This window comes from Podarcis melisellensis, assembly GCF_964234715.1.
Source record: "Podarcis melisellensis genome assembly, chromosome: 9".
Taxonomy (NCBI): Eukaryota; Metazoa; Chordata; class Lepidosauria; order Squamata; family Lacertidae; genus Podarcis; species Podarcis melisellensis.
The window spans coordinates 73380245-73433151 of record NC_138541.1 but is presented as its reverse complement, the minus strand read 5'-3'; the positions used below and the strand labels follow the sequence as shown (position 1 = coordinate 73433151).

Below are 52907 nucleotides of genomic sequence, written 5' to 3'. Positions count from 1 at the left end.
TGTGGGGGGAAGGTGCCCAGAAACCCCTGGTTGTTCTAGGGCTGTGGGGCAGTCAATTAGGGCTGGCCCCACTAATACACAAGGAAGCAGCCAATCCCCCTTTGATAGGCTGGGATCACAGAGGATTCTCGGCAAGTGTTAAGTGAGTGGACACAGGCAGCAGCAATGCAAGAACAGCTTTGTTCTTTCAGCATCAAGGTGCCCAATCCCAGTTACATTTGGGGGCGGGAGGACAGGGAAGCAAGGGTGGGTGGAGCATAAAATGTGCCTGACCTAGATGAGCCCCTAACCACTTTCACCTTTAGCTTTCTGACTGGTAAGAGTTTTTAAAATAAAATTTAAAAATTCCATGCATCCCCACCCGCTCCTGGGGCAGAAAGAATGGAGAAACAGAATTGCACAACTTGACCTCATGGGGAGACTGGATAGGAGTGAGGCTGTGGAAGAACCTGCCAGTGCTGGCGCCTGAGCCCCAGTTCTGCAGGGAAGGCTGGGCAAAGCTGCGAAGGGCAGCTGGTGCAGATTCCGCCAGAGGCCTGTCCAGCCTCCCAGGGGCCTTGCTCAATGCTGCAGAAGCAGCACGAAAGGGAACCTCCATGCTGTCAAGACTCCTCCAGAGAAAGCTAGCAGAAGGACAGAGGGAGGCAGGAGATGCACTGGCCCTTTGAGTCAAGGCTGGCTAACTGGGAAGAGGAAAGAGACCCAGTCAGACCTGCACATTAACACACAGAGGGATCCAATGTGGGTTTGCGTGTCTCTGTGTGTAAAAGCAAGCTGGAGAGAGGAATTAAAGGATGTGGGGGTGGTATATGAGAGAAGAGAGCTATGTTCCCCCCCTGCCTCTGGGGGGTAGGATTGTCAATACACTGCAGTCACGTTAGGGGGGGAAAGTTGTGTGAAGCATGGAAAAATGGGTTTCTTGCCTTCGCCTTTTGCTACAGTGGCGATGCTCAGTCATCTACAAAAACTCACACAGCCAGTCCAGAGAATCCCTGATTGAAACACGCCCTGTGTCCCCTCCCGCCCCCCCACCCCCGCCCCCTTGCCCTCCTTTTCCCACCGAGGACACAGCAAGACCTGAAGAAAGGTGAGATGGGCAGCAAGAGACCACCTCGGCAGGATCCTTGCCAGCACAGGATCTTTGCTTCTCTGCCACTGGCTGGTCTTCTAAGCGGGCTCCTCGAGGCGAGGTCACCGGCAGGACCGCTTGGGGCCAGGGAGAGAGAAAGCACCTCCTCCCTGCTTCCCCCTCAGAGAGACCAGCTGGTTGAGGGCTCAACACCAGGTGTGCCCCTGGAGGAGGTCGGGCTGGGAGAACAGTGGGAGGAACTGCTGCTGCCGCCGCCGGTGCTCTGCGTGCTGGATCCGGCAATGAGGTGGACGACAGGTTTCTGGGCAAACAAGACCCCTGCGGGGCAGAGAGAAGGGAGGAAGATTAGCAGGCCAAGGATAACATAAGAATGCAAAAAGAGCTCTGCTGGATCAGGCCAAAGGGGACCCATCTAGTCCAGCTTCCTGTTCTCACTGTGGCCTTCCTGATGCCTGTGAGAAACGAGCAATCAGTATCCAAGCACAAGAGCCCTCTACCCTCCTGTGGTTCCCAAGAACTGGTATTCAGAAGCTTTGCTGCATCCATCTGTGGAGACAGAAGCATAGCCATCCTGGCTAGGAGCCATCGATAGCCCTCTCCTCTTTTAAAGCCACCCAAATTCATGCAGCTCCCTGCTCTGGCTTCCTCAGAGCGGCAATGGCATATCAATAGCCGTGTGTGTGTGTGTGTGTGTGTGTGTGATCAGAGGATTGTTCTGAATTGTTCTCCAGAGACCAGCCATTCCGCAGCTTGGCAGAATGCTCAGTCTGAAGCTGGATTATTCCAAATAAAGGGATCCACCTGCTTCAATCCCTTGCCCCATTTCAGAAGTGGACTCTTTCTCTCTCACCAGCATAGATTGTGCCATTGATTTCCACAGACATATTAATGCTTCCAAAGGCAGAGGGGGTCCAGTTCAGTGCTGCTGATGTCGCTGCTGAATCTGATTTATCCTCTGGTGGGGGAGGACAAAAGAATAGTGTGAGTTGTGTTATGCTCATCCCACTACAGACCCGGGCATATCTCTCTCTCTCTCTCTCTCTCTCTCTCTCTCTCTCTCTCTCTCTCTCTCTCTCTCTCACACACACACACACACACACACACCTCCCCAGACCTGATAGTTGTAACATAGTTGGTCAACTGGTAGAGATTTCACCTTGCTCTGCACTACGCCTTGATCCACCATTAAAATAAGTGGAAGGGAACAACGGGCCCTGAATGGCTCAAAGTACCAGCTGGAGAAACACTGGACACGGGAAGTCATGCACAAGGGGTTTAAACCAGGGATGGCAATTTTTCTCGCTTGGACTGAGGGCCACATCTGGCGTGGAAACTGTTCAGCATGCAGGCCTGATCCCTGCATCTGGAAAACACCACATCCCAGCTGGCGCTGGGCTTTGAGGCTGGGCAATGGCCCCCAGACCCTCCTCCTCCAACATGCAGCTGACTGTGATAGACCCTGTAGACCTGCCGTTCTCGCCACCCCTTTGGGTCCCTTCCAACTACCATTCTGCACTCATGCCTCTGTGGCTGAGGTGAGGAAGACGCATCAGTGGCAAAGCAAGTCCAGTACATCTCATGAGACTTCTGGCAGGCACCTCATCAGTGCTATTTTTCTAGAAAAAGAGGTGCCGGAATGCATCAACACCACCTCCCTCGTTCTCTTAGAATGGCAATGGCGCCCACCTGAGAGGTGCCAGAACTGAGTTCCGGCTGAAAACGCCCCCCTGCTTGCATAGTTTGCCAAGCCAGCTTTATTGGGAAGAGACAGATCAGCTCTCTGCTCCACTCCAAGTGGGTCAGGAGTGAGAAGGAGAAGTCCCTCCCCTCCAAAAAGTATTATTCAAAATAGCAGTCTGCACAGCCCACTAAGGAAGATAATAACACAATAAGATTCAAAAAAGTAGCAATTAATTGCACTTTTATTCAACATCCAATTAAAGCTAGTTCCATTAATTCAGCTTAACTGATGAACTTGATATGAGATAAGCCTGTCAGTCACTGAACAAGTCTTAGATACCATATTTAGTCATGGCTTCACTGTTCAGCAAACTCTTAATGCGATGGGTTGGCTTGATGGTGACACCTGTTTCCCAATGTCTGGTTTAAGGTCACTTAGCAGGAGATTTAAATCACCACCTCCAGTGCCCCCCCTGCTGTCTCCTTGCCTCTTAGAGCCCCCTAGGGAACCCCCCCCCCCCAGGGGATGCTACCACCCACTTTGGTGGCCACTTTTAGACTACGACTCCCATCAGCCTTTGCCAACCTGACGCTCTCCAGATGCTTTGAACTATGTGCCCTCGCTGGGGCCGATGGGAGTTAAAGTCCAAAGACTGTAGCAGAGCCAGGGTGGCCTCACCTCGGCCGTTGATCTTGATCTTCATGGGCAGCTGCCGGGCCATGCTGAAGAGGTTCCGCTGAAAGGCCTGCTGGATGAAGCGCTGCTCCTCCTCCGTCATCCGCGCCACCTTCTCCGCAGGCTCCCCAGACTCCAGCCTCTCCCTCAGCTGCTCCAGGGTAGCGGTTCGTGCCGCTGCCGTCACAGCCGCCTGCTGATTCGCCAAGGCCACAGGCATGGCAATGCGGTTTGGCGTGGACACGGTCAAGGGGACACCGTCACCTAGGAAAGCAAATGGGCCACTCAGGGACCTCGAGGCAAGCTGAGGCAGGAGCCATGGCTCAACCGGCAACTTGCCCAAGGCTGGAAGCACCATCCTGACAATGCTATTAGTAGCACTGCCCTTCCGTTTCCCCTCTAAGGCAGCAACTGCTTCATCCCTGGCACTGACATCAAAAATTATGTGATCTTTGGGTGCAGGGCAGTATATATGTTAAATACACAATAGGCCAATGAGGAAAGAGAACATAGGGGTTATGGGGACAAGGAAGAGCTGGGTCCAGGTGGTCTGAAAGAAATCAGTAGGGTCCTGCTCCCTGTCTTTCTCCTTGCACAGGTCATCATCCATAGTGGCGATTAAAGTGGTTTTGGAAATAGGTCCAGAAATTCAGTTTCATCTGACACAGCACAGTGTTGCCCAGCCACCACTTACTAAGTACACTGCCCCAGAGGAGGATGCTTGAGACTGGCTGAGAGCAGTTATAAATCTCTGCCCCAGAGGATAGGACTCAAATCAATGGATTCAAATGACAAGAAAGGAGATCCTGGCTATATGTTAAGAAGAACGTTCTGAAGGAAAGAGCTGTTTGACAGCAAAACAGTTGTGCAAGGTAAGGATTCGAGTGAAACCGACCACCTGTCTCCTTGATCCTTGCCCACCCTAGCTAATAAAAGCGAACCGGGAAGGGCTGGGTGATGGCCTCTGCGGGGTGGTGAATGCTTCCCTCTACAAGGGAGCCTTCCCAGACCCAATGAAAGAGGTTATTAAACCCCTTCTTAAAAAAAAATATCTTTAGACCCAGCCAATATGGCCAACTATTGCCCAGTCTTAAATCTTCTATTCTTGGGCAAGGTCATTGAGCGGGTAGTTGCTGAACAACTCCAAGCATGCCTGGAGGATGCGGACCATTTGGATCCCTTCCAGTCAGGATTCAGGCCTCACCATGGGACTGAAACTGCCTGGTCGATGATCACCGATGGGCTAGGGACAAAGGTGAAAGCTGTTTCCTAGTTCTGCTGGATCTCTCAGCGGCCTTTGACACCATCGACCATGACATCCTTCTAGACCGCCTTGAGGAGCTGGGGGCAATGTTATACAGTGGTTCCGCTCCTTCCTCCTGGGCCGTGTCCAGAAAGTGGTGTTGGGGGATGAGTGTTCAGACCCCATGGCTCTCACTTGTGGGATACCTCAGGGTTCCGTCCTCTCCCCCATGCTTTTTAACATCTATATGAAGCCACTGGGAGAGATCATCAGGGGTGTTCATCAGTATGCAGATGATACCCAGCTCTACCTCTTTCAAATCGGAACTAGTGAAGGCAGTGAAGGTCCTGTGTGAGTGACTGGAGGCAGTTGGAGGATGGATGGAGGCTAACAGATTGACGTTGAATCCTGACAAGACAGAAGTACTGTTTTGGGGGGACAGGAGGTGAGTGGGTGGGGAGGATTCCCAGGTCCTGAATGGGGTAACTGTGCCCCTGAAGGACCAGGTGCGCAGCTTGGGAGTCATTTTGGACTCACAGCTGCCCATGGAGGCACAGGTCAATTCTGTGTCCAGGGCAGCTGCCTACCAGCTCCATCTGGTACGCAAGCTGAGACCCTACCTGCCCGCATACTGTCTCGCAAGAGTGGTGCATGCTCTGGTTATCTTCCGCATGAACTACTGCAACGCGCTCTACGTGGGGCTACCTTTGAAGGTGACCCGGAAACTACAACAAATTCAGAATGCGGCAGCTAGACTGGTGACAGGGAGCTGTTGCCGAAACCACATAACTCCAGTCTTGAAAGACCTACATTGGCTCCCAGTCCGTTTCCGAGCACAAAGTGTTGGTGCTGACATTTAAAGCCCTAAATGGCCTCAGCCCAGTATACCTGAAGGAGCATCTCCACCCCATCGTTCAGCCCAGACACTGCGGTCCAACTCCAAGGGCTTTCTGGCGGTTCCCTCCCTGCGAGAAGCGGTTACAGGGAACCAGGCAGAGGCCTTCTCGATAGTGGTGCCCGCCCTGTGGAATGCCCTCCCCTCAGATGTCAAGGAAATAAACAACTATCTGACTTTTAGAAGACATCTGAAGGCAGCCCTGTTTAGGGAAGTTTTTAGTGTCTGGTGTTTTATTGTATTTTTAATATTTTGTTGGAAGCCGCCCATAGTGGCTGGGGATACCCAGCCAGATGGGAGGGGTATAAATAATAATAATAATAATATATTATTATTATTATTATTATTATTATTATTATTATTATTATTATTATTATTATTATTATTATGCTCCCCCCCATGGTACTTGGCAGGGAAGGGATGACAGTTGTTCCCCCTCCTTGCACTAACAGGAATGTAAATGCTTCAGGGAGATCACAAGCAGGCAGCTGACAACTTGCTAAAACTAGGACAAAAGAAGAGGGGGCAGAAGTAAAGAAGTTTAGTGTAAATGAATTCAGGGAAGGACTGCACGGTTATGATGAAAACGGCTAAAAAGCAAAGGAGTCAAAAGGATGAAGAATGGTGAAGAGAGAGAATAAGGCAGAGAGTAGGAAGAACACATTTAGGGGTGAAAAAAGAAGTTTATTCTGGATGCATGAGGGAAGGGGAGCCAGTCAATGCAGCTGAGGAACAAATAGGAAGATGGTAGCCACCTTTCCCTTCCACACACCAGGTGACAAGCTTTGCTGCCTTCGCTCACATGGCTCTGACCCAAGAACACTAAAAATGGTGGATGTCAATGTAGCACACAACCAGCTGAAATGCTCACATCTGTTGGAGGAAGTGGCCACTTGTGAGCCACACCATGTGTGTGTGTGTGTGCAGGTATGTGTGTGCAAACACACCCTTCACCCACTGTATCCACCTGAGGACCTGGCCCTTCAGGCCACGCAAATGACGAACCAGATAAGTGGCTGACCTTTCCTGAGAGCGCCTGCTGAAGACAGGTGAGGGTTGCTGGTTCCGCCACCAGGGGCGAGGCTAACGATGGGGAAGCGGATCTTTGGAGGGCACAGGAGTGAAGGAGGCCCTGTGGCAGCAGGGGAGTAGCTGAACAAGGAGGAGCTGTAGCTGGGCCGCCGGCCTTCCCGCCTGTTGCCGTCAATGGCAGCCTGCAGCTCAGCGGGAGAACTTAAGGACTTCTTCTCACATTCATAGGCGTAGAGGTACTTCATATACCTAGAAAAACAAAACAAAGAACAGGGGATGCAGAACCAGACAGAATGCTGCATTTGGTACAGCAGAGATGGACTCTAGTCAACACTCAGCCCAGGCCCAGTCACAGGGCTCATTCAGACATCAAGCCAAACCATGGTTTGTGCTAACCATAGTTACAACAGACCCCACCATAATTTGAGCTGCTTGTCTGTTTAGTTCTCATCTGATCAGGACTCCGCTCCTGTAAGTTTGTGTTCATGTCTTTGTGCCCTGTCATTTGCCAATGATTCTGCAGATCCAAACATAACAACGAACCACAGTTAGCACAAACTGTGGTTTGACAGGCCAACTTGGAAGCTCTTTTTAAAGCATGGTTCATAAGCAGACAAAATGTCAGATATAATGCCAGGAAATTTCATTTGACTGCAGTTATACTACATAGGGGTTGCAGGGGAGGGTGAGAATAAATGAGATAAAAGTAAGTAAAAAAATGGCATTATGGAAATGCTATTAAAAAGGTGGAAGGAGAAGGAGAAGGAGATGGCAGGCTTCAATTTGGTGATAACTTGAGTAAATCAACAGTTCTATCAGTTGCTGGAAGAAGGCACAACCCAAAATACAGAAGAAGCTAAGCAAAATAGTATGTTTTTCTATAACTAATTACAGCAGGAATGTAGAGATTTCAGGGTTCTGAATCACAGTTGTGATGGGCCTCGGATTCAGGTGTTCCCCGTCTCCTTTCCTAGGGTAGTTGCAAGAAGACCGGAAGCTCCTTGCAACTACACCGTTTAGAATTCAGCCACAAACTCTTAATCTAGTTCTAGACTGAGATATCACACAGGCTTCTGGAAGGTCCAGGACTTACTGGGTGCGAAGTGTAAATGCAGCACTGGTGATGGAGGTGGGTAGGTTAAGGCCTTTGGTGATCTCCCTCCAGATCTTCTTGTTGATGATTTCCACCAGCCCTCCCTTGTCGGTCACCAGCTTGTAGAGCATGTAGAGGTCGAGGATCTGCTTTGCCATGATGGGGATGCGGTTGATTGGCGTCCCTGCAGCCAAAACGAAGGAAGCAGGAAAGAAAGAAAGAGAAATGGAAGAAGAGAATGAGGGCAAGGAAAAGCCACTTAAGACTCCAGCTGGACTACTTCTGTGATCCCACAGTTCCTGTAAAGCCTTTGCCCCAACCACTCAGTCCCATCCTAAATCTAAATCCAAGTATGTGTAAACCCTAGTGCATGTGTATTCTTCTCATCTCCCCCCCCCCCTCTCTCTCTCTCTGTTTTTCCTCCTTCTGTTGCCCTCCTGGAGCCGAAGTTAAGATTGTAAGTTGCTGTGAGCAGTGACTGAGAGGTGATAGGCTGGCCATCTTGAAATATCTGAACGGCAGGTGAGGGCATGGAAGATGGAGCAAGCTTGTTTTCTCCCACTCCAGAGAGGAGTACCCTAATCGACAAGAAACAAGATTCTGACTAAACACTAGGAAGAACTTTCTGGTGGTAAGAGCTGTTCTAGAGTAGAACACACTGACTTGGAAGAAGGTGGACTCTACTGCAACGGAGGTGTTTAGACAGAAGTTGGATGGCAATCTGTCAGGGATTCTTTAGCTGTGCTTCCTGCGTTGCAGTGGGTTGGACTAGATCACAGAATCATAGAACTGTAGACATGGAATGGACCACATGGGTCATCTAGCCCAACCCACTGTAATGAAGGAATCTTTTTGCCCAAAGGGGAGCTCAAACCAACAACCCTGGGACTGAGAGTCTCACACTCAACCAACTGAGCTATCCCTCAGATAATGACCCTTGGGTCCCTTTCACTTCTACAGTTCTATGATCCTATGAGTGACCTGTCCTTTGCCTGTTACTCAAAGTGCCATTCATACTGTTGGTGCTGTGTGCATTCTATAAAATATAAGAATATCCCCACCTACCCAGCAAGAAGAAAAGGCTCCCTATTTATGACAGAAGTGCAGTAACACCACTAAAGTTCTCCTCCTGGCACCCGCTTCCCCTTAGGGCAAGCAAAAACACCCGACCATACGGAAGAGCTCTGCACCTAGGCAACGGACAGAGAAGAGGCCCGGCTCAGGGGAAGAGGAGCAGCCGGCATTATTATGTTTAGGAGGCCAAGGTGTGAAAACCCAACAGTTTTGGTTCATGCGCAGGATTACTATGGCATTTCTGAGCACGATTTTAATGCTCTTCCTCAGGGGTTCCCATGTACCAGTACACCAGATATGGGCAACTTTTCCTGTATTTAACTGAATTTATTGTGGTTTAAGTTTTGCCTTCCATTTCCCTGACTGTGGCAGAAGTCAAATTGCAACCACCGGGAATTGCATGGCAGTTCTGCAGCACTCACAACCTGGAATGGTGACTCGGGGGGGGGGGGGGAGAGCAAGCGAGCTGAAAGCACCTTCATTTTAGAAATGGAAACATAAACAAAAACAAAATACCGTATTTGTTGCTCTATAAGACTCACTTTTTCCCTCCTAAAAAGTAAGGGGAAATGTGTGTGTGTCTTATGGAGCGAATGCAGGCTGCGCAGCTATCCCAGAAGCCAGAACAGCAAGAGGGATTGCTGCTTTCACTGCGCAGCGATCCCTCTTGCTGTTCTGGCTTCTGAGATCCAGAATTTTTTTTTTCTTGTTTTCCTCCTCCAAAAACTAGGTGCGTCTTGTGGTCTGGTGTGTCTTATAGAGCAAAAAATACGGTACTTTGTTTTTTGAGCTGGAGTGAGGAGGGGAGAGAAAAGCACCTGGCCCTCTTCGTGTCTTATTTTTATATAATTAAATACCGTATTTCACTACATAATCACCGCCACCGCATAATAGTCACACCCCTTTTTTCAGGCCCTAAAATTGATCCCAAAGTTTTCACCGCTTAATCGTTGCAGAAGGAACACCGTGCTGCCTACTGTGCCTGTGTAAGTGTCATGCTTTTGGGTAGCACAGCTCAGGGGAGAATACCTTGGTGTTCAACAGCTTAGTTCTCAGTCCAGAACAGATTCCATTCAACTTCCAAGGTATGAATGTATAACAAGGTGGTGTTTTGTTTCTGATTTGCTTCATTAGGAAGGAGTGTAGAAGAGAGGTTTTATGGTGCAATAGTATTAACTATCTGAACAACTCTTTTGAAGTCTGGCCATGGTGCCATTCTGGACCTATTTCCTAACCACTCAAGTCTTTGGTAACCAAAATGACGCATTTATTTCCCACCCCGTCATGGGCAGCCGGTGAGCATGCAACATATGGGTTTCAACACTGACTGGAGGCTGCATGTTTTAGGGCCATTGCCTCTAACTTTCCTTTCTGTTCCAGCACAACTTCCTTCTGTCAGCCAGCAAATCTGGTCTTGTTAAGTCTCCTAATATTTTGAAGATGGAAAGAACAAGCCAAGCATACACCCCCCCCCCCAGAAATGTGAAAATGGAACACAGGCCAACAGCTCAGCTGACATGCTGGAAACTAGGGGGCCAAATTCACAGTAAGGTTTGGCACATTTTAAAACACACACACAAGGAAGCAGAATTCAAGTGATATATACTTAATGACTAGAGGAACACTACAAAACCCTCAAATGGAAGACGAGCCCTTTTCAGCAGGTCCTCTTTGCTGGATGGATTGTGAACACAATGCATAGCTGAAACAGAACTCCCAATCTATGGTTCTCAAGGAAGCCCAATACTGGGCCTGGAGTAGAGGCTGGAGCTCAATGGATGCATTGGAAAGGTGGATCATTATCTCTTGCCACCATAACTGTGCTTTTTTTTGGGGGGGGGGGAGGTGATACAGAGTTGAGAAATGTCCCTCCCATGCCATTGCTTCTTTGATCTAAATTCCCCATCTGTTTTTCTGGTGCCTTTGTTTTTGGAGAAAGAGGTGTCAGGACACTTGCACACAGTTCGATCCAAAGCTTTAAATTAAAACTTCTTCCTAACCAGAAAGTTTGCAAGCAAGGGATTTCTTGGCAACATTAGCAAACACTATTGTGTTATATGGCAGTTCATAAATAGCAAGCCATGGTTTGGTGTTGCCTTTAATGAGCATAAGGATTACTGGGTTCAGGTACTCCCTCTTTCCCTCCCACAGAGAGATTTCTCTCCCTCTGTGTGAAACAAACCATTGCCAGTTTGTAAAAAAAATAGCAAACTATGGCTTACTTCAAGCCAAAAAAATGAGTGGGAGGGTTGACAATCATGAGAGAGCTCCCGAGTTCCAAGTATTCTGGCTGCTCACTCAAATAATGCCAAGCCAGGCTGTGGCATCATTTCTGAGCTGTCTTCACCTGTCCAACAGAAGCAAAACACTTGCTTACGGAAGTCTTAGCAGCCAATGTTGCTCCCAGATAATTAGAAAGGGTCTGAGACACATACACGTTATTAAACTAAGCGTTCCTTAATGTTAAAAGAAAAGGTCAACTTTATTACACCACCAGGCCAAAACATTAAAAAACCCAAAAAAAAACACCTAAGTTGGCTTTTCAGTCTAAGCACTGCTGAATAAAATCAGTCTCCAATAATTAAGCTAAAGCTTTAAATCAATCAAGCTGATTAAAGCATGCAACTCTCATTTTGATTGTTTGAGGCAAGCGAAAAACGGCTAAGAATAAAAAAGTGTCCTTGATTTGAAGGATTACATTGGTTTTTACAACCTCAGGAGTTTTAAGCCTCTGTAAGGAAATTCCTCTTCTGGCAGGGATGTTTTTAAAAACTACTTTATCACTTCTGAACTTAAGCTTGCTCCTTTTCTTTTCTTTTCATATACATTGTAAACAAATCTAGGCAATGGAATACAACAAAAACAGGCAAGCAAGGCAGAATAGGAAATGCCACAGTGGGTAGATCACATATTAAGGGCCAGTTTGACAGGAAAGGGCAAGAATCCCCAACCAAAGATGACAGATGCTGCCCAGAGGACAGATTTCCTGCAAAATGTTGTCAGGCTCCGCAGCAGAAAACATTAATAATCCTTAGAGTTTGCTTTGCTGCTCTTCCTAGGATAAACAAAAGTTCCTATTAACCAACTCTCTGGAATTCTTTTATGCCACATATTTTTAATGTCAAAAAGCCTGACAAGTTAACAGGGTATGTATGCTTGTGTGCGTGTTTCAACCTTTCATGGGTGATCTGCAACTAAGTAGACCCACTGGAATGAATGAACTGGACTAAGTTAGGTCCAAGAGGTCTGCTTTGACCAAAAAATAGTTGACTACCATCCCATATGCTTAAAATGTAATACTCTGGGGGCTGCAGCAGCTTTACTGGTGCAGAATAATGGTTGCTCCAGCCTAGTGGTCCGTACTTCCAAAAGTTAAGAGATCCAGATGTTTCTTTTATGGGTCTCACAGGCAACTGAGTCCTACAGAGTCAGGCCAGCGACCCATCCAGCTCAGAACTGCCTATACTGACTGATGGTGACACTCCAGGGCTTCAGATGAGACACTTTCCTACGCCTAACCTGGAGATGCTGAGAATTTTTAAGCCTTGTGGCCACGAAAGAAGCAGCATCTCATTTCTGACAGTGGCCAAGCAGCACCTTCTAGGGACCCAACAAGCAGAGTATGAAGGCAGCAGCCTTCTCCCTCTGCGGCAACCTGTACTCAGCCACATACCGCCTCTTGAGGAAATATTCCCAACATTACACTTTTGTACAGACAGGGCCGTAACATTTGAAGAAAGACTAATAAGAATCAAGGAGAGTAGTTAGCGTTTGTACAGTGCTGCTGAATGTTGTACAGAGCTTTATGTACACTTTTGGAATGTGATCTTTGCAACAGCCCTGCAAGGTAAGAGAGTATCATCATCATCTCCATATTGCACATTGGTTTGAGACAGAGAATTCACCTTGCATCAAAAAACTTCATGGCAGAGGTTGACACACCAGGCCAGTTCTCACAGACAAGGATACATGGGTTTGGCCTAAAACATAGTTTGGTTGAGATGTTCTACTTCCAATACATACATCAGTACCAAAAATGCAGAAGCTGCAGTTTGTGCAGAATGTTGCAGCATGATTGCTGACACAAGTCAGGCTCTGTCAGCATATAAAGCCTGTGCTCAGAGATCTCCACTGGTTGCCAGTTTGCTAGCAGGTCAGGTTCAAGGTGTTTCTATTAGTATATAAAGCCCTTAACAATGTGGGACTACCTGAGAGATTGCCTTACCCCATAAGTAGGCAAACTAAGGCCCGAGGGCCGGATCTGGCCCAATCGCCTTCTAAATCTGGACCGTGTGTTGCCTTTTTATTTAAAATGCATCTCTGGGTTATTTGTGGGGCCTGTCTGGTATTTTTACATGAGTAGAATGTGTGCTTTTATTTAAAATGCATCTCTGGGTTATTTGTGGGGCCTGTCTGGTATTTTTACATGAGTAGAATGTGTCCTTTTATTTAAAATGCATCTCTGGGTTATTTGTGGGGCCTGTCTGGTATTTTTACATGAGTAGAATGTGTGCTTTTATTTAAAATGCATCTCTGGGCGCATATTTGTGGGGCACAAGAATTCTTTCACCCCCCCCCCAAAAATAGTCCAGCCCCCCACAAGGTCTGAGGGACAGTGGACCGGCCCCCTGCTGAAAAAGTTTGATGACAAACTGGAACCTCCTGCCTATTGGTATCAAGCGGGTGCCCTCACTGTACTCGTTCTTGTGTAGACAAACCCACCCAGATGCTTGGAAAGTTTAGATTAATCTTTAGTATTTTAACTTTTTGTATGTTTTAAAGTATTGCTGTATGTTTCTTGATTTTCTTGTTTTATGTTTTTTTAAATCAAGCAGTGTATAAATTTTATGAAATAAATAATACATAAATAGGGGTTGTGAGAACAAAGAGGAATCCAGCCTCTGCATGAAATGGTTTTACAAGTATCCGACAGACCTCCCAATCCTCTGTTGAACCAGTTTTATGGCAGCCCACTTAACATCTGTGCTAGTGGCTCCCTGCAAGACATGACATGATTCAAAAGGGACTGCAGAGCTTTGCGGAGCCACCAGCTAAAACTGCAAATAAAGAACAGGGCCAACTACCCATCGTCTTGCTTTCACAAAAGCAGAAATAAAACTGATATGCACATTTGTGTGTGTGCAAGTGTTCCCTTTCACTGATGGGTGTCATTCTTCTGCCCTGGTGAATTCTCTGTGAGAAAGGCAGGAGAGAGCTGGGTGCGTGAAAACATTAATAAAGATTAAGCCCAGAATGCCTGCTTTGCGTATCCAGTAAATGCACTTTTACACTCCCCTGGGGCCTCCTGTGGGACTAATTACCCACCCACTCTTCCCCAATCCAATTTAGCGTATGGTATTAACTTATCCCTAAGCATGTTTGATCCAGTGACCAGATGGGGAAGGCAGAGAGTGAAAGGGGAGGTAACTAACAAATTTTCCCAGGAAGACGAGGGGCAGCATTGAAGGCTGGTCTATGTAACCAATGGACAGATGCAAGGTGGCTGCAGGAAGACAGCTTGGCAAGTCCTGGGTCCCTGCAATATACATTGGATGCCACGTGCAGAACGTATTGTCAAATGCTCAAGACAGCAGCATTTACAGTGGGATGCCAGAAGTGAAAACCTGAGTTTGCCTGCACTGATACGATTTCAGAGATGGTGCTCTACAGTTTTTAAACCATTGTGACTTTCTGAATGAATGGGAAGTTGAATGTGGGTTATGTTGTTGGCTTATTTGTGTTATTATAGTTGCATTTTAAAAATATGTTGGCATGCTGCCCTCAGACTGCAGATCTGAAGGCATCTTGCCTATGAGGCGCTTCCAAACCTGGACCCAACACCAAATGCACCGCGTACAAACACTGAATGGGGCACAAATTATTATTATTTATTATATATATTACTACATTATTAGATTTAGATATAGATTTATTATATTTGAATATCACTCTTCATCTCAGGGCAGTTCACAACATCAAACAGCAATATATGAAACACAAAATACGTAATAAAAATAAGAACAAAAACCAATAATCCCCACTCCCACAACACATTTAATCAGCCAAAGTCCTGGCTGAAGAGGAATGTTTTTGCCTGGTGCCTAAATGTGTATAATGAAGGCACCAGCCAAACTTCCCTGGGGAGAGCACTCCACAAATGGGGAGCCACTGAAGAAAAGGCCCTGTTCTCGTGCTGTCAGCCTCCAGACCTCTTGTGGAGAAGTCACACAAAGAAGGGCCTCAGAGGATGATCTCAGGGTCTGGGCAGGTTCATACAGGGAGAGGCAGTCCTTGAGGTATTGGGGTCCTGAGCTGTTTAATGCTTTATAGGTCTACACCAGCACTTTGAATTGGGACCCATTGGCAGCCAGTGCAGTTGGACCAGGATCAGTGCAATATGCTCAAACTGTCTTGCCCCAGTGAACAAGCTGTCTGCCATCTGTACTAGCTGAAATTACCAAACCGTCTTCAGAGGGTAGTTAGGGTGTTTTACAACTTTAGAGTGTTGCTTCTTCCAAGGAGTGGGGAAGTCAAATTCACATTGAAGAAACAAGATGTTGAGGACAAAGCCTCTTTCACACTTGCAAAGGGCCATAGAATGAACAAGTGACCATCTTAAAAGACAACGGCAGACATCCTACCATCAGTCTATACAAGGGGTTCCCAAATGTTTTTTGGACACTACCCACTTGGTTCCCATAAACTCATCCCCAATTCAAAACAGTAACAATTAATTGCCATTTTATTAAAATCCAATTCAAGATATTTAGTTTAATTCATTCAACAAAACTGATCCACTTTTCAAAGTTTGATAGTCATTTATACCTCCAGCACTCTCCTGCCCCCCCATGCCTCTTACCACCCACCCTAGGTAACACCAACACTCCCCAGGGACTGTTACTGCCCAGTTGGGGAACCACTGGTCTATACCCTCTGAGGGGAAGAAACCCTTTTATTACATGGGGAGCTAAAATTAGAGACTCTAGCGTGCGTGTGTGTGTGTGTGTGTGTGCGCGCGCTCACATGAGTACACACACACACACTCCATTCAGAAGGGATCTAAGTTTTATTTCTTGGGGGGAGGGGGTAGAATAAACCAGCCCTATCTGTTTCCTGTACTCTTTCTAAAAAATCTACAAATCTGCCAGCTCCTTGATTCTTTAATCTTAAGATCATTGGACTCAAATAGGTTAACATCATTCTCAACTTTCTTTGCTCTAAATGCCTATGCCCAAAGAATATAGTTCTGCAACTAAAGTGGCATATTTCAAGATAAGTAGGTGCTCCAATCAAGGGGGCATTTATATTGCTCTGTTTACCCTTCCAAAAAGCTTTCCAGAATTACTCAGTTTCCTTTTTGCTTTGGTGTTCCCTGGGGTTGAAAAGCAGTCTATAAACAAAATACCAATCAGCCAGCCACCAATAATGCCTAAAAAATCCATCTGAAATCAGAGGAGGTCCAAGGATACGTTTGTGATTCATTGTCTTTGTGGAAGTCACTGCTCCCTCTGACTAAATAAATAAGGACCAGCAAACATATGGAAATGTTATTTGTTAGCACTGTTTCTTTGTGCAGAACTTCTATATAATAACAATAACAATAATAATAGTAGTAGTAGTAGCAGAAAGCAAAGCCCAAATAGCACTGCTCATTTTTAAAGAACTGCATCAGTATTTGCTTGGCCTTGGGTAACAGATGCAAACAGTGCATTAACTTCCTCATATACAGTGAATTTTTAAAAAATAAACCACATGGGCTATATGCGTATTTGAAATCCACGAAACAAATATGTGTTAGGAAAATAGGAAGTTGCCTGTACAGAGTTATAGCCTTGTGTCTACACCAGGGCTGAGGAACTCCAGCCCAGGGGCCAATCTTGGCCTGCCAGGGAGTCCAATCTGTCCAGCTGATTTCCCCCACACCACACCCACCTGTCAATCAGCTGTGTTGGGAGACATCAGCTGGTGTGGGGTGGGGTCAATTATGTGTTGACTGCCCCAGCCAGTTCCCAACAGGGGAGTAAGCAACAGACAGCCAAAGCAGGATTTAACCTCTGTCTCATCAGCTGATAAGCGGGCATTAAATCCTGCTAGATGCTGTTTCTCCAGCACATGCTCAGCATCTGCTTGCCTGGGTTTTATTTTTATTTTGTTGGTGGTTTTTTTGGAAAAATCTATTTGACCATTTTTATTCTCGTATTTCCTCTGCTTTTAGTGCTGATTTTCCAGGTTTTAATACCGTGCTGCATTTACTTAACATGAACTGCTTAATTTTAAATGCACAGTTTGGTGCTTATTTGAAAGGCTGGACAAAAGCCATTTAAAATAGATTTTAAAAATAGATTTAACAGTAAAGGGAAAGCAGACTCCATTTTCCATCCCAGTGCTGTTTCGGATGCTCGAGCCTTTCACAGGTGGAGACTGAGAGAAGCAAACAAGACACAGTAAGTGTGGAAAGGTTCCTCAGCCGCCTCCCTTCAAAGCCCCCTGGTAGGAAGAGAAAGGCGTTAAGTCTTTATTGGAAGCCCCCAGTGCTGAACAGGAAAGGCGGAGAAATGAGCATCATGGGACAGAAAGAGAGAGACGGAGGCTGAGCAGATCCTTTCACGGCCGGCTGCGAGACTTGTCAGGGCCCATGATGGATTACTGTCATCTGGCAGTGGGGGGATTAATGATCTGGGGGTCAGAGGGGAGAATTCCAGAGGGAAAGGTCACTGACCGGGGGCACGGGGCAGGACTTGTTGCCTTTTGATGGCAAGCTCGTTTCTACTGTACTTTCCAGTGTCTCTCTCTATTCCGACAGCACGCAGGGACCTCTTGGATTGCGGCGATGCAGACAGAGGGCCCAACCTCTTGCCAGCAAAGGGAGTGGGCTGTTTCCTCTGTCCTTACATTCTGCATGCACTTCCCCTTTTCACTAAGAGAGGACCCCCCCCCCCGCTTCACCCCTGCTGCTACATGATCCCAAGCCACCTCACCTCTGATACAGGCTAATCAAAATCAGATGGAGCCTTGGGCACAGATAATAAACAGCAGCCCAAGGAGTCTGCTTTCAGGCGCAGGGGACTACAGAGGCTTTTCTGAGTCCAGAACTGGAGATGACAAAATGTCTATAGCCTGGAGAGAGGAATAATTCTCCAGGGCTCTGTGCCAGCAATTTAAAATATAAACTGTCCCGGGCTCTGCGTTCATCATCCGAGCCCCTTCTTTGTGTGCCTCCTCCAGGTGAGATCCAGAGGGGGGCAACATGAGAAAGGGCCTCTCTGTAGTGGCTCCCCGTTTGTAGAATGCTCTCCCCAGGGAGCTTCAGCTGGTACCTTCATTACACACCTTTAGGCACCAGGCAAAAAAAGTCCTCTTCAACCAGGCCTCTGGATTATTAATAGTCTACACCCTTTCAAACATGTCTGTGTGAAGGGTGGTGGTATTGTTTTGCTGTTTGGTTTCACTTATTTATTTGTTTTTATCCTGTATTTTATTGTGCGAACCGCCGTGAGATCTTATGATGAAGGGCAGTATGTAAATCTATTCTAATCTAAAGAAAATAAACGGAGCTCAGTTGCTGCAACGGACTTGCATGCATGCATGACTCCCTGCCCCAAATCGGCATGTTTGGGACCTTGGTAGAAAGATCTCCAGGACGGCAAAGGTGCTACTTGAGCTGTGGTGCTTGGTGCCCAACTCCAGAGGTAGGGCAAAATTAAGAAAGGTATTTGCTGTCACAAGACACAGGCTGGTGGCAAATTTTGTGCACCCAACAGGATGTCATCTGCCAAATAAGGTGGCATGTCTGTGGTTCCTAGGCAGCTGCCCATCCCGGCAGCTTAGCTTTGAGACCATGACTTTATTTTAAAGGAAAGGAGATTCCAGTGGCTAGCTGACACCTTTCCAATTTACAGTGGTACCCCGCAAGACGAACGCCTCGGAAGACGAAAAACTCGCTAGACGAAGGAGTTTTACGTTTTCTTAGCCGCTTCGCAAGACGCATTTCCCTATGGGCTTGCTTCGCAAAACGAAGCTTGCCCCGCAAGCTCCGGGGATAGCGGGGAAGTGCAGCGCGTCTTCCCCGCTGTCCCCGGACCTCTTTTGAAGCAAGGGGCGGCGGGGAGAAGATCGCTTCTCCCCGTTGCCAGCCCCGCAATCTCCGGGGACAGAGGGGAAGGCGCGCGCAATCTTCTCCCCGCCGCCCCTTGCTTTAAACAGGTCCCCGGAGATTGCAGGGCAGGCAACGGGGAGAAGCAATCTTCTCCCCGCTGCCCCTTGCTTTAAAACAGGTCCGGGGACAGAGGGGAAGACGCGCGGCGCTTCCCCTCTGTCCCCAGACGGTCTCCATAGGAACGCATTGATTGATTTTCAATGCATTCCTATGGGAAACCGTGCTTCGCAAGACGAAAAACTCGCAAGAAGAAAAAACTTGTGGAACGAATTAATTTCGTCTTGCGAGACACCACTGTACAGCAGAACGTAAGAACACAACCTAATTACCACACACTGCTATGGGGTAGCCAACGTGCTGCCTGGTGGATGCTGTGGGCCTACAGCTCCCATCCAACCCAGCCAATGGTCGAAGGAGGCGGCAACCGTGAGCCAGCAATATTGGGAGGGCTTTGTGCTGACTGCACCTCTGCTAAGCAGAGGGGCGAGGCCTGCCTCTTGACAGAAGTGTATTCAAATCCTACCTTTGCCATGAGCTCTATGCATGGCAGCCTGGTGCCCTCCATACAATCTGGAGTACAATTTCCATCAGCCTTGACCACTGGCCTTCATGCATGTGGCTGATAGAAACTGTAGTCCAACAACAGCTGGAAGGCACCAGGGTGGGGAACAAGCATGTCAGGTCTTGGGACAGATGACTCTAGCCATCTGCCAGGGATACTTTAGTTGAGATTTCTGCATTGCAGGGGGATGGACTAGGTGACTCTTGGGGTCCCCTTCCAACTCTACCGTTCTATGACTCCCTCTGACCTCCAATTATCCATTCACAAAGTACAAACACAGTTAAGACTGCAAAACGAGACATGGTAACGAAGGCCTGATAGTCCTATCACCATAGGACAGAAAAAAAGAAACACTGATAACACTGTGCCCTTCCTTCTCACTGCTCAGCAGCCTACGCACTTTGCTAGAAAAATTAAAAAAAACTTCCTATTGAATCTCAACCCTGGCTAGGAAGACAGTGTGGTAGTATTAATGGGCATGCAAAAGGATCACGACCAGGAGACCTGGATCCTTTGTGAGCCTGAAAATTTACCAAAACTCCACTCTTCTGCTCTGTGCCACAATTCTGCCTCCCCAAAATGGAGTCAATGTCATAGTACAATCAAGTCTTACACACATTTAACTTGCACAATTTCAGCCAGACATGGTTATTATTATTTACTAAATTTATATACTGCCCTATACCCAGAGGGTAAATGTCACCAGTTGAAATCCAGCAAATTAACACAAGCAAGGCGGAGGACTTAAAAGGTTATTTTTGCTCCAGGGTTTCCTGGTGCAAAATAGCTTTGCTGGGATGCTCTTGCGAGATCTCGCAGGGGTATCAGAGCTTCTGAAAGATGTCACACAAGCATCCTTAGCCTTCTGGAGCAGGTGTGCTGAGCAGCCCTTCCCAGCAAGCATGGTAAAGAGCTTAAATACTCTTTTTGCACTGGGAAAACTGTCTCAGATAGATTTAAAAAAGAATTAAGCAAACTGTAGGCGGACTGGTCTATCAGTGGCTACTCTAGCTAAGACAGAAGCTCTATATTCAGAGCTAGTGTACCTCTGAACACCAGCTGATGCAGTAGGGAGACAGTTATGGTCTCGGGGGTGGGGATGGGGGCTAGGGTCTTTAATTCCTGCTTGTGGGCTTTCTGAAAGCACCTGTGGGGAAACCCTTTCTAATTTGTCACCTCCCTAATCTGTTGTATGCCCCAACCTTCTAGGATACCTTGCTGATGGAAACGGCTTTTCAGTGGCAGCACCCCAATTTTGCTGTTCCCTCCCAAGGGAAGTTGGCCCCATGCTAGAACCCTTTTAGGTCTCCCCTCCCTCCACTTTGAATGGTATGAAAATATTAAATTCTGCTCGTCTTTGTTTTAACACTCTGGTTTATTTCAAGTTATTGTTTAAAATTTGTATTTGTGATTGGCTTTTAAAATAATCTTGGGGGGCCTCATTTGGGCCCAAATGTGGTTTTGAAAAGCTTTAACAAGTATAAGAAATAGGGTGCTTGGGAGAGGTGACTGGAGGCCCTGGAGGAATTGCCACCATCTGGTTTTACCAGTTGCTGAAAACCACAGGAGGGGAGAAGGCTCTTGTGCTCGGGCTCAGCTTGCTTGTTTCCTGGAAGAGGCATCTCTTTGGCCACTATGAGAACAGGATCCTGCACTAGATGGGCCACTGGCCAGATCCAGAAGGCTCTTCTTATGTTTTTATGTCACAGGCGGCAAAGAGCAACCAATCCTGCATACTTTTCCAGGTGCTATCTCAATGTTTCAATAAAGGGCCAGAAATGTTCCAGATCAGCCTTCTACAACCTGGTGCCCTCAGATGCTCTGGACTTCCACTCCCATCAGACGCAGCTGATGTCTGTTGCCAGAATCTCTGTGCATGTGGCAAAGCAAGAAGTTACAGGCTCTGCCCTTAGGACTTGTTTGAAAGGGAAGAAAATGCAGTCCAGAGAGAAAGAAGCCCTCTCTGCTTGTCTGCCCCGCCCCCGGCCATCCCATAGCAGCCCTCATCACTCATCCCATGCCCCAAGCCCCTTGTCTAGTTCCACAGTGAATCTTCACACCTCCTGATGTGATAGTCATTACCTGATCTGCTAACCTGTGGGCCCTCACATATGTTTATCAAAGCGGGAGCTGGGAAGGAGAGCAATTAATCATGTTCTATTTGATGTGAGGCCCAGTTCTTATCTGCACCCATGGAAATGCCATTGGGCTCCGCTTCCCCTTCACCCCCTGAATAACGCAAGACTGACGGATTGCTTCTGCTTATTAGATGAGCTGCCAAACTGAAGGCTACTTAACAGGCACATGTGTCCTTGCGTCAAGGCGACCCACCCGGTCAAAGTTGCCTAATCTGCCCCAATGCGCCCACTGTGTCCCAACACTACTCCCTAGGCCTGTTCTCATGGAGTTTGTTCACGTTAAGCCTCGCTAGTGTTCAGTTGCTCGATGGCTACTGGCACAGCTGGGTTCAATATACTTCACGCTCATAACATCTTTACCAGATGTTCAACAGCTCTGCTACTGGTGGGGTTCTCACCCCTCTGACCCTTGAACTAACTCCCCCAGCGATATCTGAAGCAGAAACACAGTTTTTCAAGAAGTAAAAGCAGATCCATTGATGTCTTAAAGGTTTAAATGGGCAGGCTTGAGCCCACTGGCTTCAGATATGAAGCAAAGGCCTCCACAGGCATGTTGGCGAAGAGGCCTGCTTCTTCTTTTGGCACTCAGGAGACTCGGCCTCATCATGTGGCCTGAGTGCCCAGCATTAAACTAGTAAAACACATTAACTGAAGCATCTGAACAGAAGTCACCAGCTCTTAAGCTGGATGGGGGAAGGACCCAAGGGTATCCCTAGCAAGACAGGAAGACGGAAGTATCTTCATGTGACTTACCTTAAAGAAAGCTAAGTGTGGATGAATGGAAGTTCAGACTCATAAGGAGCTATGCTAACATGAGAGGTATGCTGCTATGAAGTGAAACAGGGCATCGAGATTTCTCTGATGAGCAAGGGCCCACAAATTTGGAAGACTGGCAGTCAACAACAACAACAAAATGCACAGTCCTGTGAGCTCCAGAGAAAGGCGGGAGATCTTGCTGGTATGAACCATTGATACCCTCTCCAAAAGTCCTCCCTGCTCACACCTAATTCACACTTGGAAAGAGACTGGCACTTCTACATAGTTATAAAAGGCTCCTTCTGAGGGAAATTCCAACAAAGAAGGAGCAGGCTGTTTTACAGCACTCCATTCTGTATGTTCCTTCATTCTTACTTAGTAATTAAAGTATCCGAAAGCTGGAATCAGTGAATGGCTTAACTCTCTCTGAAGCCATGACTTCCTTTCCAAATTCCTCAAGGCAGTGCCACAGAAGGTTCCACAGACAAAAGCCTAATGGAATAGCATCTTCCAAGCTCAGAGATGGAAAAAGTAGCCAATAACAGTGTATATGGTAAAAGAAACTTCCGCTTTTCATCAGTATTCTTCTCTTATCTTTTCCATACAAATACTCCAAGTTCATGATATGGACCAATTTGCCCACAGCAGCAAATAACTGAATTTTAGTGTCGCAATAGTTTGGAGCTCAGGAGTTTGAAAAGGCATGGGAATTTTTCACTAGTTTTAGTTCAAAGCAACAGAGCACAATTTCCTTATTTCTTTGCTCATCACTAATCTCCTCCAGGACCCGTAACAGAAAGTCCACAACACCATTGTAAGGAATTTGTATAGTGGAATAAGGGTAAACATGCTCCTGTTAGCTCCCTTGATTTGGCCTGCTACTGAAGGAGAAATATCGGCAATATTCAGACTCTAGGATATCCTCCAGGTAGCAAAAACTTAGTGGTGAAGCTGCAGGAAAGAAAAGGGGGGGGGGAGGTATTAAGGGTATTCCCTAGATAGGCTTGATAAGTGCCACTGCTGCCTGGAGATAAAAGAACCCCCTGCCAAACGCTTTCATCAATATCAGTATTTGCTGCAAGCTTTTCCACATCTGAAAACATGCAGATAAGGCCATACAACAGCAGGAAAACATTAAAACCACACGCTTGGGTTTACAAAGCCTCTTCTATGTATATATACATCAAACTCAGAACGGACAAGCCATCTGGGAAAACTAAGGTCACGTAGGAAACCTTGAGCAGCAGCAGAATGGCACAATCAGAAGCTTTTTATGAGATCTTCACAAAGGAGGAACTTAAATGAACAAAACAGTTTTCCTGGCTACAACACCATTTGCAATCCAGCATCCTTGCCTTCTTGAGAATTGGTGCACACCCATATTCCCTATGTAGCATAGTTTATGCGCCTGGAAAACAACCTAACTTTTCCAGAAGATTTCTAAAGGAATCCAGACAATGGGATTCTGATATAATGGATCTGTTGGACACTGTGAGAATAAGATGCTGAGCTAGCAGAAGAAAAGGGAAAGCTAATGCTGTCAGGCCCTTCTTCATGTGTCTCCTCCACAAGAGGTCCAGAGGGTGGCGACACAAGAACAGGCCTTTTCTGTGGTGGCGTCCCGTTTGCGGAATGCTCTGACCAGGGAGGCTCACCTGGTACATATCTTTAGGACCCAGGCAAAAATGATTTTCTATAACTAGGCCTTTGGCTGATTAAACTTTCTATGGTTTTAAAAAGTGTCTTTTTTGGAGGAGGGGTGTTATTTTGTTTGTTCTTGCTCTTGTTTCATTATGCATTTTGTATATTTATGTTGTGAACCACCCCATGGTCTTCAGACGGTATACAAATTTAATAAAGAATAATAAAGAATAAATGAACACAAATTCTATAGCTTGAACCCAAGACTAATTTCACAGGATGTGGAACTATCTGCCCCTGGAGATGCTTGCTCCCATTTCCCCTCAAAGCCTACTGAAGAAGTTTAAGCAAACTGACATCTTGCCTGCTGAAATTTGAGGCATTGGTCCCTGTTGCTTGGAATATTTTTATGGTGCTTGTCTTACTTTAATTATTTGTTTTATTGTGTTCCTGTTTTTACTGTATGATTAGTACATGAGCCACTCAGAGCATGTCCTCAGATGTGGAAAGACAGGATAGAAATATCTTTCACAAATAAACGTTGGATCAAGGTGACTAGCTACTAGCCATGATGACTATGTTCTACCTCCAGCTGATGGGACTTAAGAGCGGGGAGAGGCCTGGGGCACCTAAGTCCTGCCTGTGGGCTTCCCATAGAGGCATCTAGCTGGCCAGTATAAGAACAGGATGATGGACTAGATGGGTCTGATCCAGAAGCCAGGCTCTTATATTCTTACAATGAATTACCTTGTGTAAGCTTTGAACTAGAGCTCAGGTTCCGTCACAGGCAGCCTCGATAAGCAGAGGAAAACAGCTGTTGGGGCGCATGAGTATAATAAGTGAGCTCCCAAAGTCATGATCATCACATGTCAGTTCTCTCAAACAACAGACACCAAATCATCCAGGAGGGTTGTAAGCAGAAACTCTCTCCCCCAGGCCCCCCCTCTAAAAATCCCTACTTGACATAGAATGTTGTAGGGAAGACAATACTAGGAAGGGGGAGGCTGCCTACACAATTTTTGTGGAAGGTCTAACAAAGTCTGGCCTTTTCTGTCTCCTTAATAAATTACTTTTATGGCATTGTCCCTTTCTGCATTTATTGTGTGCTTTGAGATTCTCTGGCAACAGCTCTCTGACAAGGGGAAGTGTATGACAGCATTGGGCACTATCGGAAGGGCTGTCACATGGAAGATGGAGCAAGCATGTTTACCCCTGCCCCAGAGGGTAGGACTCAAACCAATGCCTTCAAGTTACAAGAAAGGAGATTCCTACTAAACACCAGGAAGAACTCTCTGACAATCAAGAACTGTTCAATAGTGAAACGGTCCCCCTTGGGAGACTGTGATCTCTCCTTCCTTGGAGGTTTTAAGAAGAGGTTGGATGGCCAACTGTCTTGGATGTTTTAGTTGAAACTCCTGGATTGCAGGGGCTTGGACTTGATGACCCTTGGGGTCGCTTCTAACTCTACAATTCTATAGAATCATCTAGTCCAACCCCCTGCAATGCAGGAATCTTTAGCCCAACGTGGGGCTTGAACCCATGACTCTGAGATGAAGAGTCTCATGCTCTACAGCAGGCATAGGCAAACTCAGCCCTCCAGATGGTTTTTTAAGACTACAATTCCCATCATCCCTGACCACTGGTCCTGCTGGCTAGGGATGATGGGAGTTGTAGTCCAAAATCATATGGAGGGCCAGGTTTGCCTACGCCTGCTCTACAGACTGAACCATCCCAATTTGAATGATTCAGTCTTTCCAGAAAGAGCCCTATTACTTTGATCTCCTTCTCGTTTGCTCTCACTCAGTCATTGCAGGATCACTCCAGACACCGATGAAAAGGAATCCACCATGATAACTCTCATTAAGCTTATATAGCAAATCCCTCCCTCTTTTCTGGGATGCAGCCTGTGCCTGTGGGTGCACCAGGTAGCAGTAGCTCCACTCCTCTGAAATTTGTTGTTTTAATCCATTTTTAAACTCATGTAACTTTATGCACAAGGGACAAGGACGTCGGTTGCTTAACCAAACCTTAGCCATAACACCTGAATAGCTCTCAGGAAGTCTGCTGGCCCTAAAACAGATGAGAGTGCTTTTGCAGAAATGCAATTCTCCAAGGCAACCTTTCATCTTCAGGACAGCCCAAGAAAGGGACGAGGTCTTCATGAATCCAAAACAGAGTCCTATAATTTGAAGGCATGGGCTAAAGGTTGATGAACCAGCTCCATTTTTTCTCATTTCTCTATTTTAGTGTCACAGAGGGGGCAATCTCCCCCCTCCCCAGTGTGTTAAAGCCTCCCTCTCCTCTCTCGTCATTACTGCCACTGAAGAGGCATTTTATCACTTGCAGGTGCAGCTGCTTTGTGGCAACCTGCTGTGCTCAGAGGAGGCCCACACATTTGATCTGCATTAGGCCTGATGCAGCAGGGCACTGGACACAAATAGCCTGTCAGGGGATGGTATCCAGGGCAGGGCTTTTCATCCTCAACTCTTTTTTCAGGAGCTCATGTGAAATCTGCTGTTTGTCTTTCACACTGGGCCTCCAAGATCAATCCTCAACTTACCAGCCTGTGCTGATTCAACCTTACAATACTGGTGCCACCTAGGAAAGGATGAGCAGCTTGTTCAGAAATCTATCTAGAGCTAAAAGGGCCTCACAGCAACCCTGAATTTTGTGACTGACGCAAGCAAAACACACTACAGACAACAGAGGTTATGTTTTTGCTTCCAAATTTAGTGGCACTAAGCAGGGAGGAGATTTGTTGTATTTATTTGACAGTAACAGAAAAACCTGTTTTTTATGGGTTGCCTTAGCTGTTGAGATTGTTTAGAAGCCTCTCTCTCTCCCCGCCCCCCAGCTCTCTCTCCCTCTCCCCCCCCTCTCTCTCACACACAGCTTCTTTTCTTTGCTCCATTAAGAACATTTGCTATTTAAACACTTCAACATACCATGAGGACAAGAAACTTGTGGTTGCAGAGTGAGGCACATTTACCTAACAGACCTCTTGCTTCTTTCTACTTGGGTTGGTGTAGGGCAAATGGTAACCCATGTATGCGCAAATGCTGTCATTCCTGCTGTTTCCTTTCCTTCTATCCTCTTTCCATTCCCGCTGTCAATGTTTACACTGCAACCGGCTCGCAAGAGGTCTCAATAATAATGAGTCTATCCTTGTTTCAAACCAAGTCTGGAAGGGGGGGAAACGTCAGTATCTCTTTTACTTCAACTTCAACTAAGCTGCCTGTTTCATGGGATTCTCTTTCATAACTCTCCACCTTCGAAGCAGCAGGTACTGTTTCCTCCCCACCCCACCCACCAAGAAACAAAATCTCTGAAGCCAATCCAAGCAGCAGCTTCATTAGAAGGACTCCAATTCTGGCATAGGACACCAGCAGGTGTATTCCTCTCTGTGACTTTTCAGGTTATTGAAACAAAACTCAGTGTAAGAGTTCTACTCACCCCTCTTCTGCATAAAAATGAAAAGGTCATCCAAGAACTTCTTCCGTTCAGGATCACCATCCAGTTCATACAACTGGGGAATAAAGCAAGTAGATTATAATTCATGCTGGGTTGGGTTTGGAAGGAAAAACAAGGCAACCCAGACATATAGTTCATTTGGGCTGTATCTTTGGACCTTGAAATCTAGTTTGTTGAATTCTCTTCCAGCTGCAGAACCATACCAGGGATTAACACATTCTTCACTGCAATGGGCTGCATTGAGCACTGCTGTTTGTGTAACAGGACTACCTCTTCCTCTTATCCTCCCCTGAAGCCCACTCCACCAGTGCCCCCTCAAATTCTGCTCCAAACAGATTTTGGGCTGCATGGGGAGCTACAGTGGGGAGGAGAGGATAAAGTCTTGTGTGAGTGAAAGCAGGCTCAACGCAGCATCAGATACACCTCAAGAATGCAACTCAAATGTTGTTTCCCCACTAGGCTCAAATGCACACTCAAACTCAAGTCATTGTACTGACCTTGGCAAAGTCTCGAGATACCTCTCTTCCTCTGCTGCCATCAGCTTCTTCGTTCCAGCTCAGGCTCCCATTCTAAAGAAGAAAATGAACAAAGAGGCAGTGATTAAAAGGTAGAACGCTAATGGGTTATTTACAACAGAGGAAGCATTTAGGTCAAGAAACAGGAAATCCTAACTGCTACAGCCACCTTCTGTGGGTCAACATCAGCAAGAACTAAGAGTTGAATTCAGAGAAGACCTCCCCCTGCTCAAGGAAGGGCGATTTCTGGCTCTGTTCTGGAACAGTGCATATGAAAAGCAACTGTTTTTTTCAATTTGCGCAAACTCTTTTCAAGCCCTTTACATGGCCTGCTTGTGTATATGGGTTACACGCCCCCCCCCCCCCCGTATGGAACCAGAAGACACGGCATGTGCACCTTGCTTCAGCCCTATATTTAACATCTTATGTTCAAGCAAACCCCTGAACACCGTTTGACATGTATCCACTTTGTGATTATGTGAACCTTTAACTTCATGGGACTGAGGTGCAGTTGCCCTCCCACTAGGATCTGCTCCCACTGCAGACACGTTTCAATGAGAGACTCATCATCCCAAGGAGTTGCCAGAGGAGGAAGAAGTGGCCAAGCAGCATTTGCTTCTAATGGTTGTGGGAACGGAAGGACAAATTCTGCTGCCATCTGAACTGCAAACACCACAGTGTAAAAGGTAGCCTGGGCAACAGACAAAAAGCGAACCGGGGGAGGTCAAACACCACCGGCTGGTTCAGATCACCCACCCACCCACCATCTGGTGGTGAGCACATAGGATCTTAAATCAGATAAAAAGCTACTGAATTCATGAAGGGAATTCCAAACAAAAACAGTTTTTAATTAGAGCCACTTTAGTGTCTACAGTCTTAGTGTCATCTGGTAGTGACACATACACTGAATTACCAAGATGAATAGTCCCTGTCAGAGTCAGGCAAAGCTACATTCTCCCTTTCGAAACAGCAGCAGGCTGCCCTAATGCCTGCTGATTTAGTTTGAGCCAGTAATTCCTGCTGGAAAGTCAATTATCCGGTGAGCCCCATCAGCTGAAAGATATTTAATGGAGGATTATTGCCACTTCTGTTATGTCAGCTGTTTATCACAGCACACTGCTCTCCCAGCCCTTCCTCAGAAAGAGCTCAGAAAACAAGCTTTGTATATATGGAAGGATGACCACTCCATCTACCCTTTGTGCAGAAATCATCTGCAGAAATCATGCACACCTTTCTTCCACGCTCATCTGCACCATTGGTTTACGACTACCACCACCCTCTGAGGACTGTTTGACACACAAGCTGGAGGAAGACCCCCCCACCCCCACCCCAAAATAAACAGGAGCTGATTTGTTCCTTCGTTTGTGGACTGTTGGCACCCGTCTGTCTTGAGAAACAATGGGAGTGCACCTACAGGGGTGAATTCAAACCACTGTGTTAGCAGCATCAAAGTAACCTCCCCTGGACACAATCCTGTGCTGTTAGTATGGAGGTCCCAGACTACAGATCAGGACTTTAAACATTAATGTCTAAAACTGATCAGCAGAGATGCACAAAGACATCGTCAAAGGCAGTCAACGAATGCTCATATTTTACTGGTAAAGAACACAGAGGCAGAGAAAGGCTCGTTCACATCTCACCATAGTTTAGTGTGCCATTTGAAGGCAGCCACTGAATTAAAACCTGCTTTTCTTGTTAAAAGTGGGGGAGAGAAAGAATGGGGGGAAATATTTGTCTTAGGTTAAAGGTATGATGCAACTGGGCGTGCATTAATTTTTTGTATGGTTAATGTATTCATTGCAACAAATTAAAAATATGCATTATTCAAACAGACAGCATGGACATTTACTTTCCATTTCACTAGAGAAAACACTTTTGCTCACTAATACTACGCCTTGTTTCTGTAGAGTTCTGGGCACTTAGCCCGGAATCCAGCATATCCAATGTGTTAGTAGCACTTGTCCTTAAATAAGTGATCTTGCTTAGTGTCCTTATGTATATAGAGAGCCAAGAAGAAATATATGAATTTTATAACTGCACCCCTTATTACTAAGCAGAAACAACTGTGCAGTGGCAAAAGGGTTATGAACTGCATAACCAGAGGCTTTAGTTCATGCTCCTCAGTAATATAAACGTTCCATTTGGTTGCAAGCAACTATTTTGAATTGTTACAGCAACCACAGTTATATGATTCTACGCACTCATATTCAGGGAATTCGTGAATCACAAAAAATGGAAACTTTATTTATAGCATACCAATACACCAATCCACTCTGACTTCCAGCAGGTGGGAAGGCTTCAGGGCAAGACATGGCCGCTTGCTCTTTCCCATGACTGCCAGAAGGAAAATATATAGATGTATGAAATGGTGAAAAAGCAAAATTATACAGAGAGAGTTGTCAGACAAACTTGCTTCATTTACCTAAATCGTACAAGTTGCAGAATTTACTTAATGGTATAGAGTTGGGGAAGGGACGCGGGTGGCGCTGTGGGTAAAACCTCAGCGCCTAGGACTTGCCGATCGCATGGTCGGCGGTTCGAATCCCCGCGGCGGGGTGCGCTCCCGTCGTTCGGTCCCAGCGCCTGCCAACCTAGCAGTTCGAAAGCACCCCCGGGTGCAAGTAGATAAATAGGGACCACTTACCAGCGGGAAGGTAAACGGCGTTCCGTGTGCTGCGCTGGCTCACCAGATGCAGCTTGTCACGCTGGCCACGTGACCTGGAAGTGTCTATGGACAGCGCTGGCTCCCGGCTTATAGAGTGAGATGAGCGCACAACCCTAGAGTCTGGCAAGACTGGCCCGTATGGGCAGGGGTACCTTTACCTTTATAGAGTTGGGAGTATTTGGCATTATATTAATCATAGAGTTGGAAGAGATTCATCTAGTCCAACCCTCAGCAGTGAGGGAACCTCAACTAAAGTATAAAAGACAGATGGCCATCAAACCTCTGCTTAAAAACCTCTAACAAAGGAGAGTCCACCACCTTCTGAGAGTGCTCATTCTACCTTCAAACGGCTCTTACCCTCAGAAAGCTCCTCCTAAAGCTTTCCCATGCCTGTATAAAATGAAACACAATACAACATGATCACTTCCTCCCAAGTTTCAGAGTACTTCCACTTCGTCAATCAGTTCTTCTCTGTTGGTGAGAAACAGGTCCAAGATGGATGATCCCCTTGTTGTTTCTCCCACTTCCTGGGAAATGAAACTGTTGGCAAGGCAATGGAAAAAAATTTTCGACCTTACATTCTTGGCAGAGTTTGAGTTCCAACAGATATAGGGGAAGTAGAAGTCTCCTATGACTACTATATTGCTCCTTTGTGAATGTCTGGTAATCTGTTGTAGGAAGGCATCATCTAAGTCTTCAGTCTGGCTTGGAGGTCTATAGCAGACACCCACAGTAAGGTCACTGTTGTTTCCCTCTCCTACCATTTTTATCCATATATTCTCGATCCGTCTTCTGGTCATGGATCTGTTCACAAGTGGACACTTCCTTTACATACAATGCTACTCCTCCTCCCTGCCTGCTTGGTCTATTCGTTTTGAATAGATTATACCCCTTCACTTCTACATTCCATTCATGAGTCTCATCCCACCAGGTTTCAGTAATACCTATTAGGTCATATTTGCCATCTTGTATTAAGAGCTCTAATTTGTCTTGCTTGTTTCCCATGCTCTGTGCATTAGTACAGACAACTGAAACCAAAAGTCATTCTCTCTGCTTCCTTATTGTAGTTTCTTGCCCTTTGACAGGTTTTTTGAGTACCACCTCAGTTTCCTCTGCATCAATGAAGCTATTATCTCCAGAACCAGGTGGTCTTCTGTCATCTGTAATGTTGTCTCCCTCCCCCTCAAGATCTAGTTTGAAGCTTGCCTGATCAGGTTTGTGAGGCTCTTAGCAAACATATTCTTGCTACCCCCTGTGGGGTGCAGCCCATCTCTTGCCAGAGGTCCCTCCTCAAGGGACTGGAGATCATGATCCAAGAAGCCAAACCTTCCTGATGACACCACCTACACAGTCAGTGGTTTACCTCCAGTATTTTCCTCTTCCTTCCTGGGCCATGACCTTCAACAGGAAGGAGTGATAAAAAGACCACCTGTGCCCCAAGGCTCTACAGCTTCTGCCCAGAGTCTCATCGTCCCTAGCTGGAAGGCTGTCTGTGGCAGTATTGTTTGTATCCACATGAATCAGAAGGAGCGGTTGTGGTCAGGGGGCTTTATAAGACTCGGCAACTTCTCCGTCACATCATGAATCTTTGCACCTGGAAGATAGCACACCCCCTGGGACATCCTGTTTCCTTCACACACTATTGCCTTTTTCCTCCTCAGCAGGGAGTCACTTACCACCACCACAAGTTTCTTCCTCCTCGGGGGAATGGCAGGAATCGTTCTATACAGTGTGCCTTCTAAAGGCTCCTTGGAATGTTCTAAGGTCTGCAACTGCTGTTGAGTCTTCCCCTCTTGTATATTGGAGCTTAGCTGGATATTATTGGGATAGGTTACAAAGCCAGGAGCCTAATGGCTCAAGTACTTGCTGCTACTTCCTCTCGGCTTGTCTTCTTCAGACTGCAATTCTCTTTCTCAGAGTTCATTTCCTTGAAAGGTAGCAAGTGGGTTATCATCATACTCATCCACATCTGAAGGGTTAAGGTCAAGAATAAAAATGACTCCTCCAAGTCCATCTCCTCCAGTCTCTTCGTCTTCTTGGGGGTGGCAGGAATCATTCTGTGCACTGTACCTTTCACAGCCACTTTGGTATATTCTGAGGTTGGCAACTGCTGTCCTAGCTCCTCAGGCCCAGAATCGGTGTCTGAGATGAGAGCATGAAATTGCTTTTGCAGCTCCAATGACACAGCATGGACCCTGACAGTCCTACTTGTGTGTGTCATGTTCCTCCAGGGGGCTGTCTCTTGCAATGGGCAATCTTTCTCCTCTGTAGTGGCACCCCACCTGTGCTGCTGTTCCAGCACAGTCCACTCAGCTCTATCAAGAAACTATGCGTCTTGTCCTACAGCTCAAAGTGTGACTAGGTGGGCCTCAAGTTGCTATACCTTCTCTTCCAGCAAGGCAACCAGCTTGCACTTGCTACAAGTATATTACATGTTCTCCAGACAAATATGGCACAGGTGCTGCAGGTTACTGCAGCAGCTCTCTCACCCTTCATGTTCCTTGGTCCTTTGCACAACATGAGACATCTTAATATTTATTATTATTAATAATACACAGAATACAAAAAGCCTTGGCACTAACCAAGTAAAAAAGGTCATACACTCCTTCTGCAGACACACAAACAAAAGCTTCTGGACTTCCTCTCCCAACTGATTCACCCTAGCAGTCATTTCCCCTGCCTGTCTCAAGCAACTGAGCAGGTAACTGAACTCCTGCCTGGTCCTCCACATCTTGTTCCTGCTTAAGTCTTTGCTCCCATCTGATCCTGGACCACTTGCTGCACACCGGCAACTTGTAGTTACTCTAGAAGTTTCTTTTCCTGCATATTTACTAGAATACATACTTGGCCATGGTGCATGCTAGCTATGGCATGTTTTGGATCAACACCAGAAAGGTTTTACAAAGCAGAGGGGTGGTGGTAAATGCTGTGTTCCTTGTGTTCACCTGAAATCTCTAACAGACATATCACAGATAAGGATTCCTCTCTCTCTCTCTCTCTCTCTCTGTGTGTGTGTGTGTGTGAGAGAGAGAGAGAGAGAGAGAGAGAGAAGAAAGAGAGGCAGCTTTAGGCCTTAGGGGCATCCCTAAAACCTGCTGGCGACATTCCCCTTCATCTCTGATCCACAAACACACCTTCTAGGGTTAGTCAGCTATCAAAGCATGCCAGGGAGCTGTTCCTCCCCAGAGATTGCAAGCCTGACTTTACAAAAGCAATTAAGAGCTGCAGCTATTTTAGGATTACTCCCCAGCCACCTGGGACATCTTATTAGAGTGGAATTCAGATGTCCAAAACAATTTCAGTTTCCCTAGTACTGCCCACCCCCAAAGCCACTTAACCCTTTCCTCAAAGTCTGAAGTGGAAATTCCTGACACAACGACACTTCTCCATTTCTATTTCTTCAGAAGCCAAACTTGTAAATGGTTGGAGGGCCCCTCCCATGGGGCAGCTTTTCCCACCAAAAGGATGAACCATTTCTTTCATTTATGCACCATGGGCCCTGCCTATGCAGAACTCTAGTTTTCAAAAGGCTGCCTTTTGGCAGGGGATGTAGCAGCACTTAAGATCTCTCACATCAAAGTCCTATGTCACCTTCATGCTGGAGGAACATGCCAAGGACCATCAGAGGCATTTATTACCGTTATTGCAATATTTTCTGCTGCAAACCTTATAAAAACTGGTGCAACAGAAAACTGAAGCATAAGACAAAAATGTTTTGCCTAATACTGTGCAACTCTTTCAACAACTGCTGTCAAATGGGCAGCCGCCCTCGGTTCCATTTCTCTGTTGGTGGTTCCCAGAACTGCTTTCCTCCATGCACCCACTCCACTGAACACTTTGCTTCCTATTATTTATTACACTTGCAGTTAATTTTATCTGTGAGACTTTATATCCTGCCCCAGCCTAAAGGGGGGGATCACAACCACCTGAAAACAAAACTAAAAGAAAAAGTTAAAAATCTAAAGCACATCATCCAAATAAAAACTGCACCAAAACCTAAATATAAGGCTGAACTGACAAACTCCAGAGTGGCTTAGCTTCAGCCACCCAATGCCAGCCCAAAGAGCAATGGTTTTGCAGCACCTCCACAAGAAATTCAGGCCACGGAAAAAGGATTCCAGCACTGCTAAGCCTTTACCAACAGCACCCACACAGGAAAACTTCCAGTGGACTGTGCCCTTTGGGCCCTGATATGATTGTAATAGAAACACTCAATCTTTCAGAGAGGGAAGTAATTTCAGATATTTGTGCACTAGATTCTTATAAAATCACTCCAAGAGCTCAAAGCAATGTCTACAAAGGCATCTGATATTGCTATATGCCGCACCCAAGCTATTTAGGGCTATAAATGTCAGAAACAAACTTAAGAGCAGAAAGGCTGCAAACTGCAACCCTGCAGTTGCTTCAGTTGCTGTAATACGTTTCACCCTGTCAAAGAAGTGCCATGGCATTTTTAATGCGGAACAACCTGTGACTAGTCTTAGAATCATAGAATGGTAGAGTTGGAAGGGAGCCACGAGTCATCTAGTTCAACCCCCTGCAATGCAGGAATCTTAACTAAAGCATCTCTGATAGATGGCAACCCAACCTCTGCTTAAAAACCTCCAAGGGAGAAGAGTCCACAATCTCCTGAGGGTGACCGTTCCACAATCTCCTGAGGGAGACAGTTCCACTGTCAAACAGCTCTGTCAGAAAGTTCTTCCTGATGTTCACTTGGAATCTCCTTTATTGTAACTTGAAGCCATTGGTTTGAGTCCTACCCTCCGGAGCAGGAGAAAACAAGGTTGTTCCCTCTTCCAGTGACAGGCAACCCTTGATATATTTGAAGATGGTTATCATACCTCCTCTCAGTCTCCTCTCTTCCAGGCTAAACATACCCAGCTCCTTCAACCATTCCTCATAAGGCTCGGTTTCCAGACCCTTGATCCTCTTGGTTGCCTTCCTCTGCACCCGTTCCAGTTTGTCAACATCCTTCTTAAATTGTGGTGCCCAGAATTGGACACAGTATTCCAGGTGGGGTCTGACCAAGGAATAATAGAGTGGTACTATTACTTCCCTTGATCTGGACATTATACTTCTGTTGATGCAGCCTAGAACAGCATTAGCTTTTTTTGCTGCTGCATCACATGGTTGACTCATGTTAAGCTTGTGGTCCACCTTGTTCTACATGAGCAAATCTCACATACAGATTGCTGCTGTAGCCTAGTCTCAAGGCCCTCAAGTACAAATCACAATGGCTGAACCAGAATCTCCGGCAAGGAAAGGCCAAAGCCTTCTCCAATCATCAGCCTGAATTTGTGAGAATTGTTCTTACCACTGAGAGGTTATGGGAGCAGCAGTGAATGTAGGACCAAATGTGAATGCCGTGAAAATTAAGAGGTTCAGGCGTATCTGACGATGGCTCTTCAGATCACAGACTAACCATCTTCATTATTTTAGTCCTCTTTGATTTGTAACTCCCCCCTTTTCTATTCTATTTATTTAGAAAATAGCAAGGCTTGAATATCTAAAGTGGTGGTTTCTCCAGGAATAAGCACTCATTTTGAGACAAGGAAAGGTTGACCAAGCACCTGTTCTGGTTTTGCCCACCAGCTTTGCCACACACACACACACACACACACACACACACAGAAGTGAGAGAGATGTGGTGGTGGTGGTGGGGAATGACTTGGAGATTATTGGAGAAGCAGCAGAAATTCCTTCTGTGGGTGGAGAGAGGAGCCCTCGGAAGTGAACCAGATGCTGTTAAAAAGAAAAACTGTTGTAGTACAACACTATGATAAGATCAGGTTTACTATACTGTGCTGGAAGCTCTTAAGCACTAGCAGAGAAGAATGCTGCAGTAATTATCTCTCCCACACATACACCACCCCCCGATGTACACCTTCTATTGCCTGTTATACTTTCTGGGGAAAAGGCGGAAGATAAAGAAATAAGTATAATAATAAGAGCTGGGAAATCCTACTCCCCCCCCCACAGCAAGTGGTGTGAAAGCTCCTGTGGCTTTCTAAATGCTTGAGAAACATGAAACCAATCAAGGTTAAGTGTGACAAAAAAGGAAATACACTAAATTTTGCATGTGTAGTTGACCAGTTGACTCTTTCGTTAGACTTCCTTAACAACTTTAAAATCCATGGTTAGGCAACGCCCCAATTGGGACCAACCAAAATGTCACAAAAGTGTGGCAAGATGCTTAGTTCTCCAGAACTCTTCAACACACAAGTTATCCAGAGTGGGCAGGTCAGCAGTGGGGGCAACAAATACTAGGTTTACGCTGTAACCATGAGCTCAGCTTAGAGACTCATTTTCAAAATGAAGCCTGCAGGCTGACTAAGTCCCTCCCAGATGCTACACATATCAGATTACACACCTATGATAAAACCATACAAACTAGACACTCATGGCAAAGACCCATTTAACCAGCTGGAACAAAAATGTCTCCACTTGTTTCTGGAAAGTGCAGACAGTGGGTGCCTGTCTTATTCTGACAGGAATACTATTCCACAGAAAAGCCCTGCTCCAGGCTACTGTGGAGCAGGATTCTGAAATCTTTGGAACTTGCAGGAGAAACTGTCCTGCAACTGCAACTATCCCCTGCGCATTTACGGGATAAGGCAGTCTCTCAAGTAACCTGGTCCTGAGCTGTAAAGGCCCTTATATGTTGGTACCAACACTTTGAACTTTGCCCAGTAGCAGAATAGCAACCAGCACAAATCCTGCAAGCAGGCTGAGGTTATTTTGCCCCCCGCCCCAGCAACCTAGTCATTTGGTTTTGCACTAGCTGAACCTTCCAACTCAGCCAAAGGCTGCCCCACACATGGTGCATTGTAGTAATCCAGCCAAGAGGTTAGCAATGCATGGACAACTGTGCTCAAGCTATCCCAATCCAAGATTGGCCGTAGTGATCTTACCAATTTAAGGCCGTAAAAGGCACTCCTAGCCACCAAGAACGCCTGTGCATCCAGCAACAGAGCTGGATCCAGGAGCACCTCTTAACTACGCACTTACTCCTTCAGGGAGAGGGCAACCCCGTCCAGCACAGGCATCTGAATTACTTCCTAGACCTGGGAACCACTCACCAACAGAGTGTCCATCCTGCCAGGATCCAGAGGTAGTTTATTAGACCTTATCCATCCCACTACTGCATCCAGACATCTTTGCACACACATCCCACACTTTCCACAGCAACTGCTACAAAACTGAATCTAGGATGTAGCTCAGAAGACAGAAGCAAGGTTGATTTTCAGGGACTGGGACCACTCATGTCTCTGGAACAGGGCCCTTGCCTCTACCCCAGCAGTGCTCCAAGTACCACCGCCTCTATTATTTTCTCTCAACTAAGTAAATAGTTGCTGTGCATCTCCACACTTAATGGCATTATTGGTTACAACCTGTGCTATTCTTCTAGAAAAAGAGGTGCCAGAATTCACCACGGACACCTTCCTTGTTCTCCTAGAATAGCAAAGGAGCCCCCTGAGAGCTGCCGGAACTGAGTTCCAGCGAGTTCCAGCTGAAAAAAAAGCCCTGGTTGCAATGTAGGCTGGACTTGCTGTCCATCCTTAATACTGGCCACTGGGACAGATGCAGGTGTCCTGTCCCAGATACATGAATGGCCCCAGTCACTCAGAATCAACCTTGCTTCTGTCTGCTTAGCTACATTCCAGATGTTTTAGTCACTATACAGTGACAGAACTTTGCAAAGAGTGCAACAAACAAGACAGCAGTTCCTGTCCCAAGCAGATTAAAATTCATATTACAGTGGTACCTCAGGTTAAGTACTTAATTCGTTCCAGAGGTCCATTCTTAACCTGAAACTGTTCTTAACCTGAAGCACCACTTTAGCTAATGGGGCCTCCTGCTGCCGCCGTGCTGCCGAAGCATGATTTCTGTTCTCATCCTGAAGCAAAGTTCTTAATCTGAAGCACTATTTCTGGGTTAGCAGAGTCTGTAACCTGAGGCGTATGTAACCTGAAGCGTATGTAACCTGAGGTACCACTGTATATAAACAAATGGACTTGGGACATCAAGAGAAAATAAATAACAAATTTCAATGCAAGGACATGACTATTTTGAACACTGTCCTAGGAGCATCACATTTTCTCCTCCAGCCATAAATTTGTGTGTGTGAGAGCATTCGAAGATTTTATGTTCATGGCAGAGATGTTTCAGATTCCAAATTCATCATCAGCATCTAAACTGAGCATTGTGCTGCATGTGCAAGGCTTAAAATAATAATAAACCCATACCATACCACATTCAGCTTCCGGACTTCAAGACTGTTTCTTCACTTTTGACCTCAATCTGACACATCTTAAATGGATCTGATGGAGAACTCAAACATCCACAAGTGTACACATATTAAGATAAACTTATCTGCTTGAAAATCTGTGCCACTGTTTCTATGCAACAAAGTCATATAAATGTAAACACAAGCATTTTAAACATGCAGTAGAAGAGTTATGTAACTTGCTGTGAAATATTACCCCAAGTGAACAGAACTTGATGCAATTCTCTCTGCACATCTTCTTCTCCCTGGTAACCTGAGAAAGTATTCAGCTATGCCTACAACTGGAGAGGGGCCCACACCTCTGCAAGGAACACCCTCCCCCTGCAAAGTTTTCATTTCTCCTCTGCTCAATTGCAGCCGGCCATAATAACCTTCCTACTGTAGCCGACTGAGCCCAGATGGATCTGGGAAGCTTAGGGGAGATAAAAAGCCAAAATGGCTCCCTCTGCTTTCCTTTGGGGATTTGCCAGTCCCTTGACAAGCGGCCAACCCTTCCCTCCTCATTTTGTGCTGACAAGATTCTCACCGCCCCTGTGTCATAAGCTGAGCCAGCTCTTTTGTCTGCAAGGGTGCTCTGCAATTATTTACTTGACTGTGGGAGGCTGAATAGAACTCCAACCAGCCAGGCATCACCACCTGCCTGCCTTCCAGTAGTATTTAGCAACTGAAAACAGGACTTGCCTACAGTGGGCTGGAGCTCGAGTTTTAAAATGAGGTTGAAGAGCGGGGAAAGTGGCATCATGCCAAAAACACATTTTGGTTCAGAGTGTCAATTTCAAGTGAAGTGAATGCAGCAGAGAGCCATTTTTAGATCAAACATATGTACTGGTCAATGTAAAACACCATTTAAGGAGAACTTGCTAACTATCTGACAGAAGAACATTACCAAGAGAGATCAAATGATTCCATTTCTTCCACCTGCACAAGGGTAAGCATTTGATGTTGTGGGACTACAATCTCATCAGGCTCAGCCAAGGGTATGGGGTGAGGGGAGCTAGTCCACAAGATGCCTTAAGGAAGCCGATAAGCAGGGTATGATGGCAAAAGCCCTCGTCTTTTCCTCCTGATCAACTTCTAAATCAACCTGGAGTTTACATGTGACCATCTTTGACCAACAGTCAAAAGACAGGTGTTTCCTGCGAATTTACCTAGCCTTCTTTCAAAGCCAACTAAGCTAGTAGCCATCACTATATCATGTGGCCATGAATGCTCTGGAGCGACTGCCCACCATAGCCTGAAACAGGGTGGGTAGCCTGTGGCTCCTTCAGATATGGGCAGATAACCTAACCCCCATTTTCCCTGATGAGTAGCCATGATGGCTGGGGCTGCTGGGAGAGGGAGTCCCAACAGCAGGTGGAGTGCCGTAGGCTGACCAGTCCTGGCTTGTAACACTGTCCTCCTTGCGACACATGCCTTTCCAGTGTTTCTCAACCTGTGGGTCCCTGGATGTTGTTGGACTACAACTTCCATCATTCCTAGCCAACATGACCAGTGGTCAGGGATGATGGGAGTTGTAGCCCAACAACATCTGGGGACCCACAGGTTGAGAACCGCTGCAAGTCATCAAGACTGGATGAATGGTAACAAACTCCACGTGGGCTGATTTTGGAGGGCATTCAGGAACTTCGGTTATAGCTGTGAAAAGTGCTGACCAAACCCAGGCCTTGAAGCATGTTGCTCGACCTGTGGGTCTATTTCCAAGCACAGCTGAAACTGCTCAGTATGTCCATTAAAGTCTTAAGCAAGATGGGCTTAGGAAACGGAAGAGAAACAGCTTTCCCCATACACACCAGCTGTCCATTGAAGTCAGTGAGAGAGATCCTGCCACCATCAGAAGCACAGCTGGTGGGCACACAGGGAAAGGCCTACTTGAGTGCAGTGCCCAGATGTGGTTTCCAGATGTGGCTAGAAACTACGTCTCATGAGGCTACATGCTTCACCTGGAGAAGAGGAGACCGAGGTGGTATGTTCAAATAGTTTGAGGGTTGTCCCATGGAAGATGAAGCAAGCCTGTTTTCTCCTGCTCCAGATGGGAGAACCAAACTATTCAAATGACAAGAAAAGAGATGCCGACTAAAGATTAGGAAGAACTTGCTGGTTGTAGGAGCTGCTCAACAGTAGAACGGACTCCCTCAGAAGGTGATGCGCTCTCATTTCTTGGAGGTTTTCAAACAGAGGTTGGCTGGTCCTGTCAAGGACTCTTTAGCTGTAATTCCCACATTGCAGAGTTGGACTAGATGACCCTTGAGGACCCCTTCCAACTCTACAATTCAACGATTCTGTTAAACTTGCTTAGGCCCCTCTCTGTGGACCATCCAATGTAGGCTGAAGACCTTTTCATTTCATTAGTTTTCAGTTTGCCTGATATCTGTTATTTTATTGTTTAGAATGTTTTTATTTTAAAGGTATGTATTGTTTTTAACTAGATATGAAAACTCTGTAAAGTATGGAACTGGCGGAGATGACTGGCAGAATCCGAGACCAAGGTCAAGAGTTGGTGGAAGAAGATTGGAGAAAATTTAAAGTTTATCTACAGAAACATTGTAAAATTCAGGAATGTTAGAAGGAAGTAATGTGGTATTAGCAGAAATGATATAAAAGACTAGGTAAAAATTGATTTTTTAATTGTTGAAAGACGAGAATGTAAAATTATACTACATTAGGATAAACTATTAGGATAAAAACCAAGCTGGAAAGGATTTGCTGGAATATTTAATTGAACTAGAATACAAAAAAGGGAGGTGTGAGGAGGTCAGGGAAATAAGTAAATGAAAGATAAGACATGGAAAGAGGGAAATGTTTTTAATTGCTTTTACTTTTCTGTATTTTGTTTTTTTTGTTTTTTTCCTTCTCTTTCCCCCCCTCATTTTTTCTTTCTCATTTTTGTAACTTTTTTGAAACTTTAATAAATATTATTATAAAAAAGAAGAAAACTCTGTAAAGTAAAATGCCAGAATAAAAATCCTAAAATAAAGCAAGCAAGCAAGCAAACAAGCAAGCAAGCAAGCAAACAAACAAACAAACAAACACACATGCACCTAGTGGTGCAGCAATAAAACTGCTAGCCCATTTACAAAGCTAAGCAGGGTCCAGTATGGTTTCAAATTGAATGAGGAACCCCGTATTGAGATTCCTGCATTGCAGGGGGTTGTACTAGATTACCCTCGGGGTCTCTTCCAACTCTACAATTCTATTGTTCTAAGTAAACAAATAGGAATGCAAACCGCTGGCACCCAGCACTCCCTTCACCATTGGCTATTTATAACATTAAAGGCCAGGAATTTCTGGCATTATTTAGGGACTGCTCACATTGAACAGCCAGCACAGCACCTTCACACAGCATGACAGAATAGTGACAGAATTCACATCACACTATTTACAATGACACAAATTGCACACCTCTGTCAGGGTCGGCTTATATCGAGCAGGTTGTGATATGGCAGAAGGTAATTGTCCAGTAGGATTTCTATACATCAAAAGCTCAATTAAGCTGTGCAGTTTATCTGAGGAGGGCCAATGATCATTTGCCAGACGGCTTGCCACCACCTGACTGACACTCCCCCTGCTCCTTTTGCAGATGTGCTCACTGCAACACCAGTTATTGCTGTTGTGAATGGTCATGGGACTAATCTGTATACATTTCAACTTTGCATAGAAAAGGCAGAAGACCTTTATTGTGTTTTCTTCCCATATGGGTACACAGATCTCTCTCTCTCTCTGTGTACAAACACACACACACACACACACAATTCTGTCATCTCTCTCTCGCTCACCTGAGAATGACATTTCATCAGGAGCAAGAAACAGACTATACTTCACAAACACTGATGCTACTGCAAAACTGCTCAACTTTAAGGTACTACAAGATTTTTTTCCTTTTTTCTTTTGTAAGGTAAAGGTAAAGGGACCCCTGACCATTAGGTTCAGTCGTGGCCGACTCTGGGGTTGTGGCACTCATCTCGCTTTATTGGCCGAGGGAGCCGACGTACAAATTCCGGGTCATGTGGCCAGCATGACTAAGCCACTTCTGGAGAACCGGAGCAGCGCACGGAAACACCGTTTACCTTCCCGCCGGAGCGGTACCTATTTATCTACTTGCACCTTAATGTGCTTTTGAACTGCTAGGTTGGCAGGAGCAGGGACTGAGAAACGGGAGCTCACCCTGTTGCGGGGATTCGAACCGCCGACCTTCTGATCGGCAAGTCCTAGGTTCTGTGGTTTAACCCACAGCGCCACCCGCGTCTTTCATACTTGCTGTAAAATACCAACGTGCTAATTCTTTAGAACCATTTAGAGTAATCACTCCTCAGCAACAAGCAAAGAGGATGTGCAACTAAAGGTCAGCCAACCCTCATGCAAGATGGTTCATGAACACCTAGAGACCAATTTACAATTGACTCAGCAGGCTGGCTGAACTTCTGCCAGTTGCATCACACTGCATGATTTGAGTTGCAACACCCGAAAAGCTCTTTGACCACAGAAGAGTCACACGTTGCAGTATAGAGTGCCCATTACTCTCCAGCCAACAATACCAAAGCTGCCAGCATTAGCTGCAAACGGAAACTGTTAAGGGAGCAGGAGAGAATTCCCAGGGTGTGCTCAGAGGGTTCGCCACATTCCTGCCATGCACTTCACATTCCCTTCCTGGGCCCACAGTGGCAGGCAGGAGCTGCAAAAAGCAAAAGGCTTCCCTTCTGTTTTTGAAAAAAGCTACAAAGGGGCTACTTGATAGCCCACAGGTACCAGCTGCACAAATATAAGTTGAGGGACACAAGCTTAACACGAGTCAACAATGTGGTGCAGCAACAAAAAAAGCTAATAATATTCTAGGCTTCATCAATTGAAGTATAATGTCTAGGTTAATGGGAAATTATAATACCACTCTATTCTGCCTTGGTCAGACCACATCTGGAATACTGTATCCAGTTTTGGTGCACAATTTAAGAAGGATATTGAGAAGCTGCAATGTATGCAGAGGAGGGTGACCAGGATGAGAAAGGGTCTTGTGGGGAATGGTTGAGGAAGATGGATGCGCTTGGCCTGGGAGGGAGGAGACTGAGAGGAGATATGGTGGCCATCTTCAAATGACTAGGGGGCCGTCACATGGCAGATGGGGCAGGCTTGTTTTCTCCTGCTCTGGAGGCAAGGACCTAAACCAATGGATTCAAGAAAGGAGATTCCGACTAAACATCAGGAAGAACTTTCTGACAGTAAGAGCAGTTTGACAGACTCCCATGAAAGGTGGAGGTCTTTAAACATAGGTTGGAGGGTCATGTGTCTTGGAGGCTTCAGTTGAGATTCCTGCACTGCAGGGGGTTGGACTAGATGAACCGTCAGGGGTCCCTTCCAACTCTATGATTTACCTTTCCTCCTTTTCAGAACTGACATTTCTCAAGGGATTGGACTGCAATAGCCTTCACCACAGTGCTGCAGTCTTTCCTATTATTTTATAGGCAGGTGAACTACTTGATCTGCCCTTATGCTGGTCTACGACCGTAATAAAGATTTAATTGATTGATACTTAAGCTCTAAAACAGCTTTCTGCCAACCTACTACCTGCAGGTGCTTTTAGACTACCACTCCCATCAGCCCTGACCAGCTGATGGAACTTGCAGTCCAAAACATCTGCAGGGCACCAGGTTGGCAAAGGCTGCACCAATGGAATCCCTCAAGGGAAGTGCCTGCTTCCAGGACCACCAACAGTCAACCCGAGTGGCAGGGGTAACAACCACTATTACTGACCTGCTTGAGCTGCTCATCCAGCCTCCAGGCCTGCCTTCCAGATGACGAACCACAATATGGAGGGTTGGCAGACTCATTACCCTGCTCATCCTTTCCCTGCTGTCCCCGCTGCCCCCCTAGAATAGGCAGAGGATTAGAGGAAGAAGCCACTCTTTGGTTGTGGGGGACAACTTTGGAAGCATGAAAATACTTCAAAGCGGAACATGACTCTTTCCCAGTTCTTGGTGCATCATCCTCAAGGTCACCATCTTCCAAATCTTCTTCTCCTCCCTCCTCCTCCTCCTCCTCCTCTTCTTCTTCTTCCTCCTCCTCCTCCGAGTTCATACTGCTCTGATCAAACGTCTGGGCAGCCCCAAGCACAGGTGGGACTCGGGCAGAAGGACCAAGGAGGGGGCCACCTGGAGCCTTTCCAGATGTGGCACCGAGAGCAGCTTGCTGCACCGTCAGCTGCTGGGCATAATGCAGCTGGGTTTCCCTCATCTGCCTCTGTTGCCTCTCCCTGGAATCCATCTGCAGAGGGGCTGCTTGCTGTTGCTGCTGCTTCTGCTTTTGCAGCTGCTCCACGACAGCCTCCAGTTTCATCCTGCTGTTAACATGGCTGCAATAAGGTGAGAGTTCTGCTGGAGAAGACTCCAGCCAAAGCCTTTGGAGAGCAGTGGAATCTGAAAAACAAATATTGACCTGTGTAAGCTACTTGCCGCTGTCCTCCCACCAGGAGTCCTCCCACCAGGACAAGAAGAAAAAAACGCAAAGCTCATATTCCCCCGCCCCCTGAATGAGAAACCACGCCATTCAGTTCCAGATTTCACTGCATATTTGGCACCTTTTCATTTACAACTCCTCTCCCTAATGAAGTGTAGCCTCTGAAGCAGCTTCATGATCTGTGCAAAAGGAACATCCTCCCATGTTGTCAAATTTACAAAATATTTGAGTGTTAGGTTTTAGAGTCCATACCTCTTGTCATCTCTCCACAATGAGACCCAAAATACTTAAATTTTGCACAATTAAAAGCAAACGAAATCCAATCCAAGCAGTAAAAAGCAGCACTGAGACCTATTTAAGTACTCAGAGTCCTATCCTGAATCAAGTGCCCCAGATGGCTCTTTATTCAGAAGCTTGTTTGCATACAAAATAAACTTTTTCCTTTGCCTGCTATTTTACTATGGACTGATCTGATCAGTCAATAGTATTCAAGGAACATAAGAAAATCTGGAGCTTTGTTTGTATGCATTGGCAGTCAAAACCCAGGCAGGAGCCTTTTAGACTCAACGAGGGGCTAACAGGGGCTGTTTTAATTCTCTCTGTTCCTTTTCTCCAGCATCCAGTTATGTCAGTGCATCAGATTAGGATGGCCAAAGCCAGCGTGGTGCAGAGTTTGGAGTATGTGCCCAGAAGTGAGGAGGCTTGCTTGGGTACAATCCCTTACTGAGCCACAGAGCTCCCTTGGTGACATTGGACCAGTCACTATTTTGCAACCTAATCAATCTCACCAGTTTAGGATAAAATGGGAAGAACACGCGTCACCCTGAGCTCCTAGGTGGGAGGATGGGATAAAATGTCATAAAACAGATACTGCTGAATTCCATTTGCTAGAAAACACCGGAGGGGAGAGTGCTGTTGCACTCAGATCCTGCTTACAGGCTTCCTACAGACCTCTGGTTGGTGATTGTGAGAGCAGGATGCTGGACTACATGAGCCACTGGCCTGATCCAGAAGAGCTCTTATTATGTTTTTAAACAAGAAACTACCTTTGCATCAGTATTGATTAGATCAAAGATGTGGAAACATCCTTAAGGTGATAAGGTATCCAACACAAGAGTTTGTGTGCCCAATCTGCACACTCTGAATAGGGCCAGTTTCATTTTTTTCAGAAGCTTATTGTTTACGTGGGAGGCAGGTGGCGCTGTGGGTTAAACCACAGAGCCTAGGACTTGCCAGTCAGAAGGTCGGCGGTTCAAATCCCCGCGACGGGGTGAGCTCCCGGTGCTCGGTCCCTGCTCCTGCCAACCTAGCAGTTCGAAAGCATGTCAAAGTGCAAGTAGATAAATAGGTACCCCCCCCCCTGGTGGGAAGGTAAACGGCGTTTCTGTGCGCTGCTCTGGTTCGCCAGAAGCGGCTTCATCATGCTGGCCACATGACCCGGAAGCTGTACGCCGGCTCCCTCGGCCAATAAAGCGAGATGAGCGCCGCAACCCCAGAGTCGGTCACGACTGGACCTAATGGTCAGGGGTCCCTTTACCTTTACTTATTGTTTACGTGACTACTGTACATGCTATGGAAGTGAGAGCTAGACCATAAAGAAGGCTGATCGCCGAAGAATTGATGCTTTTGAATGGAGGAGACTCTTGAGAGTCCCATGGACTGCAAGAAGATAAAACGCATCCATTCTTAAGGAAATTAGCCCTGAGTGCTCACTGGAAGGACAGATCCTGAAGCTGAGGCTCCAATACTTTGGCCACCTCATGAGAAGAGAAGACTCCCTGGAAAAGACCCTGATGTTAGGAAAGATGGAGGGCACAAGGAGAAGGGGACGACAGAGGACGAGATGGTTGGACAGTGTTCTCGAAGCTACAAACATGAGTCTGACCAAACTGCGGGAGACAGTGGAAGACAGAAGTGCCTGGCGTGCTCTGGTCCAGGGGGTCACGAAGAGTCGGACACGACTAAATGACTAAACAACAACAACAACTGTACATGCTAGGGATTTCACTACTTTTGTATTCACACAATTATATACTCATTTGGACTCTGTCTCCAGTTGCAAAACTGTTGCAGCAACAGGCCCCTCATTCATACAACTTGGGAAGCAAAATGTGTGTGAAAACTGATGGGGAGGGGGGAGAGAAGAGGCGAGAGAAAAGCCTCAGCACTATCAATCAACAGGGCAGCAACAACAGGGTGCCAAGAAAGAGTTCCACTCTCCCTTAGCAACTGCCCCAATAATAGTAAGACCTGCCTCACAGTTTTGGATGCAGGAAAATACAGCACAATAGCAACCTGCGAATATCAAATGGTTCACAAGATACACCAAGAAAACTTGCAATTCGTAATTATGTGATCAACTCTCCTCAAGGAAAGTTACCTCCTGATAACTAAGAACTAAGCTAGCAATTGCAGGTTTTAAATGTAATAGTGGTCCTGGTGAGATCTATTCTGTACAAGGGTAAACATAAGGTAGACATGAAGCCCCTTTCCCTGTCCTCTACTGTAGCTGTGCCTAATACACATAGTTGAACTAAACATATTATGCTCCCATTTTCTGCAATACTTCAATTTTCTTCCCCATATCAAATTTTACATTAGAAAGTATAAGAGGAACGGCCTGCCAAAAGTGCCATATGCAATGATGGCACTTTATGAAAAAATTCACCTCCCAGTGTGAATTTTGTACACATCATTTTTACAAAGGCAAGGAGGATAGTCAGGAAACAGAATTTTAATATACAAGAAGGCAAAAGGCAAAGAGCAACTGAACAAAGTGTTGACCCTTTACTCCTCCAGCCCCCGTCCATCTACTGAAACTTTAAAATAAACTTGCTTCTTTTTCTTACCCTCTTAAGATTGTATTCTGACATTTAGCAAAATAACTTCTCTCTAAATGGAAGAGGCTATTTTGCTAAGACTAAGTATGCAGTTTCAAGAACAAGTAGAACAAGCCCATATCTCATTTTGGAGAACACCAAACAACCAAAAGAAGACCAAGAATTTCCAGTGTGCGTCTCAAATGTTCTGCTAAGCTACAGTAAATCAAAATCAAACTAATCCCTTAGCTGTAAGTCAGGGAGAAATGCTCAAGAGCTCATAGTGCAATCATCCCATCAATCCCAACCCCATGCTTTCAGTTAGATTAGAATGCCACAAACAATCTTGTAATGCCTGAACTAGTACTTGACATACTGTTTACATACTGTTTATAAACTGCAAGGACAACTACGGATTTTGGATAAAAGAGCTGTGACATCTATAAAATCTCTACTTTTCTTGGAACATGCTTTAAGGACATTACTGTAAGTTGTTTACAGTGCCTCAGGTGAAGATCCACAAAAGAACAGACAGGGAACATGTGCTACAGGTCCAATACTATAATTCAGGACCTGGTATTCTCTTGTTGTGTCCAGTAAACACTTCAGGTGTGGGAACATTTGCTGTGCTCTCTCTCTGGTTCCTGCAGGTCTCACCCAGGTCCAGAACAACTCTACTTGGCAGGTTCCAGCAAGACAGATGCATCCTTGCCGAAGGCTACAATTAGACATGAATGCAAAACCCTACCAGCCTCCAGTGCCAAAGAAAGGGACCTGAGCAAGGGCAGCCACACCTTAAGTATTCAGGCAACCATCAAATCCCTATAATAGCAGTTCAGTCCTGAGAGTGCTTCCCCCAAATTTCAATGTGCACAATCAATTTCAGATTGCATGTGCTTGCCATACCCTTTGTTTCATTGAAATATCCCTGTCCCCAGCAAATACAGGTTGGATTTGTGGTGTCCATTTGTGGACATCCAGTTGCATCTGCGTTTCAATCTTTGAACAGTACCTGTGCACTGACTTTAACCATGCTTATGTGCAGAGTAAGCCCCACCAAGTCCTGCATCCTGATATAGGTACTTCAGATTGCAGCCTTAAAGGAGAAAGAAAAGCCTGCTGACACCGTACCACCACTTCTTCAGGGTAAACCATGCAAGACCCTAAAGATCAAGATACACTCCCCAATATACTAAAAAAAAAACCTCTGCACAATGTTCTGAGAAAAACACAACCAACATCACTGCCCATTCCAATTAATACTCTAGTATCATCTATGTGGGGACGCGGGTGGCGCTGTGGGTTAAACCACAGAGTCTAGGACTTGCCGATTAGAAGGTTGGCGGTTCAAATCCCCGTGACAGGATGAGCTCCTGTTGCTTGGTCCCTGCTCCTGCCAACCCAGCAGTTCAAAAGCACGTCAAAGTGCAAGTAGATAAATAGGTACCGCTCCGGCGGGAAGGTAAACGGTGTTTCCATGTGCTGCTCTGGTTCGCCAGAAGCTGATTAGTCATGCTGGCCACATGACCTGGAAGCTTTACGCCGGCTCCCTCGGCCAATAAAGCGAGATGAACGCCGCAACCCCAGAGTCGGCCACGACTGGACCTAATGGTCAGGGGTCCTTTATCAGATATGTGTGTACTTGTTTCCATCACTCACATCCCCTTCTTCACGTAACACGCAATCATATTGACTACTAATGATGAATAAAAATAAGAAAATTCACTAACAGTACACATTATCTACAAATGTGTATGTTCAAAAACAGCAGCTCACAGTCAAACAGTACTAAAGAATTTGGTAAAACTAGTGCTTTTGTCAGGGGGCACCCCCACCCACTTTCTCTCTCTTTTGTTAAAAAGTGTTGCACTTACTGCAACAACTTCTTGGTGAGTACCAGCCCCTATTTTTCGGGTGTTGGGGGAGCACTGGGTAAAAGCACACCGGAAAAAATATAATTGGGGGTAAGAGTCACTGCTGCTTGCTGGAAATTGTGCTACAATGGGATTGGATGTACACATAACTAGGCTGCTCTGATTTTAGGTGTCCTAGTAGAAAAAGCCCTGTTATTATTAACCTTTTCCCTGCCTTCTCTCCTATAGTAAGCTTTACCCCCATCTGATGAATTAATGGTTTGTACTGGCACAACCAGAGCGCTCAACAGTCACTTCTCCATAGACTTCTCTGGGCTGCACCTATCCTAGCTTCTAATCAAAGAAGCTTTATAATGTTATAGGTCTATAAAATTATGGCCACAACTAAAAACAGTTCTCTCACCCCCTTGACATTAGATCCCAAGTGGAACTGAATTGGTGGCAGCAGATTCAGGATATGGTGCATTCAACTGAAGTAGAAAACACAACTGAGCATCCGGAATTCTTCAACTTCAAACTGTGGCAATGGTGAAAGTTTGTACACTTCCCTTCCCAGAAAAGGCATTTCTTACACCCTCTGAAGTTCACTACGAAATTGTATGCTTTCCACACACAGAGACACAAACAAACCCTCTCAGAGAAAGTAAGTCCCACTGTAATAAATAGGGGCTTACTTGAATCGTGTGCATGATCTCTTTTTTACTTAGCTCTTTTTCACACAGATTATAGAGAACTTTCTTATCCCTCCTCAAAAGCGGCTCCCGATAGGATGGGAGGTGGAGCAGCCCAAAGGCGCCCCGCGGCCCTTCCTCGAGAGTAAGACCGCGCAGCAGGATGGGATTCCTCTCAGTCAGGGTCGGAAGAAACGCGTGGCGGAGGGTGCAGCTCCTGCTCCGCCGGAGCGCGCGGCCTGAGGCTGCGGGCGAGCCCCGTTCCCCGGGGGCGCCCAAGGGCCCCGCCACCGTCCTGAGAGAAGCCCCGCCGAGACCGCCCGGAGCCACCAGCAGCTGCTTTGCAGCCCGAACCTGAGGGAGGAAGCGCCGCCGGCTTACTCGCGAGGAAGCCCCTTCTCGCCGGGCGGAGGCAGCGCCAAGACGCCGCCCGCCGCGCCAACTCCCGCAGCCCCGCGACTCCCTTCCCTCCCACCCCCGCCGACAGGCCGCCTCTTTACCTCAGCGCGGCGACCACAACAGCCAGGCAGCCCAGGAGGCAGGCAGGCAACCGCCCGCTCCGGCGGGGTCTCGCGCGCAGCAGCAGCAGCCGCCGCCTCAGCCGCGCCCCCAAACACCCCCGCCCCGTCCCGTGGTCCCTCCCTCCCTCGGCCGGACCGGAAGCGGAGGACACAGGCGGTGCGGGGGACCTGTTTGACAGAGCACCGGAAGTAGCGTTACCAACGGGACTCGGGAGGCCAACAACCACTTCCGGGTTGGGGGGAAAAGACGGTTTTTTAAATTATTAAATGAATAACAATTGAGATAATCGGGGGAAAGAGAGGGTGGGAGGCCCGTTGGGCTAAGTGGAGCTTATTCCAGGGAGAAGCTCCCCCCTCCCTGCAAATGGAACGGCTCGAGAGGCGCGTCACGCGACTCCGGAGACGACGCTCTGTTCCGTTTCACGATGGCTCCTCTCCGATACTCTCTGGCCCTTGCCATCTCTATGCCTCTCCCGCCATAGAGACGGCAGATAGAGTAACCCCTGTGACCATAGACGGAACGCTTCCGACCGGAAGTTTGGACTAAAATTTGTAGAATGTTTGCTATTTATTATCTCTGCCTGAGGGTTTTTTTGTGTAATTATTCTCTGTTTCCACAGGAAAAAGTGAGGGGAAAGGAAAATGAAGGTGGCACTAAAAAGAAAAAGAAGGAGAGATCCCCACCGAGGACTCAACCATAGAGACTGAGAGTGCGGGGCAGGCGCCTCTTTTTGCAAAATCACCATAGCAACCGATAAGAAGCAGGCCGAGGAGGGAGAGGGGCGGGGCCAAGGAGTGGGCGGGCGGGACTCCATAATCAACAGCCAATGGGCGTCAGGATGAGTCCGTTCCGGGAAATATGAACGGCTCGTGGCGCAGCAGCGTTGATAGCCGCGTCTCAGAGGTAGTGCGCACGCGCGCCAGTAGCTCTTCGCTCAGATTATGGCGCCCCCTTTCGTGGGGGGCCGTGGCCTGGAGGCAGAGCGCCTGAAACTCGCACTTGGAAGGCTGCGGGTTCGATCCCCAAGAGGGAGAGAAAGATATGCGATGCTAAAAGGCAGGGCATGGAGGGCAGCCAGGATCAGCCGGTTCGGTGTTTGCAGTCCAGCTGATTCCTGCATTGCAGGGAGTTGGAATATTGACCCTGAAGGTCTCTGACTGTAGGACTCCCACGGATCATCTAGTATTCCAACCCCCTGAAATGCAGGAATCACAATAGGTAAAGGTAAAGGGACCCCTGACCATTAGGTCCAGTCGTGGCCGACTCTGGGGTTGCGGCGCTCATCTCGCTTTATTGGCCAAGGGAGCCGGATTACAACCTCTGGGTCATGTAGCCATCTAGTATTCCAATACCCTGAGATGCAGGAATCACAGTACAGTTGTTGTTGTTTAGTCATTTAGTTGTGTCCGACTCTTCGTGACCCCATGGACCAGAGCACGCCAGGCACTCCTGTCTTCCACTGCCTCCCGCAGTTTAGTCAGACTCCTGTTTGTAGCTTCAAGAACACTGTCCCACCATCTTGTCCTCTGTCGTCCCCTTCTCCTTGCGCCCTCCATCTTTCCCAACATCAGGGTCTTTTTCAGGGAGTCTTCTCTTCTCATGA

General features: G+C 46.5%; 1 protein-coding gene across 2 annotated transcripts; it reads right to left on the bottom strand.

The window, feature by feature from the left end:
• Window positions 1-633: 633 nt before the first annotated feature.
• Window positions 634-51410, bottom strand: ARID3B (AT-rich interaction domain 3B). 2 transcript variants are annotated; one of them, XM_081925649.1, is made up of 9 exons: window positions 51283-51410; window positions 44717-45378; window positions 28005-28076; window positions 27490-27562; window positions 7710-7893; window positions 6606-6865; window positions 3450-3710; window positions 1941-2045; window positions 634-1408 (listed from the first exon to the last, which is right to left on the bottom strand). In XM_081925649.1, the coding sequence occupies exons 2-9, from the start codon at window positions 45296-45298 to the stop codon at window positions 1251-1253; spliced, it is 1695 nt and encodes a 564-aa protein (XP_081781775.1). In that variant the 5' UTR covers window positions 45299-45378; window positions 51283-51410; the 3' UTR covers window positions 634-1250. The 2 variants fall into 2 exon arrangements, with proteins under 2 accessions (XP_081781775.1, XP_081781776.1); XM_081925650.1 differs by lacking the exon at window positions 51283-51410 and adding an exon at window positions 51164-51184.
• Between the last annotated feature and the right edge of the window lie 1497 nt (window positions 51411-52907).

What these genes read in the sequence shown, in the direction of transcription:
- ARID3B (XM_081925649.1), bottom strand. Translation starts at nt 45,298, where the DNA reads ATGAAACTGGAGGCTGTCGTGGAGCAGCTGCAAAAGCAGAAGCAGCAG. An exon ending in TATCTCGAGACTTTGCCAAG is followed by an intron (nt 27,563 to 28,004) that starts GTCAGTACAATG and finishes TTTATTCCCCAG; the next exon opens with TTGTATGAACTGGATGGTGA. An exon ending in AGCAGGCGCTCTCAGGAAAG is followed by an intron (nt 3,711 to 6,605) that starts GTCAGCCACTTA and finishes TTGCTTTCCTAG; the next exon opens with GTGACGGTGTCCCCTTGACC.